We start from the raw sequence: 72,089 nt of genomic DNA, 5'->3' as shown, positions 1-72,089 counted from the left end.
ATGGGTGAACGGTGAATCGGTGATGGCTTGATGGGGCTTTCCAAATATATAGAAATTTTGTTTCTAAACTAATTTGATTAATTTGTTGTTACTTGTTAGTTGCTGCTTGTTAATGATTCATGAATGATAAAGTTAGAGTTTAGAATTTTTTGCACAGTTTGTCCATCACATTTTCAGTTGCTAGATGGGATCTCAGTGTCATGTAGATGGCTATATATGTTTTTTTTTTCTGATTTCTTGAAATAGTGTTGCTAAAAGAATATGTTTGGGATTTTTATGCATCTCATTGCAACAGATTCTTTTGGTTCAGTTACTTCAGTTGGAGTTTTTTTTTTTGTTTGATTTGAGCATGTGAATGTGAAGATGTGTGATGTCTGTGGTTGGTTGACTAGGCTATTTTTTTTGTTTTAAATGTTCTGTTATAAGTTATGACCCGCCTGTAGCATATAAGCAGGTGTCTGCTTCAAATTTCCGATGATGATTGTATCATCAGATTGAAATTTAGATAACGGTTTTCCATGGTTGGATTGGGATACAACTGAATCCACGTATTTATTCAGATTTTGGTTCTGATTTGGGCATGATTATAGCTGTCAGTTTCAGATTTGGTATTATTCTTTTCTCATTCATATCCAATTCTGACTAGGCCACATCCTATTGGCCGAATTTGGTATTGCCTACATCAGATCCAAATCTGACCAGATTGCGTCCCTACAATCAGAACTTTATAGTTTTTCACAAAAGCAATGCTATAACTGTGGAATAATAGTAAGCATCATGATAGAAGGAAAACATTTTTCCAATTTCATATGCACAAAATAATGGATGGTTTGATGATCTATCACTAACTTTACCTACAAATTTCCCATGTGAGTTAGTAAGATTTGAAGAAGAATAAAAGGCAGTTACTGACTTTGACGAAGTGTTGTAAGTATCGTACGATATGGTATGTGGGAGAAGGGGCAGTAGGGAAGAGGGTTTAGGGTTTGTGGGAGAAGGGTTGAGTTATTGTTAATACCAGCATGTCCTCTTAATTCTTGTTATTTTCTGTCAGAGACCTACAGGTTCTGCACCTTTCTGAAATTTCAAAAAAAGGTGGTTAAGTCTTTTTTAATTAACTTAAAAAATTGTATAAACAGAGTTCCTAACTTCTATTTTGATATTTATTTCATAGAATCATTTTTTGCTTTCTAGAAATTGCAGAAGGGTCTCTGATTTGCCTATTACCCCCTGGAGTGTCATTTTGCTACGAATTGCATGAGTTTTATTTTTCAAAAATAATAGCAAGTTTAGAAACTCTTGTTGCATGCGTAAACTAGATTAGAAAAACAAAACATTTGTTTGATTATTTTGTGAATATTTTGTGAATATTTTTTAGAATTACTAGTTTATAAATAATCTTTTAATCCTAGTATTTATCTATGTTTAGGCAAATGACAAATAGAATAATCATGGTTTTAGTAAAGCCATCGATATCGAACTGAGATATAATTGATTGTGGGTTTGGATCTGATCATATTTGGGTTTATTTATGTAATTAACCAATCCTATGCGATAAGGTATCAATTGCTATGTCAGGGTAGAAATCACAATCCCTCCACATGTGAATTGCTTCTTCTTAATTCATTTTTTCCATGATGTTCAATGCTTCTGTTTCACTTTATTTCATCGCATTTCATCATTAGATATATCATTAACAGTTTAGTTGTTTTTTGCATTGCATAAGTGTTTGTGTTTCCCTAATTAGCTTCAATATTCATTTTAACACAGTGTTTTTTGCAGATTTCTCAACGGAACTCGCTTGTGCCCCGCCACCCGTGGTAAGTAAGTGACAAAAATAATGCAAATCGGGTAAATACCCGTGGTGAGTAAGTGATGCAAGCGCATCACATGTTATTTAATTTATTGAATGTAACACTTTATTGTTCACACACTCACTTAGTTGTTGATATCTAGGACTGCTTTGTTGGAGTTCGGAGATCATGCTGAGCATGATTTTAATGTATGAATATGGAAGTGTTCTTATTTTTGGAGTACGGAGTCCATGCTATGCATGGTAATAGTTAGTGGGATATTGAAGTGTGTTTGCTGCAGGTACATGTTTGACATTTGTTTGATATGAATTATTTCGATGTATTGCAATGTTTGATGTGATTGTATCCATGCTTACATGTAGTTACTTTCAATTTGATTATGTCTTCCATGTGAAATTGTATACTAAAAGCATGCTTCAAATGAATGTATCGTGTCATGAATAGTTTGCACATGAAAATATTAAGTTATCAATGCATGCATCATAATTCTTGTGATTGTATGACATCATATATTGCATGATAAATTTGATATTTTCTTCATCATAGCATTCTGATGGTTCTCTTTTAACTGGTTAGGATACTGTTCGTAACATCATACGACAGAATGACTGCAAACCGTGAATGAATGTACCGTAGGATAGTGGATAATGAGTTATCGCATGAATATATGGATGGTGTCGACAGTTTTATTGAATTTGCAACGGCAAGTGTCAGTACGGTAGATCCCACAAGTCGGATTAGGTGTCCCTGCAAGATTTGTAAGAATAATCGATTTGTAGAACCTCATGGCGCTAGACATCACCTATACAGGAAGGGTTTTGTGAGTGATTATCAGAACTGGACGTTTCATGAAAAAGAATTTAGAAACGATTTTGATGCACGGGTGAATGTGGTGCACGATAATCCATATACGAATTTGATATTTGATGCTGCAGGAACAGAACTGGGTTCTGCTATGAGTTCTAGTGATGTAAGAACTGCCGTAGATGAAGAATCACCAAACGATGCAGCTAGTAGATTTTATGATTTACTTAGAGATGCTGATGAGCCACTTTGGAACGGTTGTGAGAGTCACACTATCTTGTCTGCAGTTCTTCAACTAATGAATTTGAAGTCCGAGTATAATTTGAGTCAATCATGTTTTGACCGTTTGTGCATGATTGTGAAGAGTATGTTGCCTAAAGATGAGAAATTGCCACAAAATTTCTATCGTGCGAAAGTTATGGTCAACGCTCTAGGTATGGGTTACAAAAAGATTGATGCTTGTCCAAATAACTGCATGTTGTATTTCAAGGAGCAGGAACATGACATATCATGCCCGTCATGTGGGCATCCTCGGTTCAAGCCAAAGACAAGAGGCAATGGTAGCACGAGATCAAAGGAAGTTTCATACAAGTCGCTCCGCTACTTTCCTATCACTCCTAGATTGCAGCGATTGTATATGTCTTCAAGGACAGCTAAACACATGAGATGGCATGCAAATAAAGTTCGACACGATGAAAACAAGCTCACGCATCCTGTTGACGCTGAAGCTTGGAAGCACTTTGATAGTACTCATCAGAACTTCACAATGGAAGTGCGAAATGTTAGACTCGGTCTATGTACAGATGAATTTAATCCATTTGGGGGTAGATCAACTCCATACTTGATGTGAATGCATTGCAATGCTTGATGTGAATGACTTGAATGCATTGTAATACTTGATGTGAATTATTTGAATGTATTGTATGACATATGTTATTTGTTAGAATATGGTTCGTGGAGGTTATAGTGGTCGCTCATCCAGTAGTAGCCAGGCTCAGCCTTCATCTTCACGGGCTCCTGTGATAGGTATATCATATAACTAATTAGATGCTTGATTAGTTCAAATGCAAATTCTGAGAATTTCTAATGTATTTTTTTACAGATGATGTTGCGCATGTACACGACCCACCTACACCAGTTGATCACACAAGTCAACAGCCAAAACAGGAAACAGGGTCTTCTCAGGCTGGCACAAGAAGACTCATTCGAATAGTGTATATCGATAATCGACCGTAAGTATTTTGTTTTCAATTATTGCATATCTTTTAAATATTTTATATTGATATTTACTGTGTAACAATTCATATGCAGCACGAGGTTTGAGCCACAAGAAGTAGTACGGAAGATTAGGAATTCACTTCTTCAACATCTACTAGGACCAGTTGCTCAATGGAAAGAGTACCCAAAGGAGGTGTTAGACAGATTGTGGTCCTCATTCATGGTATACAGTTGTTCCTCATAGTTAATGTGTTTCATATTTAATTTATTTAAGCAATGTCTACTAACTTTCTGAAAATATTTGTAGGCTTCGAATCGCTTCGCAACTACGGTGGAAGAAAATGATGCAAGGAAGGTGTGGCAGAAGGTGACTGCCAATCGATTTGCAGACATGCTGCACACAATGAAAACTGCAGCAAAAAAAGCATCTGGCGTAGTAGATGATCCATTACTGTGGAAGGGCCATGATCCTATTACTATCAGGAGAGATTACTGGGATGAAATGTGCGATAAGTGGGCAGAAGATGCATTTAAAAATCGCTCTGCGAAGGCTTCACAAAATCGACCGAAGATGCCCGAAGCTCATCTACACACAGGTGGATCTAAGACATTTGGGAGCCACCTAAAGAAAATGGTAACTCATCAATATATAATATTAATTTTATAAGTATTGTTGCAAACTTGTGTACTAAATCTTTTGTCATTTAACTTCGCAGGAAGCAGAAAAAGGAGGCAGTGTACCATATAAGGATGTGTTTGTAGAAACACATAAACGGAAGACCACAGGAGTCTTCGTATCAGAGAAGGCGAGAACGACAACGGTATGTATTAATTCTATTAATAATCATTGCAATATATATGCAAGTTATCATAATGTTATCATTAATTATTAATGAATACTTTAAACATTATTTTGTAGGAGGCATATGAACAACAGATGGTAGAGCGATATGGCGATGACGCTACTCAGCATCCATCATTTGATCCTACAGCATGGGTGACTGCAGTAGGTGAACCCAAAAAAGGTCGCGTGTTCGGGTTTGGGAGTAATATGAACACTTCACCAGTTATTGGTTCTTCCAGTTACGGCTCACCGACTTCTTGCGCCGACATAAGCTCCAAGCAGCCGACTATTCTTTCCGGTGATGATGTACGCCAGATCATTAATGAATCACTGAATAACTACTTTCAATACACCGTCGCCCCCTTTCTCCGAAATGAGATCAAGGCCGTTGTTCAGGATAGGGGATCTTCGATTCCAGGTCCCTCTCAGGTATAATCACATATTCAGTTTTTTGACTACCTTAAAGCACATATGAGCATGCTATAATAACATATAGAGTTTTTTTATTGCATTAGAGCACATATGAGCATGCTATAATCACATATAAAGTTTTTTTGTCTGCCTTAGAGCACATATGAGCATGCTATAATCACATATAAAGTTGCTTTGCCTGCCTTAGAGCACATATGAGCATGCTATATTCACATATTCAATTTTTTGACTGCCTTAGCACACATACAAGCATGATCGAATCACATATATAGTTTTTTGCCTGCCTTAAAGCACATCTGAGCATGGTAGAATCACATATAGAGTTTTTTTAGATGCCTTAGAACACATATGAACATGCTATAATCACATATTCAATTTTTTGACTGCCTTAACACACATATGAGCATGATAGAATCACACACACACACACATATATATATATATATATATATATAACTTTTTGTCTGCCTTAGAGCACATATGAGCATGATAGAATCACATATAAAGTTTTTTTGACTGCATTAGAACACATATGAGCATGCTATAATCACATATTCAGTTTTTTGACTGCCTAAGAACACATATGAGCATATTATAATCACATATTCAGTTTTTTGACTGCCTTAGCACACATATGAGCATGCTATAATAACATATAGAGTTTTTTTACTGCCTTAGAACACATATGAACATGTTATATATCATTTATGATAGAATCACATATAAAATTTTTGGCTTTGCCTGCCTTAGAGCACATATGAGCATGCTATATTCACATATTCAATTTTTTTACTGCCTTAGCACACATACGAGCATGATCGAATCACATATATAGTTTTTTGCCTGCCTCAAAGTACATCTGAGCATGGTAGAATCACATATAGAGTTTTTTAGATGCCTTAGAACACATATGAACATGCTATAATCACATATTCAATTTTTTGACTGCCTTAGCACACATATGAGCATGATAGAATCACATATAGAGTTTTTTTATTGCCTTAGATCACACATGAGCACATGATAGAATCACATATAGTGTGTAATTTATTTCATTATATTTTGTTTATCAAAACTGACTGTTCTTTTCTTGTGTAGGCTGCTAGCGATAATCACGATAGTGGAGCTGAAGGGACAGATAAAGACAATGAACAAGAAGACGCACAAAATCTTGGCGATGATTAGAGGACTGTGTTGAAGAAGTTTTATTTTTTTTATTTTTCCTAATTGTAATTGTTGAATTGTAAATAATTAAACTTCTTAATTTTAAGGTGGAACGATTAATTGTTGTAGATTCTTGTTATATGAATTTTTTTGTGTGGTTTGTGTTTTATTTACAGGAAATATAAATTGTACAGGAAATAGAAATTGTACAGTTCTCGGTAATTAATTTTCAAATAAATTTTTTTTAATTTTTTTTCGTGTTTGCGACGGAACCATCCGTCGCTATTCATATTAATCTAGCGACGGAAGTAAATCCATCGCCAAGCCGTGGTCGTCGTTTAGTACCGGCGGATTGGCGACGGAATATAGCGCTCGTTATTCCGTCGCAATTAGCGACGGACCTAGCAACAGAATAATTCCGTCGCCATTTAGCGTCGAAATATTCGCGACGTAAGCATACTGTCGCCTCGTTGTCGCTAATCCGTCGCTAACCATGTTAGCGACGGATTAGCGACGAAATGTGGTCGTCGCTAATCTACTGTTTTGTTGTAGTGTTTGTTTATCAATACTAAGCTTTCGGTTCTCTTGTAGGATGCTGAAGATAATCAGCGTAGAGGAGCTGATGGAGGCATGGATGAAGAGGCAGATCGAGACAATGAAGAGGATGATGCTCAGAATCTTAGCGATGATTAGATTCATGTGTTGAATTTGTTGCACCTTCTTGTTGTTTCAAACAAAACTCTTAGCATATGTTCACTTGTAAATAATTAGAACTTGACGAGGATTATAGTGGATAGATAAATTTTTTCACCTTGTACCTTGTGTTAAATTTGTTTCACCTGCTTCGTATATGTATTTTTTATGTGTACTTTATTTTTTATACACAGGATATATAAATTGTATAACAAGAAAATTTTTCTCGATATTTATATTTCAAACAATTTTTTTTCTTTTTGCGAGGGATTAGCCACAAATAATATCCGTCGCTAATTAGTATCGGCTTCCAATTTAGCGATGGATTAGGGATGAATATTTATCCGTCGCAAAACTGAATCGGATGATATTTTGCGACGAATTATAATCCGTTGTAATTTCGTCGCTACAATAGCGACCGAAGTAGTGACATATGTGTATCTATCGCAATTTCAAATTTCTACTGATTAACGACGGCCTCACGATGAATCATGGCATTCGCTAATCCATCGTATATGAGCGAAGAAAGTAGTGACGGCTATGTTCTATCGCTAATTAGTGACTAGGAAATTACGATGAAAGTTATCGGTTATTAATCCATCGCTAAACTGTTCAACGATGGATTTGTGATGGATTAGCGACGGATTACAACCGTCGCTAATCCACAGATTTCTTGTAGTGGTGCCTTGGCCATCCTACTTTTAAGATTGTTAAAAATAAATATTTAAGCATAAAAAATCACATTTCTTGATCAGATTATAATGATTCAAGATTCGATTTTTAGCAAATGGACCATGTTGGATTCATCTACAAGGTTAGATTTGCAAAAAAAGCATAAAAAATGCCTAGTTCATACCAACAAACATGTTTTGGATGTGGTCTACATTGTTTGTTTAGTGGGAAATGAGTTTTAAGTCTTATGATTGTGACACATAAGCAGGTTTTATAAGAGATTAAAAAAAAAATGAACAGTCCACAATGCACTAAAATTTTATGACTAAAAAAATCATATTTTTGAAACAAAATAACATGATCCAGGCTTGATCCTTAGCATACAAACCTTCCTGAACACCTCTGGATAGTCAGATTGAGTTGATAAAGCTTGAACCTATGAGTTTTAGCTTAATAGTTCTATATAATTTGGTGCCTTCAAAGGCACCAAATATTCTCTCTTAACCATCCTCAATAGCTCTAAAAAATATAGTTTTAGGTATTTGTTTAATCTGAAGATATATATAATTTGTGTGTGAAAAAAATATAATGTGCTTTCTTATCACAATACCATGGTGGTACGCAATGTTGTTTGCCTAAACATAGTTACCAAATGTCGATCTAACTAAATAAATGCGTTTAGCATGGTTCAACGCACCATTAGATTCAAATTTCAAGACTATGGAGAACTAAGGCTCACAAGTCATGAAGATATATAAAGAATGATTCAAAAAATGGCCGTAAGTAATATGCAAAGATCGACTTTATCACATGAAAATTATAAATAAAATATGCTAAACATGATCCAAAGGTTAGTTTTTGCTTTTGTCAATTCAATCTACGCAAATAAAAGTGTATCACTCAGAGCTAGAGCCACATTGAGGCTAGGGTGGGCACACCCTGACCCAAGAACTCCACAGTAGGGGGTTTAGGTCAGGGGTAGGCAGTGCCTACCCAGACACAATGAAAGAAGGATCAGGGTGGTAGTGCCTGCCCTGATCTTTTACTTTCCCTCTCCCCTGCCCCAACCCTCTCTCTCTCTCTCTCTCTACCTTTCTTTGTGCAGTGGCTGCAGCCCATTTGCTGTTCAATGAAATAAGTTGAAAGCAGGGGACCTCCTGCAACCTCTCTAGCGGTGCACACACAAAGTCTCTCTCTCTCTCTCTCAAAACCCAAAAATCTCCCAATAGAGGGGTTCGTTAGTCCTGTTGAATGAGTTGAGCTTGAGTTGTTTGGGCTTGGCTCATTAAGGGTACACCTATGCTTGGGCTCTACTCGTGAGCTCTTCACAAGCTGAACCGAGTCCAAACTTTTCACGAGTTGTGCTTTGCGAGCCAATCATGAGCTGGCTCGTTTTCATAAAAATTAATTTTTTGCATGTTTTTTAAAACTTGATAATATATAAAAATGTATAATACATATAATATATGTTTAAAATATAAAATATATAAATATATAATAAGTAAAAGGACCTATACGAGCCAAGGTCAGCTGAGCTTGGCATGTTCGTACTTGGCTCATTTACCTTAATCCAGTGTGACAAATATCGTGAGATTTACGAAAAATCTCGTGAGAAATTGCTTGAAAGTTTAAAATGACAATTTCTTGCAAGATTTTCAAAATATCGTGAGATTTATGAAAAAACATAAATACCATGATTTAAATGCAATACTCACATTTTAAACAGCTATTTATCACAAAAAAAATCATGTATTTTTATTTTTAAATAAATGTTATTAATATTTTATTATAAAAATTAATTTTCATATTTTTTAATTAATTTTTTTATTGCTGAGATTTTGCCCAAAAAATGCAAGATTTATGGAATTTTTTCAATTTCTCGCGAGTTTTTTTGAAAAACAAGAAATTGCCGATAAAAATGTTTGTCACTATGGCTTAATCTAACCAAAAAAAAAAAACAATGACTAGAAAAACTTCCAAAATGCACAAAAGCAAAAGGGTGGCATATTGAATTTTCCAGTGAGTGCTGGCCCTCTCATAATCACGTGCGTCCTCATAAAGTAGAGGCTTTTATAGAGGGCCTGGTTTTGTCATTGGAGATAAGGATTAGAGGGGCAGAGCCAACTGTTGCTTCTGGCAAGACACCCAGCTTTTTTTAAGTACATGAATGTGCATTAGTGCAAATCAAGTAAAGAGTGGGGAAGGGGTAAGCCCATGAAGTTTTAGGTTGCCAGGACGGTTACCGTTTTAGGGGGGGGCATGGTCTCCACCTCCGTCCCGTTTCAAAATCTGAACCTTCATCCCCGCCTCCACTCCTGCACGGGGATGAATTTTAACCTCCACCCCCACCTCCATCCCCAGTCCAAACGGGAGTGAGGCAGGGCGGAGCCCCGTTTTCCCTCTATCTATAGTCATTCCTTAAAGGATTGGGGATGGGGCGGGACAGGGCGGGGAAAGGCGGGGAAAGGGCGGGGCAGGGGAAAGCATAAGTCCATCCCCGCCTCCATCCCCACACGGGGATAGATTTTAACCTTCATCTCCCTCCTCCATCCCCGTTTCATGCCCTTCATCCCAGGTCCAAACGGGGCGAGGCGAGGCACGTTGTCCCCTGGTCCACTGCCATCCCTAGTACCATAAGCAAAAATTGCTTTGTCTAGTTTGACACGTGGGTGTTTGTGTATTGGTTGGGTATGGTGTCCCCACATACGTAAGCCAAAAGCCAGCCTTCTGTTATGCCAATGCCAACGGATAAGGTGATGATTGTGCAATAGTGAGAGAGGAGACATAGGCCTGGCGTATCGGATAAGGATTTCCTGCATGAGAGGGAGGATTCAAGTAGGGGTGTCAACGGGTGGGGTTTGGTTTGAACCCAGCTAGAACCAGACTTGGATCAGATCTTTGGGTATAGTATTGGGTCCTGACCCAGGTATAATCGGGTCTACTATAAGAGAAATTATAAGGGGACCCAATAAGAACTACATGAATAAGACCAGGACCATACCTGGTAAATTAATATTTTTTATCATTTTTACATTGAAACATTGTGGGTCTTAATCGAAACTTGAGTTGGGCCCGGGTCTGGTATAAAATTTCACAAACTATACCTGGGTTCATGTATTAATCGGACCTTCAGGTCCAGACCCGGGTCTTAATCGAGTCTTTCTTATTTGTCACCATACCCGGACCCTATAGAGTTTGTTCTGAGTCCGGACCCGTTGACACCCCTAGATTTAAGTAATGAATCAGTCTTCATAGATCAGGAAAAAGTCATACCAACGGAGGCCCCACGTGGTTGGTAGGAACTATCAGTGCACATCTCCTTGTGGTGGGACTTTGCAGGTTCAAACCGTAGTGGTAAGTTGAATAATTACTGGTGGGGGTCTGCCTAACACTGGTTTGTCTTAAAAAAAAAAAAAAGACAGCGAAAGTCATAACTGGTGCTTATCATTGATTGTTTACTAGATAAAATATTCATAATCGATAGATTTAAAGATTGTTATTGTAAAGATTGGATACAATATGAGCCATCGATTTTTAGATTCTTTGAAAAAATCTGCCTAAAAAGTAAAAAAATTTGCACACGGATGTTGTCTATATTAATATATAGTAGAATCCGCATTTTTAAGTGAAGGATTCACAAATTATGCCATAAATGTTTAGAAAATAAAACAAGACCTCTCTCTCTTGGAAATAACTTATTTTGTTTCCTTAAATCTTTTTCAAAATTAGACACTAGAAATGTGACAAACAAGGTTTGCTTAGTTATTAGAAAATGAGCCTTGATTATATGTTTTCGTCATGTGAGCATATTTTCTAAAGGCTTTAAAATTCAAGGATTCACAATGTACAAAAATTACATTACTCAAAAAATCATGTTTATTAAGGTGTGATTCCCAACGAAAAAATCATGCTATGCATATAAAAAATCGAGTTGATAGAGCTTGAGCCCATGATTTCCAACTGAATAGTGTGGTACCTTCAAAAGCACCGTAATATTGAGCTGGAAATCAAAGGTTCAAGTTTTATCAACTTAATCTAATCATAAGGATGCATTCAACATGATTTTTTTTTTTGCTAAGGATCAAATCTTGGACCGTGTTATTATGGTCTAAACATATGATTTTTTGAGTGGTGAAATTTTAATGCATTATGGGCCTTTGATTTTGAATCCCTTAGAAAACCTTCTTACATGTCACAATCACATGATTCAAAGTCTATTTTCTATTAAATAAACCTTGTAGATGACATTTATAAGGCTCGATATATGTAATTTTTTTTAAAGTATAGAAAAGTAATTTATATTCAATAGTTTCATGTCTTATATATTTGGTACAATTGATTGTACCTACAATCTATTTGAATCTCATGACAGGAGTTGTTTTGACCAATCTAACCTCATAGATGTGTTCATCATGTTTGATTTAGTAGGAATCGATTCTTAGATCATGTTTGTCGACAAAAAAAATGTTTTTATGAGTCAAGAACAATCAATGCCTTCATAGCTGTTGATGTTTAGATTGCCAAAAAAAGTCTCTATATAGGTTTTATTTCGGCAATCTAAAAAACTGGATCCGAATCCCACTAAACAAAACATGTAGATCACATCTATTGTGTTAGATGTGAGAAAAAAATAAAAACCAAACAAGAGGGTTTCACCTGCAATTGACTGCAGCAAAATTTAACCCACATATATATATATATATATATAATGGTAGCTGTGCAACTCTCAGCGGGATGACGCTATGCTCAGCATCAATTTTCACAAAAATGGCGCACTAAAACTGTGTGTCTGTAAAGGTATGAGACCTGCAGCGTACTAGAAGTTTTTACTGGCGCTAAAAGTCCAATACCTGGCACACACTTTTAGTGCGCCTGTAAAGGTCCCGCTGGCATTGCACACCTACGCATTACTCTATCTCTATTAGGGGTGGCAAAATCTGACATGATCTGCCAACCCGATTCTTAGCCGGGTTCGGGTTTGGCTTAAACGGGTTCGTGTCATAAACGGGTCGGGTTCGTGTTGGAGGTCTCCCTTGCCCATTGGATGCTCCATGTGGGTTTCTAATGGCAAAGGATGCTCTATGTGGGTTTCGAATTGTAGTCATCTAATGTCTCCCTGAGGGTAAAAACCTATGGAGTTTTGCGCTACCGAGAGGCAGTGACTATAAATACAACAGGCTAAGTCCAGTGCGACTAGGTCTATGATCCTAGAGACGGTTTCTCCATGTCATAAGATCTAGCTCAGGAAGGCGGAGCCCTTGTGGGCACCTACACATCTATTTGTTGGGATATAGATGGACTTGATATTTGTGCCACTTGATCCACGACTATAAAAAACAATGGTCATGAGTATCCCACATGCAAAAAATGAGCTAGGTTTTGAAGGTTTATCATGGAATCAGAAGCAAGAAACTGAGTAATTAACAGTTTCAAAGAAGCTCAAAACTTTTGATTCTTGAATGGACTTGACACCTAGAAGGAATGCCGTCTGCTTGCTCATCTTCCTTTTGCCCCCCGTCTATAGGGATGGGAGATCAGGTGCAATCACATTGCACAGTTTAGTATGCCTCTGCACCTGATCTGCCCTCCATCTTCTGTTGGGCCCCACAGTTGACAGGCTGTACTCTAGAGATGGAGGGCAGTCACTCAAAGTATACAATGTGATTGCACCTAATCCTTCCATGTATGCAGAAGTTTCGCATGTTCAACCAAGTTCTTTTCCCCTCAACCCATGATTGTACATTGGCACCAATTTGCTGTCACCATGCAACCCCAAGTACCACATGCCTACACTGAACTATAGTTTTAAGCTAACAAAAATGTTGCCCCAAAAGGGTTTGGCTTAGTCGGATGGGACTTAGGCCGCTAAGCAGGTAGTCTAGGTTCAAATTTCATAGGCTTCACCTCTAGGTTCAAAAGTGGCAACTGTTGGCGTTTCCTACAAAATCAAACACAGAAAGCATACTTGTAGTTGCCATAGAGTGCGCGTGCAGGGTATTCGGCGTTCTCCTTAGCCGATCGACGCCCACGATGAGCCCAAGACTTAGGTGGACGGTGAGCAGGACCCTATACCACGTAAACCTTATGTGGTATTTGGGGTAGGCTAATTGCTATGAATCTCTCATCATTTTCATGCCAGCCTACCTCACACAAGCCCGATTATACCATGAAAGCTTTCTTGATTGAAGAACACAAACCAAATACACAAGAGAAATAATGGCATGCTATTTACGTGGTTCGATAAGCTATACCTACGCCTATGATAACCTCATTCTCTCTTTATTCTACATTTTTTACAGGAGAGGAGGCATATATTTATAGCCTCAAGTTACACCCAAAGATAGATATGAGAGGTTCCACAATCATACAAGCTTTCTTAATTACAAGGGGTTTCATACTTTCAGATAAAGAGTTTCCATATAAGGATTTTGACTTCTTAGTGTTGGAAGCTTCCTCATTGTTTTCTTCTTGTGGAGCTGGATCAAGACCCACAAATGGTTGTGGATCCGGTGGGTCCTCTTTAATAGAGGGTATTGAGAAATTCGAGGAGGGGAGGAGAGGGGAGATGGTGCATGAGAGGAGGGAGGAGGAGCTCCACGTGAGGGGGGACGATAAAGAGGTCAGGGGAGAAGCAAAGGGAAGAGCAGTGAAGAACGGTGGTGGCGAAGGCAATGTCATGAGCCACCATATCTTCATTCACATCTAACGTGCTAAATTTCTTGAGAATTTTGCAATCCTAAGAAAGTATATGAAGCCACCGAGGTGGTATCCCATGTGGTAAGTGGGGTCCTGTGCCAAGCTGAAGACCCAGGTTCGAATCCCTCTGCCACATGAGGCTTAAGAGATATCTGGTAGGGTCTGCCTAACCCCAGCTTGCCTTTAAAAAAAAAGTATGTTAAGCCTAGGGGTGGCAAAATCTGACCCGACCCCCCAACCCGCTTCTTAGCCGGGTTAGGGTTTGGCTTAAACGGGTCGACCCGCCTAACCCGTTTATTAAACGGGTCATGTTCCTGTTAGGGGTATGCCAACCCGCCAACCCGTTTGACCCGTTTAATAAACAGGTTAGGCGGGCAGGTCAACCCGTTTACACAAACCTGTCAACCTGCAACCCGTTTATATATATTAACTTATCTAACCCTAAAATGCAAAGTTAGGTATTCCAATCCTTCCTTCCTTCCTACCCAATCGCAGCTGAGAGCTCGAAACCTCTCCTCTCCACCTCGTTGCCATCACCGCACAGGTGCACACCACCACCCTCTTCTCTCCTCCCTCTTGTTCCTCCTCTTGGTTTGGCAATGGCACCCAAGCAAAGCAAGCCCAACGTTTCATCTCTCCCGCTAAAGGCACCTCATTTTTTTGATCTTGAAGAAGGGGCTGGAATAAATAATAGGTATATTGTTGTTGTCTGTCTTGATTTCATCTTCTTTCTCCTCATTTAAGCTTAATCTTTAAATATCTATGTCCTTGATTTGTTGTGGTTTGTTATTCACTTTTTTTAAAGGTCTTCCCATTCCCATCATTTGGCAGCATTGTCACACTGGTATATTACTGCTCTCTCTCTAGTGTTGGTTGAATTCTTGTGACAGTAATGCTTGGGTCTTTTTATTTCTCTCCATAATAGGCCACCAAGATCACCAAGGGTCTGAGGCATGAGTATCTTCCACTGGGTTGGATATGTGTGAAACTTGAGATAACCCAACCAGTAGGACTGATGAGCTTGGTGTTACAAAACTGCAACTGAGTCAAGTCCACAAGTGTTCAATACCTAGATTGGATTTGAATTTATTTGGTCAGTCTGAATCTCTATCTCGACATACTGTAGTTCATCGAGATTTAGATCATAGACTAAATTGAGTCAGGGGCATAGTTTGGTTCTGTTTTTGTGTTTAGGAGTGAATTTATATTGTTATTGGGACCAAATCCTCATCTAGAAAGTATGTCTAGATCTGAATGGGAAGAAGTTGGATATATTGGAGATTACTCAATCTTTGCTACTGCTGGACTTCCTATAGTTTTGAATTAGAACATTAGAGGACAAATTTTGAAATAGTTCAATTCATTGTTGCAAAATTGTATTAAGATTTGATTGACCTTGAGGATTCATATTCCTCTAGGAATTTTTTTTGCTATTCGATCATTTGATTTAGTCTTTGCATTTTACTTAAAATATTTTACATGCAGATGAGATTAGTGACCTATAATATTTTATCAATTTTGCTGCTATTCGACTAATTGATTATTGTAGTGTGGTGATTAAGCAACTTAAGCTTTATGGTCTTGATCACACATTTATTATGTATGATCATATGTATGATATCTCTGACTCACAACTATTAAATTTTTTCTATGTTCTTTTACTCTATTCAGGCAATATTAAATATTACTTTCAATTAGTAATGGACAACGTTGTGGATATATCTGCTGATGGTCCAGAAGAAATTAATTCTGAGGATGTTTGTGTTACGCCATCTACAATATTAGGTGGAGAGAGTTATAGTACTAGATGGAAAAGAAAACTAACCTCTAATGTTTGGGAAGTATTTAAGCAACTTCCAATTGGAGAAGATGGGATAAAGCGAGTTGTATGTAAATTATGTAACAAACCCTACCTAGCAGATAGCAAGAATGAGACCGGAAATTTAAAGCGTCATATGCTTGCCTGTCCAAAATTAAAAACTAGGACATAGGTCAATTATTCCTTGCAAAATCAGAGGGAACTATGTCTTTACAAGTTTCTAAGTTTGATCAACAAAAGTATCGAGAATTGGTAACAACGATGATTCTTAAGCATGAATTGCCTTTCCAATTTGTTGATTATGATGATTTCCGTTCATTGATTACCTATGTATGTGATGAGGCCAAACACATTAGCAGAAACACAACTAAGGCAAATGTTTTAAAGATGTATAAAAAAGAGAAACACAAACTCAAAGATTTGTTGCAATCTATTTCAAAAAGGATATGTTTAACATCTTATTTGTGGACATCTATAACTATTGATGGGTATATATGTCTCATTGCACACTTTGTTGATGAAAATTCAGTATTGCAAAAGAAAAATCTAAATTTTTCTGCAATGCCAACTCCACACATTGGAATAGCTATATCTAAGAAAATTTATACATTGTTGACTGAATGGGGTATAGACAAAAAAATATTTTCGATTACACTGGACAATGCTTCTGCAAATGATGTATTTATTGAGTTGTTGAAGAGTCAGCTTACATTGAAGGATGTATTATTATGTGATGGTGAATTCTTCTATATTCGTTGTTGTGCTCATATACTGAATTTGATAGTTCAAGAAGGATTGAAAGAGATGGATGATTCTGTTAAAAAAGTTTGAGAAAGCATAAAATATGTGAAAGGGTCACAAGGTAGAAAACAAAAGTTTTTGGAGTGTGTTAAGCAAGTTTCTTTGAATAATAGTAAATGATTAATGCTTGAAGGTGCTATTATATATCGTCGTGCATTTCTTCATTTATAGTTGAGTGATTCAAATTACAAGCATTGTCCGTCGATAGAAGAATGGGACAAAGTTAAAAAGATTTATGACTTCTTGAAGTTGTTTTATCGTGTGACATGCTTATTTTCTGAATCTACATATTCTACATCAAATTTATATTTTCAAGAAGTGTTTCTAATCCACTTAAGCATAGTCAAGGGTATGTGAAGCTCAGATAGTTTTATTAAATGCATGACAACACAGATGAATCTTAAATTTGAGAAGTATTGGAAACATCACAGTCTGATTTTAGCTATGGCTACTGTTTTGGATCCACAATACAAGCTACAGTTTGTTGAGTTCTTATATAATAAAGCAGCAGCCTCTTGTGAGGAGATACAAGTTCGTGAGAAGATATTTGCTCTTTTTGATATTTATATGCAGAACAATCCTAAAGCTTCAAATGTTGAATCTTCAATTCCTCTGGATAATGGTTTAGAACGTGGTTCAAATGATAACTCACTTTTTATGGTAATTACTTCTAATACATATATTTTCATTACTATATTTGTCAATATTTTTTTAATAAAATTTCTTTTTTTGTGTAGGAGTTTACTTTATTTGAGAACTCTGGAGTGCGAATAAGGCACAAAAGTCACAATTAGAATTATCTCTAGAAAAGCTTTGAATTGATTGGAATTCTAAATTGAATGTTCTTGGTTATTGGAGAACAAATAAATTTTGATATCCAGATCTTGCTCTCATGGCGTGTGATGTATTGAGTATTCATATCTCCATAGTTGCTTCAGAATCTGCTTTTAGCATTGGTGGTAGAGTACTTGATCAATATAGAAGCTTTTTGAAACTTGATACAGTAGAAGCGTTAATTTGCACTCGAGATTGGTTGTTTCATGCTAATGGTAATCTATAATCTTATGTTTTTTTCCTTATACAAAGTATCGAATAATTTATGGAGTTTGATTAGTGAGTTCTATGTTACTAACTATTTTATGATATGTTACTAACTATTTTATGGTATAACAGAAAATTTAGTATTATTGGAGGAGCTGACAGAGGATATTATTGATTTGAACCCAACTGTGACCGCGAGTGAAGTTGTAGAATCTGTTGAATGCTCAAATTAAAATACCAATATTTTGTAAGGTACTTATAAAAATCTTGATACTTATGTTTTTTTTCTGTTTCATATGTTATATCTTAATAATTTAGCTTACTCTTTTATTTTTTTTGTGTAGGGTCATGATCCTTGGAGGATTGAAACAATTGATGATTTGATCTTAATGTTGATTGTTGACACAATGTATCTGATGATTAATGTTTAATTGTTATTGTGATGTGGAAGTTTAATTATTTATGTTTATCTTGATGATTGTAAGACAACTTGGTGGATATGTTTGCAGTATGGTTGTAACTTGTAAGACAATTATGTTGATGTTGTCTTTATGTTTATGACTTTATGTTGAAGTTTTATGTTAATGTTGGTAGTACAATTTCATATTGAGATTTGCAGAAAAAAGTATAATATGTATTTTTTTTTGTTTCTAATTGTGTTATTCGGGTTACTGGGGTTGGTTATCGTGTCTATGTTATTGGGTCGACCCAAGACTTTTCCAGATAACCTTGTTCTCGATCATTTTGAAAAAGTAGATATAGAAATAAATTTGATAGTGAAGAAAACTCTTTCCTCTTCTTCTTCCCAGTATGGAATGAGTAAAGAATCAAGCATTAATGGTCTCGATCGGTTACAGGCTTTACGAGCTTTTTTCTTTCTTTCTTCTTATCTTATATATAGTTGTTACGGTTACAGGCGAGATCTCTGCATGGCCCAGCTTCAGAAGTGAAAAAAAATCCAATCATGATGGGCAAGGTCCAGCCCATTCCGAAGTCTTAGATTGATCTGATCGTCGCTCGGACATCCCTGCGAACAATCTTCCAACAGTGGCCCCTTCGAATGCCGAGGAGTCGAAGAAAGCGAGACTTGTCCAAAGATGATACGATATTAACCTGAATCGGCTATTTTTTAATAAATGTAAAAGAATGCTTAAAATTAATTACTTTAATATTATTTTAATGGTTTTAACACGTATCACGTTCTGATTGACATTAAATATTTTTTAATTATTTTTTAGCAGATTCAGAATGATTCACTTGAGAATCGGTATCAGCTGATCCACCTGAAATCGTTGGCCAATGATTCAGAGCCGATACCGATACTGACAACATTGGTATGAACTATCAACCTAAGATCAGTCCTTATCAAAGCTTCAATCAATGGCAATTGGAATACAAAATATTCTTGCAATTGCCAAAAGGAGAATTTGGTTACACCTTTTGGCCAAGTAAAACAAAAGCAAATTAAGAATGCCTACCGGACGTCATTGTCATTGGAAGAAAGTGGCCTCATTTGTGAAGTTTTTCAACGTTGGCTTAACTAGGGGTGGCAATCGGGTCGGGTTGGCGGGTCAGAATACCTCAATCCAAACATGACCCATTTATTAAACGGGTCGGATGTGGCAAACACGAACATGACCCATTTATTAAACGGGTAACCCGACATGACACAGTTAACCCGTTTAATAAACAGTTCGGGTCGACACGATCCGATTAGAGAGGGTACCTGCGACGAGGGAGAGGAGGAGGTGGCGTCAGGCTCCCCTGGGAGACGTCGAAAGGAGAGGAGGCAAGAGAGAGAGCGGAGCTGCGCGGGAGAGGAGAGGATTAGGGCAAATTTTTTTTGTCCTAGTCCTCTTTCGCAGCTCCTTTTGATCGGTCAACAGTTTTTTTTTTTACGTTCAAAAATTTGGAATAAAATGACCTTGGGTGCGTTGACCGCACCGGGTGCCGCACCCGCACGCACACCCGCGTCAACGCGGGTGTGGCACCTGCTTTGCCGAGTCCCTGTGACTTAGCATATAAAGCATTTATATCTCTATGAGTTGTATAAGCCATCATCAAACATCAACTATCTCACAAAAACAATGCAAAATATTAAATATTTTGCAATTAAGAATAGTTCACAAGACTTTTCATACCACATAAACAAAAATATTATGACAATAGTTGCACTCGATTTTAAATTGGTTTTCACTCATTACTTGAGTGTCTCATTGTTATGCCGGATCATCTGATGCCATATTTGTTGAAGGAGTGTGGAGCCTGATTTCTATCTTGATATAAATATTTAATTTTTTGTGGGGTTTTCACCATTACTAGTGCTAGTCTCAAACCTACATGAAGGAAGATGGTTGGTGTTAGTAACAAATAGTCATTAGACCCTAGCCACATCCTATCAATATGGGTCTTCAAGAGAAGAAAAGCGACACACATAGAGCCAACCCCATGTAGTTGGTATAAGGCTTGATGAGATTATGCTGAACATTGTTATATGGAATTTGATAAAATTTTGTAAAAACTAAGGATTTCGAAATAAGAAGCTAGAATTCTCAAAGTATTGATTCTTATATAACAGTTTATTTATGAAATTTATGTTGGACATTATGGGTTACGGGTCCAACCCGCAATCTGACCCGGTTTGACACCCTGTTAGTGGGTCACGTAAGTGACTGGATAATGGAGGTAGTGGGTGGAAGTTACGTGAATGTGGAGACACCACATTCACGTAACTGCCCAATTCTCCATTATATAAAGAGGTTTGGGGTTACGAAAATGATGAGATTTCGTAACAATTCCCTGCCAAATATTGTTCTGCATACAGGAGCAGCAGAACGGGTCCTGCTCACCGTCGACATTAGGCCTGGGCTCATTGTGGGCGTCGACCGGCTGAGGAGAACGCTGAATCACCTACACAATCAATGGCGAATCCAGGTACGCTCCCTATCTATTTGTTTTCACAGGGTTTTCGCCCAACAATGGGTTATGGGCCCACGGTGAATAACACAATTTCTTTCCAATCAGAAAAATTCGATCCGTCTAAGATAGTGATACTACTAGAACCGTCGATATGGAAGGAACCTGATAAATCAAATGAACGAAAAACGGAAAGATGTTACTATTATTGCTCAAACAAGACTCGTGTTGAAAAGGTAAAAGTGAGACCCTTTATTTTCACCTTTTCTGAGACAAGCATAGTTGAGCCATTATTGTTTCACTTTGGTGAAAACGATAATACTCATAATTGCTCCGTCTCTTCAATTCTCAAGGAATTGACTTCAGTTGGTGAAACTAGTAGATCATGAATCTAGAGGCAATTCAGCACTGTACCTTTGGGTACGAACATGCTTCATGGACTGGAATTCATATCTACTATCACACCCTGTGTAAATTTGGAACACAACGACCTACCTTTGGGTAGAATCGATATTTCATAAATTCACACACAATCATAATTACGAATCTTAATACGGTTCAAAGAATCTTTAATTAACACGACTCAGATCACTTTGGTGATTACATGAATCGGTTAATCAAAATCTTTCACCGAAAAACTTATTCGTATTATGAAGCACACCCATGCACACATTTTAATGCATGTATATTCATGACCTAATACCACTTTATACTACAACAAAAATGCATAAACTAATTGTCATAAATTTAGTCATAATTCATGCTTAAAATCATCATGCATAACTTAACCAACGCTAAATACATGAATTAACATGCATAAGTCATACATTATTCAAAATAAATACTTTATAAAGCATGAAAAATAACAAAAGCATGCTCATATGGGTAAAACTCAGGGTCCTTATGTAGGAACCGGTCTTAAAACACTCTGAACCGGTCTGAAGCCGACCCGGGCCTGTTTAAGACCGGGTCTAACCCCGGTTCTGTTCGGGCCGGGTCTGACCCGTATTAAGTATGGGTCGGGTCAGACCCGGATCCCATTTAAAACTGGGTTGGATCCATAAAAACATGATCCAAACACTATTGAGACTGAATCGGATCAGGAACCTGATCTGACCCCTTCCAGAACCGGTTCAGAGCCATTTTTGACCGGTTCTTTCCAGTTTTCCACCGGTTCCGGGATGCTGAGACCCTGTTTTCATAAATATAAAAAAATACAGGGATTTTGGCATACGGTTATAGGGTTTTATGAACTTTTGTTCATATTATGTATCGGTTTATAAGGTTCAGAACCGGTTCGGACCCTTAGATGACCGATTCGGGGTGGTTTCAGACCGGTTCAGAGTGTTTTAAGACTGGTTCCTACATAAGGACTCTGAGTTTTACCCATATGAGCATGCTTTTGTTATTTTTCATGCTTTATAAAGTATTTATTTTGAATAATGTATGACTTATGCATGTTAATTCATGTATTTAGCGTTGTGAAGGGATCTTCATCAATGTCTATGAACTCATTTGACTCTTGTAAATACACCACATAGTCCGGATGGATAGCAGATTTCCTAATACTTGTGGACCTTCATACAGGTGCTACAAGTGGTTCAAAATGAACCTCTGTATCCTGTTGTTGTTGTATATCCTCATCAACAACCGGATCTAGTTGGGATTGATGTTCATTGACTGGACTTTCTCTTACATTACTCGAAGGAACAATGATAGAGAAAATCGGGTCAGTATCCTCAGCAGGTGTAGAACCTGAATCCTGCATTTCCTCAAAATCAATATTTTGAGATGCATCTATCCCAACAGAACCATTTTCAAGAAATCTTGCTTTATCTGTCCGGACTATGTGGTGTATTTACAAGAGTCAAATGAGTTCATAGACATTGATGAAGATCCCTTCACATTTGCAGAAGCCATTGAAAGTGAAAGATCAACACATTGGATTAATGTCATGAAAGAAAAGCTTGACTCTATGGCAAAGAACCAAGTATGGGATCTTGTACCTCGACCTGATGGAGTTAGACCTGTTGGCTGTAAATGGGTTTACAAAACCAAAACAGACTCTAAAGGTCATGTGGAGAGGTACAAGGCTAGGCTTGTTGCAAAAGGTTTCATACAGATAGAGGGCATTGATTATAATGAGACTTTTTCTCCTGTCTCAACTAAAGATTCATTAAGAATAATCATGGCCCTCGTAGCTCATTTTGATTTAGAGCTGCATCAGATGGATGTGAAAACCGCCTTCCTGAATGAGGATCTGAATGAGGAGGTATACATGCAACAACCTCCTGGTTTCAGTATAGATGACTCAAATAACTTAGTTTGCAAATTGAATAAGTCAATTTATGGACTTAAACTGGCCTCCCGCCAGTGGTATAAGAAGTTCAATCAGGTAATAATGAACTTTGGATTCACTGAAAACATTGTTGATCAGTGTATTTACATTAAGACTAGTGGGAGTAAGTTCATAATTTTGGTTTTATATGTTGACGATATTCTTCTTACAACTGATGATTTGAGTCTTTTACATGAAACAAAAGATTTTCTTTCCTCTCATTTCGATATGAAAGACATGGGTGAGGCCACTTATGTCCTTGGAATCGAGATCCGTCGTAATAGAACTAAAGGTGTCCTTGGCCTATCTCAGAAATCCTATATCCTTAAGGTTCTTAAAAGATATGGGATGGAGAATTGTTCTCCTAGTTCAGCACCTATAGTGAAAGGGGATAAATTGAGCTTGAAGGACTGTCCTCAGGATGATATTGCGAAGGCTGAGATGGATGCTGTCCCATATGCTTCAGCAGTTGGGAGTTTACAGTATGCGCAGACTTGCACTCGACCTGATATAACATTTGCTGTGGGAATGCTTGGTAGATATCAATCAAATCCAGGCATTGCGCACTGGAAGGCAGCGAAAAAGGTCATGCGCTATTTACAAGGAACAAAAGACTATATGTTGACCTACAGGAAAGCTGACCACCTAGAGGTCGTTGGATACTCTGATGCGGACTTAGGAGGGTGTATTGACAGTAGAAAATCCACTACTGGATACATTTTCCTTCTAGAGGGTGGTGCTGTCTCATGGAGAAGCGGAAAGCAGTCTACCACTGCTGCTTATACCATGGAGGCAGAATTTATTGCTCTATACGAGACTTCGTCACAGGCCATTTGGATAAGGAACTTCATTATGGGTCTTGGTATAGTGGACTCTATTGAGAGACCACTAAAGATCTTTTGTGATAATGAAGCAGCCGTGTCCTTTTCAAATAACAACAAGAGCTCAACATCGTGTCGACACATGGAGTTAAAATATTTTGTTGTTAAAGAAAGGACTGAGAATCATCTGGTATGTATTGATACAATTGGGACGAAGGAAATGACTGCGGATCCCCTTACTAAAGGGCTAGCACCGGGATTGTATTCTCAACATGTAAAGGGGATGGGTCTTTTTTTATTCCTTCTGATGTATGACAATACATTAAGTAATCACATTTGTGTTTATGTTTTGATTCTCTAAAGTTTTGTGTTATTGTTGATTTTGCATAAAGAATCTCTCATATGGGTTAGAGAGAATAGCAGAATAACAATATTAAAGGACCAATAGAATAGGTGAGAGACCAACCTATTCATAAAGGTAATTTCTTTACATGCCTAAGCACTGAAGGTGAATTGTAGTGTAGTACAAGGAAATATGATATTTCATAAAGGGGTATTCATATCCTTGACTCATACGATTCATCCTTGTGATAAAGGGTGGCATGTGAACCCACATGAAGAATTAAATCGAGATAACGGTATACACCTCGATTTAGTACATTTTTGGTGTCAATGGGTCAAGTGGGAGAATGTTGGACATTATGGGTTACGGGTCCAACCCGCAATCTGACCCGGTTTGACACCCTGTTAGTGGGTCACGTAAGTGACTGGATAATGGAGGTAGTGGGTGGGAGTTACGTGAATGTGGAGACACCACATTCACGTAACTGCCCAATTCTCCATTATATAAAGAGGTTTGGGGTTACGAAAATGATGAGATTTCGTAACAATTCCCTACCAAATATTGTTCTGCATACAGGAGCAGCAGAATGGGTCCTGCTCACCGTCGACATTAGGCCTGGGCTCATTGTGGGCATCGACCGGCTGAGGAGAACGCTGAATCACCTACACAATCAATGGCGAATCCAGGTACGCTCCCTGTCTATTTGTTTTCACAGGGTTTTCGCCCAACAATTTACTGATTTACTAAAAAAAAGGAGCAGATATCAAATGTTAGGATCAATGGCACTAAGACAGATTGGGTTATTTACATGTTTTATGCATCCTAAACATTTGTTCTGTGCACACAAGGGCTCTGCTTCCCGCGGTAGGGCAATTATGGTTTGTCACCTAACGTGGAATGACATGTCCCTTGCCGCAAGGTCAAAGCTTGGTGTACTTCTTAGCGGGCGAATTGAAGAGAAGGGTCAGTGTTGTGAGAGGCGTATGCCTCAGTACCTGAAGCGTACGCCTCAGAGGCGAGGCCCACGCTGAAGGTACTGAGGCGTGCTGTGATGCGCAAATTGCCCCTCATCAACCTCCAGAACCCCCTCCTTCATCCCCAAGTCTTCCTCCTCCGCCCGATTCGTCGGCTGTGCTAACCCCAAGTGCCGGTGGATCCACCGTCAGGTGCCGGCCAACTGCTCCTCCGCCGCTCCCTGCCTCCCCTCCCACCGCTTCACTTCCATACCAGTTGTGAGAGGCGGCGAAGCGCAGGCTCAACGCCTCGCTTCGCCTCATCGCATTTAACAACCTTGAGAAGGGTGTGTGTGTGTGGTGGGGTGGTGGGGAGCAGAGGCCTACCAATGTGCAGTTGGTGATTTGGAGGGGGGAGGGGTTTCCCTAGCTAGCCACAAAAAATTAAAACAGATTCAAGCTTGAAAATGAAAATTTTGGAAATGAGCGCACAATCACAGTTTTAGTGCTTGGGGCTTGCACCTGATTACCGATAAGAAGGATAGGTGTGCAAGGCACGTAGTGGATTTTGCAGAAAAGCTTTATCACGTGAAAATCGAGTCATTCCAAAAGATGCTTTTACTTAGAATAGAAGCAAAAACGTATTTGGCAGAGCACCTTATCCTTTTTAGAATTTCTTACGGCTGACTTTTGCTTTGTTGTCTATCTTTGACTCTTCTAGATTGATTCTTCTTATCCTGAGAGAAAGAGAGAGAGAGAGAGAGAGAGAGAGAGAGAGAGAGAGAGAGAGAGAGAGAGAGAGAGAGAGAGAGAGAGAGAAGGGTATTTAGTTAAGCATTAAGAAACAAGTCAAGTCATGGTGAAGAACTGAAATATGAAAAGGTGTTTTTTACATTTATGGCTCCAGCCTAGTTTAAATCTCAATCTCATAGCCATGCTCCACTTTTTTTTTTTAACAACTCAAGTTTCAAAAAAGACTTCCATGCCAATCAATAACCCGGCCTGCTATCTGATGAACCTGTTCTTGGCTGTCTGCAGTTAGATTCGTCGAACAATCAAAATACTTCTCCAAAAGTAAAAATGGATCAATCCTATTTGGCAATGGAAAGAAATAGTTAGTTATATGCTTGTAAAGGCTTGCCACTCAAAAAACAGACTCCATGGAGAATTTGGATCAAAGTCTTGTTGATGGGCTTGGCCATTGCCCTTGTTATATTATTTTAATAAAAATGAATTTTAATATTAATATATTACAAAATAGTTTTTTGTTAATTAAAATTTTTTAAAAGTTTTGTGTCCTGGTGTCTTATTTAAAAAAAAAATCAAACTTGACGTGTCATGCATTCTCGTGTCGGCGTGTCTTTGTGACAACCTACATATGTGATATGGGTTGGGTTCATTTCTGCTGGGGGCTTGCTGAATCGAATGTGATATATCGGATGTAGATTGTAGATCCTAATTGGTTCAGATATTAATTTTTTTTTATTGATGATGAAAAACCGTCCAGCATGTTGAATGGGGTTCCTGGCTCACAACTAAGATTGGTCATGAGTGCCAACTTAATTAAATTCAGGATATCTAAAAGAGCTCCAACGATAGATCCCCACAAGGGCTATGCTATTTCCCTTGCCTCTGGTAGGGGTGATTTGTTAATGTAACCAAGTTGACAGCATGTCACAAGTTTGAAACCAATGAGTGGTATCCCTTGCCGCAATGTCGAAGCTGGGTGAACATCTCTGTGGGCAAGAGGGGCTCAAGGGTTTTACCAACCAGAGGTCAGCCAATGCGCAGTCGGTGACTGAGTGGGGTTCCCTACCGCCTGCTAGAGGTGGCAGCTGCCAGTTCCAAGATTTGGCAATTGGCACCAAGGTTGTTAATTGCAATGAGGCGAAGCGAGGCCTTGAGCTTGTTATGAAGCGAGGGCCTTGAGGCGTTGAAGCCTAAGCTTCATGATCAAATTAATAAAATATATAATATTAATAAAATAATAAAAATTTTAATGGGGTTTGGATTTCATGAGATCCGAATATATATAGATATAATAAATAATGGGGTTTGGATTTCATGAGACCCGAATAAGTCTCACCAAATCCAACCCAAAGACCCAAAACACTTGGATTGTGTTAGGTACCCATACCCCAAACCCAATTCTTCTTCCTTTTATTTCATACCGCAAGGGAATGTCATCATTCCCCTAAGTTTTAATTTTTGTTTTGTTTTGTTTGTTTCTTTGCTCTTTCGACGAACCAGAACCTCTGTCGGCACCTTTGCCGACGGTGTCACCCCACCCGAGTCACCCCTTCCACTTCCCTTTTTCATCTTCCGGTGGGAACCGCCGCCCCCACCGAACTTCCTTTGCTTTTCTTGCGTGAACGAGGTGTCCAGACGGCCACCCACGGTGGTCCAATGCCGTCGGCCCTCTTCCCCCTTTCTTCGGCCAGTTGAAACTACTCGAGGACTGGGGCATCACCGCCCGAACTCCCCCTTTTCACAGATCAGCGGTGAGACGGGGATTACCTTCGCCCCCGCCGTCCACTGCCAGTCCACGGAAAGGGTAGGGTCACCTCTGCCCCCACCATCCGTGCCCCCTACCGTGCCTCATGGGAAGAGAGGGTCTGCCCAGAGATTTAGGGCGGTCAAGACAACTGCTAAATCTCGTGAATGCTTCCGAACCTTCAGGTGCTTGCTCTCTCGCACAACAACCACTCTGGCGTGCTCCCGTCCTCGCTTTTCTTCAATGCCTTTGGCTCCTCACCGCCACTGCTCAGAATCCTGCATTTTGGGTTTAACAAGCTCACCGGCATCGCTCCGCCAGAGAACAATTCAGCCGGCGGGGTCGCAAGCTCGCTGCAAGTCCTCGACCTTCAGAGCAACATCATTGATGACGAGGTTCCCTTATGGCGGGTGAACATGATGCGTACGCCTTAGATGCGAAGCGTGCTTCGATGCGAGGCGTAAGTTTCATCCATGTGAAGCGTGCGCTTTGAGACTCAAACGCCTCACTACAACGCTTCGGTACTTTTTGCTTAGGCTTCGCCTATGAGGCGTAGGCTTCAGGTACTCTCACAACACTGATTGGCACTTTAATTTCCAAATGCATAAAACTCCTTTCAACTGCCAATTTTCAAACAGAACCTCAATGGACCCGAGCCCAATAACTCAAATTTTAAGTATTGCCCGGATACAGCCATTCCTCTATTTTTGCTTGTGAGTATGACAGGGAATGTTGCCTTAACTAATAATAGGATCTAAGTGCAACATACTTCACTCATTAACTAGGACAAGTGAATCAATGAATAGGAAGACAGAGCCTCTCAATCGAAATCCCAGTCATAGGGTTTATCTTGTATAGTGCAAATCCAAATCCGGGTCGAATCTGGAACAGCATCAGATATAGTCAAATCTTGGTCAGAATTGGGAATAGGTTCAGACAGATAGAGGTTGAAATCGGGTCTAATCTGACCCGCTTTCTCCTTTTCTCACGTAAAAATGAATGGATTTTGCGCATTTTCAATCGTTCCAGTAGCAAATTATCATAACCAGATCTGTGACTCTACCAAGAGATCCTACTCACATCCAAACCCACTCTTCAAACATCAGATACAATGTCAGGTCAAGCATGGCTTAATCCATATCCATTCCATTTTCACCCCAAAGAGGGACTTTTGAGCACCCCATCTTGATTTTCATCAACAAATGGGCTCACCACAAGTTCCGAATGCTTGTTATAACCTGACAAAATAGCTAAGTATAATCCAAAACCAATAAATTCATAATCCAAACATTGCTCAAGTAAGGTGAATTACCTAGGCAATTACACTGTATTGATATTGATAAGATCTTCTCATACAAAGGAAAATATAATCTCTTGATGGACTTTCTTTTTTCTCTTTTATTTTTTGTAGAGATAATAGCACTCTTTTTCTTTTTTTTTTAAGAATAAAAAACTTATATATATATATATATATATATATATATATATATATATATATATATATATATATATATATATATATATATGTTAAGATGGGTATCTGTGATATCATTCATCTTCAAAAAAGCCATCATTCATGACACTAATGGCATATTATGGGCAACCTGCAGGATAAGTCCTACATGTAGCATTACTGTATTTGAATAAGACTTGCTATTTCCAACAAATAGTGGCTCCATTTTATTTGTCCAAGAAAAATGCCGTTGGAATTATATGCAACACTGTATTAGAAAATACTTTAGGATCCCAAAGTCAATAAAACATGATAGAAAAAGACCACGTGACAACAAAAATGTTTAATGAAAAAAAAAGAAAAATAATCCCAGATCTCCTTCAATTTCAAAGGTAGAAATTTGCAAATAAAATTTAGGTTAGTACCTTATTTATACAAAAGTTTCCATGCATTTAAAGATACTGTAGTTATAACCAACTGAACGTAATTCATATAATTATCAAACTTCGAGTTTATGCTACCCCCAAGGGGTTTGGCATACTGAGAGGGGGGCTTGGTTGCTAGACAGGTGGTCAGGGTTTCATTCTGGCGGACATCAGCCCCTTGCATATAAGAATGAGCAAGAGCATTATGACCCATGCTCATGCCGAAACCAGGTGATTCCTTGGGAGAAAGGAGTGTGCCATGGGTTTACACTGTCAGGAAAGCGGCAGGCTTAGCCAGCACCACTAGGTGTCTGATCTCGGAGGTCGTTTCCCCGTCCCTCATAAAAAAAAACTCTGAGTTTATATTCCTTCTCCATGAGTTGGAGAAATCTTAATATTGACATATGTAACAGTGTCTAATTTGCCTTGATAAAATTATGAGTCATATTTCTAAACATCATTGACCATAGTGGACAGCTGAAACTAGAAAAGTGGCTGGATACTAACAAATGGTTGTGTTTGGATAGGAATAAACTAGATATAGATTTGTCTTGGAATGATAAACTTATTCAGGAGAGCATTCCTCTACCTGTAAGAGTAAGAACCTATCAATCTTTGATCTTCCAACCGGCCATAGATCGAGACGGAAACTTTTAGTTGCACAGAAAATTTGTTGCAATGAACAGGCTATGATTATCTCCATCTTTTCGAAGAACAAGCGACTTGTTCTATATATACTTGTACACTTTGGGCATGCCATGAAACATGATTATGATCATGAACTTGGCCATGTTTCAAGTATTGCTAAGCTTACACCGTGCTTATGGGGACACCGCATTGTTTGTAAGGAGAAGCATTCTTACTTTGGGAACTTTCACTAGTACTAAATTACTACACCATTCTTGAAGCCCAAGAACTCATGATTCACATATTCATCATTGGTTGTTAGATCAAAACACAAGTTCTCAAGAATTAAGTGAAGCTCTCCCTGATCTTGGAATTGAAGGATACTGATTGTTAACCATGTAGAGAATTAATGAAAAGTTCTCTTGATCTTAGCAATTCAAGACACTAATTGCTCGCTCTCTCTCATCCAAGCAATTAAGTGTTTATTTGAAACTATTGAAAAAGGATAGATATTGGCCTTCATGGGCTTATCAAAAACATACATATATACATGGTATAGCTATTGTAGGGACTGAGGAAAGGAAGAAATCAGGGTTGTGGATAAGATCTACAGCATGTTGTACCGGATCCACATTCAATACAAGGCCTAAGTACATCCTCAACACCTATGTGAAGGGATCAGCACATACCTGCGCATGTATATATGAACCACTGGAAAAACCATGTTGGACTAGAGACACGCATCCTTAAACCCAATATAACTGGTGCAGGTCTGGATCTGGGTCAGAAACAGGTCCGACATTTTGGTGGACCTGATCCAGTTGCAGAGGAGGCCTTCACCTAGCTAGAAGCAAAAATCATCCTGGTTAGGCTTTGGTGATGTTAACAAAGCAGTGTAGAGCCTCAGCCTATCCTCCTCCAGTGAAGATGATCTTGATAAAGGCCTCCGGGGCCGGATGAACGATAGTGACATTAACGTTAATCTATGTCGATACCGTCTCCATGCTAGCTGTATGGCCACAGCTGCCCATGTCCTCCAGCCAGGGGAGTAGTACCTAGCACTCCTCTTCACCTTCTCATTCATGAAATTGTAGCGGAAATGTTGTGTCACATACTTGACATCCATGGCCTCCAAGCTGAATGCCTCTGTGGTCTCTAGGCTCACCAGTGTTGACGAAGACGGCGGCAGGCGCTCGATGAAAGGGCGCCTCAGGCACCATGATAATAGCTCATCCCCACTGAAGTTCCCTGGCCCAAGCATGCAGCTGCTCTTCACACCATCCCTAAGGACTTGGGTACTCTGCAGGTGGCCTCTGAGCACAAACAACATTCTTTGCACTGGGTCTCCCTCCTTTGTTATCTGTATCACTCATTTGGAGCTCTTTCTTAGCTTGATCTCTCCAAAACATCTAATTTTTACTAAAGACAAATTGATATGAATCTCATGGTGATACACAAATTGATCACCTGGTGATTCATGTGGGTCTTTGAATTTTAAAGGCTTGTGACCTCAGTGTAAGCCCATTAAGGTCTGTCAGTAACATGTAACCGGTCAGACCGAGCCGATTACTAGATTGGTCCTTAAAAGCCAAGTTCAATAGTACTCGGACATGGTCCCCTTGTTGGTTTAACCAATTAAGACACAGGTTATTTGCAAATGCGTATCATGGTGTTTCTTTGCATCCCATCCAACCCAATGATAACCACGGGGGTCATTCACATGGCTAATGGTGTCACTTTTCTTTGGTGGAGTAATCTAAGCTGTAGACCTTGAAAATCAAGTGGAATTCTTATAGATAAAAGATCTTCATATGCAGGGGCGTAGCTAGGATTCATGTGAGGGGGGGCAAACAGGGGTGTAGGAAAAAAAAGTATTTGTGTGATAGTCGGGGGTTCGGGGGCAGCGCCCCCGGAAAAAAAAAATTTTGAGATAAAATAAAAAATGGCTACAATTATTAATAAAAATCTATTTCATATGGACAAATCAAACTATTTGCTGCAGTAAGGGCTGGGCTAGGACTGGGCTGGGCTAAAAAATGGATAAAAATCTATTTCATATGGAATCAGGGCAGGGCTAGGACTGGGCTTTTAAAATTTTTTTTTTTTTTTTTAACTGTTTGGGGAGGCAGGACTGGGCTACAGCCCAGTCCTGCCCCCCCCCTAGCTACGCCCCTGTTCATATGCATTCACTTGTTTTCAGTAAATAATTGTCAGATGAATTATGACTTGATTCATGAAATCCAGACCTTCAACCACCAGTAGTAACTAGAAAAACTGAAAGTTCATGAACTCAGGTCATGACTTGTGAAGACAAGATCTTTTAAAACCCCATGATATTTATTGCCAAATGATGTATTTTGATCATAGGTGAAGTGAATGAGTTGCAGAATCTTACTGTCTCTCCCTTCGGGAATACAAGTGACTTCACTCGATCACATATGTGCTCCAGGACAAGATCGTCCATGTGTTGGAAAAGGGGCACCTGAAAGTGGTATTTACAATTGGATTAAGGTGTGGTATCTCTTGAACTGTAAGGAAAAATAATGCAGCTGCAGGTAATGGTCTAGCTTGCCTGTCTAACAAGGTCAAGGCATAAATGGTATTTGATGTCTCTGCGGAGACCTTCAGGGAGGTTCTTGATGACATCGGATTCGTCGACGCCGCGCATGGCCGCCCATCGTTGGCGCTCGTACCGCCGAACCCTCTGCCGGAAGCCCTGAGGCAGCTGCCTGCGCCTCATCCACCACTCGAAGTTCCTCATCTTAAGCTGCATTGCCTGCTTCTTCGAAGTAGTGGCATGAAGGAATACCTTCAATCATAGTAACAAAAATTTATAGCATCACACACACACATGCGTGTATCCTCACTAACTCTTGGAAAATTAAGAAAGCATGAAAGAACACTATATCCTAAGGGGTGCATGTCAACTAGACAAGATACCATTTAAACTATCAAAAAATAGCTAATTAAAGTTACATTTAGACCACAAAACCCTTCCATTACAGATGAAACTTATGTAAGTAGATTCATGATGATGCATGTATATTAACATTATGAATATGGTAGTTGTATTACCTTGATGTTACCAATCAACATGGTCACCAAGATCAAACCACTTGTCAAGATTATGATGTTGAACACCACCTCCGACCACTCTGTAGTGCTCTCTAGGTTTCCAAACGTGCTAAACCAACACAAGCAAAATCATCAACATTCATATATATATATATATATATATATATATATATATATCGAGAGAGAGAGAGAGAGTATACATGGCTGTCTACATGAATGCATGTCATGCGTGTACCTTAATGTCATTAGTCCCCAAAAGATAGGGAACAGAACCTTCTCCAAACGGCTGGTGCTAGTAACCAAGGGCACCACCCATTTGTAGGCCCCGTAGTTGAAGTCACCGCTGCTCGTCAAGCATACAGAACTGGCCTCTTTGTTGGCTGCCCACGCCATTCTCATGCCATCCCTAACAATGGCAGCCCCATAATATATGGGATCCTCACAGCCCAACATCTTCAATCCACAGCCGTTCATCACACGACACTGCTCTTTCAAGCACTTTGCAGCCCTCTGGATCCCTAACAAGTACCAACAAGCGCCTGCTGCCTGCATTTGTACATTTATGGTTAGCCAAATTAAGCTTCACAAGATCATCTTCTACTCAAAAATTGATCCCTCAAAAGCATGGCTCGGTAGTTTGGGCTTATATATATATATATATATATATATATATATATATATATATATATATATATATATATAGAGAGAGAGAGAGAGAGAGAGAGAGAGAGAGAGAGAGAGAGGTGCCTGGTGCTTTTTTGTGCCTATCCCATGCTTATCGAGCTCTGAAAATATTGTTTCTATTTTTTCTAAAATTTGATCATCATCTACATGCTTGATTTTATGGGAATCAACTTTTGGATAGTCCCATTCCAACACCAAGTTAGGTTTCTGTAAGATTAAAAAATCAACCGTTTACAATTTCAAAAAATAATCAATGCTAAAAAAATTATTTTTTTCTCATATAACATGATCCAAGTGTGTTTTCCTAGTAAATCGATCATGCGAAACACATATGTAGCGTCAAATTTAAAAGAAAAATAACCTGAAAACCCCTATCCAAGTCCGGTAGGCATGCGGTAGGTACAAGAAGGCACCTACCATATATATATATATATATATGCTGTCCCTTTTTCACTAGGTCAGGACCCTCAAAAAATCATAGTTACATATGTTTTATGCTAGATTTGAATTGTTAGATGTGTTTATCATTACTTATTTATTAAGAACAAGTTTTGTTTTAAATTGATTTGATGTAAAAACCTAAATATTTTATATTCAATTTTTAGTACATTATCAACTGCTGAATTTTTTACATCTTTAAAACACACATATATATGAGCATAGAGATGCTTAATTAGAAACATGTTTTTGATTGAATAAACAATAATAAAAACATCTACCGTTCAGATATAGCATAAAACACCTATAACTATGATTTTTTGGTGGGGTTTAACGGAGACTTAACAAAAAAAAGGGCAACACCCCTTTCTCATATACTAGAATATGTTAACTGAAGTATGAGTTGAGTTTTTCATGAGTTTTATTGATTTTATTTTATTCTTAAATTTCATTGTACGGGTGGGATCTACATGTATTTTTTATATGTTAAGTATATGAGATTATAAGGCTCTTGAGAATAAGAAAAAATATATTAAACAATGCTGATATCGATTACCTCAACACAAATAAAATGAAGCCCTTCGAGCGATGATAGCACCTCATTCTTTCTTCTCCCTTGATTCAAGCCCTCAACAATCTTATCATGTGCAAAAACAAACCTTCACAAAAAGCCCATGTTTCCCTTCTTTTTTTTTCCTCCCATTTTTTTTTTTGGGTTTTCCTCTCATAACATGAGTCCCATGTTGGGCACCTACCATATAGGATTTAAACTAACCCACAAAAGGTGGGTTTCCTTAATTGCATACACATGGATAGTTTCCAAAACAAGAGAAAAATTCTCATCAAGTTGAGGACTCCTTGGAGAAAAGAAACTCTAAGTGGGTCCCATGTGTCAAGGCAAAGCCGCCTAATACCCAACAATCTCCACCTTAGGTTTGACTTACTATCACTCATGTCAACAATTCTCTCTCACCTTCAATGCCTCCTCTCTCTAGAGCTCATGCAATGAATCCTCACTTATCTAAGTTTCATGCAAAGTCAACATCAACAAAACTCATAATATCACATGCATAAACATAAAATACCCCATAAATATCAAAAAGTATATTTAACTACATTTTAATGCCTATTTCCCATATTCCCCATATACTTACTACACTTACAACATGTACAATATCCTGCCTACTACACACCATAGCATATATAAGACAACCTACTTCATTCGCATATGACACCTTAGATATGTATACTTCTTCTTCCTTTGTGTTAGGATACAAGTGCTTAGATAACTCGAAATATGTAGCATGAGGAGTACTTACAGGCTTTGCATTTTTCATGTTGAATATTTGAAGTACCTTTTCAACATACTTCTTTTGTGAAACCCATGACTTGCCAGTCTTTCTGTCTCTATAAACCTCCACGCTAAGGATCTTCTTCATAGCACTAAGATCTTTCATATTAAACTCCTAACTCAGGGTAAACTTTGGCATGTCAACTTCAACAAGCTTTTGGCAATAATTGGCATATCATTCACATATAACATCAGAATAATATATGAATCATTATCAAAGGCTAAAAAATAAGCACAACTTTCATATTCACTCTAAGTGTACCCAACCTTAATCATGTAAGAGTCAAAATGCTTATACTACTACCAAGGAGATTGCATTAACCCATAAAGAAATTTCTTTAATATGCAAACAAGACTCTCTTTGCCTACTTTCTTGAAACTCTTAGGTTGTTGCATGCAGATTTCTTTCTCTAGATATTCGTAACAAAATGTGATCATCACATCAAGCTTCTCTACCTTAAGATCATGCATGACAATCATCGCTAACAACACCCGAATTGATGTGCATTTCACAACCAGTGAGAATAATTCATTATAATTAATACCTTTTCTTTGTGAGAATCACTTTGCCACCAATCAAGCCTTTAACTTTTGACCTTCTTTTTCTAATGGAACCTCTTTCTTCCTAAACACTCACTTGCACCCTATAGTTTTCTTGCCCTTGGGTAACTCTACCAAGTTTCAAGTTTTATTTTTGTGAAGTGACTCCATTTTTTCTGACATAACCAACATCCAATTATTGCTATTATTTGAAATGATGACATCTTTATAACATAATGGATCAGCTACACCGACATTAGAGATAAACCATATCTTCAAAGTCATATTTTATTGGAGTCTTGTTGGTCCTTCTTTCTCTGTCTCTTGCCAAGCTATAGGGTTGTTCTTGAACCATGCTAAGAGTTTTTTTGAGAAAAAATCACATTTTTCCTTATTGTTGGATTAGTTACATCAATCTCCACCTTAATAATCAGTTAATTCTAACTATCTTTCTATTGTATATTTTTATTTTTATTTGTTTTTACCACATGCTCTTCATCAAACACGTTTCTAGTTATTATAACCTTATGAGAATTAAGAATTCATAACTTGTACCACTTCACTCCCTTCTCATATCTAAGAAAGATAAGCAAGACATTTAAAGACTTTCAAAATATAACAATCACATGACTTACCTATCAATATCTCCTCTCAAGTCTTGTAATCAATTCCTTTACATGATGACCTATTGACAATAAAGCAAGTCATGTTAACTGCCTTTGCCCAGAAGCTTTTTTATAATACTGCATTCAACCTCATACTGTGAGCCATTTTTGACATTTTCAAAAGAGTCATGTTCATCCTCTCTGCCAAACCATTCTGCTGAGATATATCCGATGTGATAAAATGACATGTGATTCTCTCGTTTCTACAGAACTCTATAAACTCATTAGACTTGTACTCTCCTCTATTGTCTAACATCAAGTGTTTTATCTTCTTTCTTATTGGTGTCTCCACCTCTGCCTTCTACTGTTCTTCATAAAATTCTATTAAATCTCACTTTCAATGAATTTCAAGAATGTTTTTGCTTTTCTCTTCATAAAATAGACCTAAACTTTTCTTGATAAGTTATCTACGAAGGTAATGAAATATTCAACCCCGCCATTAAATTTAAATGGTGCGGACCCCCATACATATGTATGTACATAATCTAAGATGTCATGACTCATATGCATTCCAGTTTTAAAGCCACCCTACATTATTTTTTTAATACACAATATTTGTGAAAATGTAGTTTGCATGACTTAATACTATTCAACAAGTTTCTTTTATGAAGTTTTATCATATATTTTTCACATATATGTTCTAGCTTCATATGTCAAAGAGTGGTTTGATCTATACTGACATCTTCATTTATAGTTATAGATGCTCCATTAGAAATCGTGTTTTCTATCAACCTATATATGTTTGTTATCAACTAACCCTTCATGATAACCAAAGCTCCTTTGGTCGCCTTAAGAACTCTAACTATTGCTACAAACCTACAATCACTTACATCTAAAGCATCCAAGAGATTAAACTTTTCTTCAATTCAAGTCAAGGTTTTTATCACCCCCATCAAACATTTTGATTCTTACTATTCTTATTCATGTGATCTTACACACAACATCATTACCCATAAGAACAAAACCACCATCCTAATCTTGATAGGTATCAAACAAATCCTTATGCGAGCACATATGATACAAACATCCAAAATAAAAAATCCAAAATCTAGTGATATGAGAATAGACTCATACCTATAGAAACTGAAAGGTTATCCTCACCATCACATTCATGTATGTCGGCTGCCACACTTGCATGTTTTGAGCTCTTGTCATTCTTTTTTTTCTTATTGATGTCTTCTCTGTACTTCCTACATTTCATCTTTAAGTGTCTTTCCTTCTTACAGTAATAGAAAGTAAGAGTGTTATTTTTCTCTCGATTTCAACTGGTTCTTATTTCTAAGACCCCATGTCTTTGATCTTCATCTTTCTTAACCTGAATCACTTCTTGCTGGGAGCTTTTCTCCTTGAGATTGATCAATGTTGAGCTTTTTCATTATCTCATTCAATAAAGGAGCAATAGTAATCTCATCAAACTCAAGAGTTTCCTTTTAAAATAAGAGAGTTGTCAACAAATGATCATAGAAAGAAGGAAAAGAGACCAAAAGTAACAAATTTTGATCTTCTTCAATATTCAATAATTGAGTCAAGATCCTGTTGAAAACATTCAAATGATTATGCAAAATTCAAGTCTTCCACCATCTAAAGAGCATATGTAATTGCCTTTTCAAATAAAACTTATTAGTCAATGATTTTTTCATATATAAGCTCTTTAATTTCAACCATAGCTATGAGATAGAGTCTATATTCATGACATTATATAGAATATCTTCAATATTAAGTTGAATAACACTAACTACTCTTTTATATATGCCGTCCCAATAATTGTCTGACATATCTTTGGGTTTCTTATCTTTCCCATAAAGGGCTTTAACCAGCCATTGTTGGGTAAAGAGATCTTTCATTCTACATTGCTATATTTCAAAGTTTATCTTTTTTATTAAAGTTTTCAATCTCTTACTTCATGTTTGATTCTTTTGCCATCGTAAATAAACCCTAAGACTAGGTCTTACTCTGATACTAGTTTGTAGGTGCAAGAAACATATAATCACATGACACAATAAAAGATAAGAAAATAATCAAGAATACAAGACACCAAATTTATGTGCATTGAAAAAACTGCCTATGTCCACCAAAAGAGTAAGAGAGAAATTTTATTATGCTAGCAAGTATATAAGATTATAAGGCTCTTGAGGATAAGAAGAAATACACTAATTTACCTTAACCCGAATAAAATGAAGCCATTCAAGTAATGGTAGCACCACCTTCTTCCTTCTCCCATGATTCAAGCCCTCGACTATCTCACCATGTGCAAAAGCACACCTTTATAAAAAAAACCCATTTTTTGCCTCAACCTCTCTCTCTTTTTTTTTTTTCCTCATCTTTTCTTTTTGGTTTTCCTCTCTCTAATAAGATGAGTCCCACATTGAGCACCTTTCCTATAAGATTCAAAATAACCCTCAAAAGGTGGGTTTCCTTAATTGCCAACACGTACATAGTTTCCAAAATAGAGGGAAACCCCATTACGTTGGGGATTCATTGGAGGAAAGAAATTCCAAGTGGGCCCCATGTGTCAAGGCAAAGACACACAACATGATGCTTGGTTTTATAAAAACAGACTCTGGATCATTCAATTAAGGTGTATAATGACCTTTTAAGGCTTGGAAATCAATGGCTCAAATTTTTTGTAAATATTCAAGCATCTAAAAATCATATTTTTTTTTTATAAAAAACACATGATCCAACACTCGATTCCTAGCAAATAGACCACGCTGAACGCATCTGCAATGTTGGATTTGCAAAAATAATTGTCAAAATGCCTACAGTTCATATATTTTCAGTTAACATATTCTAATGACCCTCTATATATATAACATTTGGTAATGGCCACATGAGGTACAAATGCCTTTTTTTTCATGAAACTAACCTTGCGATCTACACGTTTTACTTAGTGGGGCCAGCTCTTGCAAACTCTGATTAGACACATAGACAAGTTTTTACAAGTTTTAAAATTTGACAGCCTACAATTTGCGACTTGGGTCATAAAATCGTCTTTTTCATAAAAAAATATGATCCAAACGCTAGTTCTCACTATTTTGAATATGCTGAATCCGTCAGAGGCCAGATTGGATCAAATCAATATTAACCCATATATATATGGGTTAATATTGACTACTAATGAAGGTATGGAACTATTGAGTAAAAATCACTTTTTTTTTTTAGATTTCCATTTTTTTATAGATAAAATGTTATATATGTGATATACATGGTTTGTTTAGTAAGAAACTTGTTTTAAATCATGTGATTATGACAAGTAATTAGGTGTTTAAATGAGTCAAAAAATCAACGTCCCACAATGTTCCAAAATTTCATAAATCAAAAGATCACATTTTTACATCAGAAAAGCTTGATCCAAGGATTGATCCTTAGCAAACAAACCATGCCCAACATATCTATGTGGTTAGATTGAGTCGACAACTTGCACCTGTGATTTCTAACTCATTAGTTCTGTACCTTTATTAGTAGCCGATATTAACCCTATACACACACACACACTATATATATATATATATGTGTGTGTGTGTGTGTGTGTGTGTGTGTGTGACACTACATCAGCCAGATTGTAATAGAGAGGGTAACCCTAGCTAGATAGCGTTGCAATGAGGGTGTAAGTATCTGTTTCAGCAAGGCCTATGCAGTCAAATCTGGCTGCACTGGATAGGGATGGCAGTGGACCGGGGGAAAGTGGGGCCCCGCCCCGCCTCGCCCCGTTTGGACCGGGGATGAAGGGTATGAAACGGGGATGGAGGCGGGGACGAAGGTTAAAATCAATCCCCATCCGGGGGTGGTGGCGGGGATGGATGCACACTTTTCCCTGCCCCGCCCCGTCCCCGCCACGATCCCCGCAATATCCCCGCCTCATTCCCGCCCCGACCACTTTTCTCTGCAATATCCCCGCCTCATCCCCGTTTGAACCGGGGATGGAGGACATGAAACGGGGATGAAGGCGGGGGTGGAGGATAAAATCCATCCCCGCCAGGGAGGCGGGGCGAGGGTGGAGGATAAAATCTTGAGGCAGGGTGGGGGTGGAGACCTTGTCCCCCGCCCCGCCCCGCCCCACTGCCATCCCTAGCACTGGATCTGGAATTGGATTGGCAGATGTGCTAGGATATGAGAGACCCAAACAGATCCCAAATAATTGGATTTCACCCTTTATTCAATATGGACATTATATCTGAATGGGTCAGATTCTTATAGGAACTGTCCTTAAAGTTGGAGATTAAGAAACCACTATCAGATCAAAATTATCAATCAAAATCTATAGATGCTTAGGAGACCTATTAAACAGATTCCGGATGGTAAGACATGAACCAGATTCAATGATTTTATCACCTACCACATCCACATGCAAGAGAACAAAGTGGATCCTCTTGTCACTAAATCATGAACTTCTCTACTTCCATGGAATAGATGCATGATGCCTCACATGAGTCTAGAATGCAAAAACAAGAAATACATCATGACATTTATGTATAGATGCATGAAGACCAAAAACTTGAGCACAATTTTCAACTTTTACCAAAAAACACTATAACTCGGTATATTAATTATTAACGTGTCCATACTCCAGAAATACTGAATATCTATCAATATTGTGTTAGTATAACAGTTTTTTTTAAGGAAATAACAGCTTTACTGACATATCATTTTAGTATAACAGAAAATTTTGAACTCATGTTTTGCAAACATTGGCATCTTGGTCTTGGATGAAACTTAAAGCCTATGATATAGTGTTAATGGATACTCACATGTGCAGCAACAAAGTATGCCATCATGTTGAGAGCAAAGCCCCACCAGATGGTCCCAAACACGTGCAATTGCCGGAGGAGTGAACTGGCATGGTAGAGCTTTGGGAGGTATTGGTTGAGGAAGGTGACGAGGAACACCGTCATGACACTGGTCGTCTTCCCGTTCGCTATCAAAGTGGGGGCCACCACCCACACCATTAGCTGCCATACACAATAACCAAGTCAGTATTTGATCATCCAATTATTCTGCACCTCAAGGCACTTGAGAACCTTGATCCAACTCAAAAGCATATTCAAGCCTACTGAGCATGATAGTTACTTCACAATACAGTCTATCTTTGTGTCATAGTTGTTGGGATAAAATACATTAACTAGGGCCAAACTTTCCATTGAACAGGGTGAGTCCAGACTCAGTAAAATCATCCAAATCTGTAATTAGTGTGGATTTGATTGCCACTCCACCTTGCGGCAAGGGGTGCTCCCCATGTGTTTTGATCCACAGTCTCTCTTAGCCGGAAAGGCCAAGTCCTTATGAGCCACCTGTACTAATTCTTAAAACTAAACAAGGGGCAATGATTGCCTTTTTTATGACTAAGTTTCCCGTCAAAGTGTGTATATCTCCGGGTGGAATCACTGACACCCAAGCCCTTATAGTGCATAACAGTTAAAGGCACCTGTACACTCTGGATGAAAAGATCGACACCTTCTCCCTAGGCCTGTTGGGGCAATGATTGTCTTGTTTTTTGTTTGATAGGTAAACTGGGGTTAGGTAGACCCCTACTAGATATCTCTAAAGCCCATGTGGAAGAGAGATTCAAACCTGGGTCTTCAGCTTGTTGGCATATTCACAAATATTGAAACTGAAATACAAAATACGCATGTACTAGTAGATGCCGGCGTTTTCCTCAACCTATCGACAGTTATGATGAGCCCAAGTCTTCAAGTTCATGTTGAGCAGGACCTTGAACCCAATGACAATTATGGGTAATAGGCTAGAGGCTATTGTTTCTGACTTTTCTCATCATACAATCAAGCCCTTTATTTATAATGGAAGATAGAGGGTGGTTACTAAATGTGAACTCTTCACATTCACGTAACTTTCACCCCACTAGCTCCTATTAAGTGCCCACTAACCCTCTCATTAGTGTCAAACAGGGTCACACTATGGGTTAGACACAAACCCAAATGTTCAACATTCTCTCACTTGACCCATTGACACTAAAAGAATATTAAATCGAAGTTTATACCATTATCTCGACTTAATTCTTTATATGAGTTCACATGCTATCCTGTATCACAAGAATAAATCATATGAGTCATGAAGATGATCATCTCTTTATGAAATATCATATTTTTATGTACCACAATATAACTCATTTTCAGTGCTTAAGCATGTTAAGATTACCTTTATTAATAGGTTGGTCTCTAACCTATTCTATTGATCCTTTAATATTGTTATTCTGCTATTCTCTCTAACCAAATCAGAGTTTCTTTATGCAAAATCAATAATACACAAAGCTATAGAGAATCAATTCATTTTCACAAATGTGATCACATAATGTATTATCATACATAAGAAGAAATAAAAAAGACCCATCCCCTTTACATATTGAGAATATAATCCTAGTGCTAGCCCTTTAGTAAGGGGATCCACAATCATTTCCTTTGTACCAATTATATCAATACATACCAGATGATTCTCAGTTCTTTCTTTAACAACAAAGTACTTTAACTCCATGTGTCGACACGAGATTGAGCTCTTGTTGTTATTTGAGAAGGGCACGACTGCTTCATTATCATAAAAGATCTTTAGTGACCTCTCAATGGAGTCCACAAGCCCAAGACCCATAATGAAGTTTCTTATCCAAATGGCCTGAGATAAAGTCTCGTATAGAGCAATAAATTTTGCCTTCATAGTATGAGCAACAATTGTAAACTGCTTTCCACTTCTCCATGAGACGACACCACCTGCTAGTAGGAAAATATATTCAGTAATAGACTTTCTACTGTCAAAACATCCTTCTAAGTTTGCATCAGAGTATCCAATGACCTCTAGGTGGTCAACATGTAGTTCTTCATTCCTTGCAAACAGCACATGATCTTCTTTGCTGTCTTCTAATGCACAATGAATGGATTTGACTGATATCTACCAAGTATTCACACAACAAATGACATATCAGGTCATGTGTAGGTCTATGCATACTGCAAACTCCCAACTATTGAAGCATATGAGACAATTGCCATTTGAGCCTTTTCATTATCATTCCAAGGATAGTCCTTTAGGCTCAATTTATCCCCTTTCACTATGGGTGTCGAACTACTAGAAGAATAGTTCTCCATCTCATATCTTTTAAGAACCTTAAGGATATAAGATTTTTGAGATAGGCCAATGACACCCTTAGTTCTATTATGATGGATCTCGATTTCAAGAAAAAATGTGGCCTCACCCATGTCCTTCATATTCAAATGAGAGAAAAGAAAATCTTTTGCCTCATGTAGTAGATTCAAATTATTAGTTGCGAGAATAATGTCATCAACATATAAAACCAAAATTATGAACTTACTCCCACTAGTCTTAATGTATATACATTGATTAACAATGTTTTCAGTGAATCCAATGTTCATAATTACCTGATTAAACTTTTTATACCACTAGAGGGAGGCTTGTTTAAGTCTATAAATTAACTTCTTCAATTTGCAAACTAAATGATTCGAGTCATCTACATTGAAATCAGAAAGTTGTTGCATGTATACCAACTCTTCCAGATCCTCATTCAGAAAGATAGATTTCACATCTATTTGATGAAACTCTAAATCAAAATGAGCAACGAGGGCCATGATTACCCTTAATAATTTTTTAGTTAAGACAGGAGAAAAAGTCTCATTATAATTAATGCCCTCTATCTATGTAAAACATTTTGCAACAAGCCTAACCTTGTATATCTCTACTTGACCTTTAAAGTCTCTTTGGTCTTAAAGACCTACTTACAACCAACAAGTCTAACTCTATAAGGTCGAGGTACAGGATCTCATACTTGGTTCTTTGCCATAGAGTCAGGCTCTTCTTTCATGGCATTGATTCAATGTGTTGATCTTTCACTTTCAATGGTTTCTGCAAAGGTGAATGGATTATCATCAATATCTATAAAATTATTAGACTCTTTCAAATACACCACATAGTCTAGATGGATAGCGAATTTTCTGATCCTTGTAGACCTCCATACAAGTGTTATATATGATTCAAAATAAACTTTTGTATCTTACTCTTGTTGTACATCCTCATCAACAACTTGCTCTATTTGGGATTGATGTTCATTGACCAGACTTTTTCTGACATTATCCAAAGAGACAATGGCAGAAAAAATTGAGTCTTTGTCCTTTGTAGGTATGAAACATGAATCATGCAAATCTTCAAATTCAATAATTTGAGATGCATCTGTCCTAATAAAACTTTTTTCAAGAAATCTTGCTTTATCTGTTTTCATTATCTATGGTATATGAAATGAACAATAAAGCCTAAAGCCCTTTTATCTTTCTGGATAACTAATAAAAAATCCACTAGTTGTCCTAGAATTAAAGGCTTTTATATGTGGGTTATACAATTTAGCTTTCACATATGCACATATATGACAAAGAAGGTTTTTTACCAATCCATAACTCGTAAGGAGCCTTTTGAACAACCTTCGTAGGAACCTTATTCAAAATATGTATTGCAATCCTAAGAGCTTCACCCTCACAAAGTCAAGAAAAGGTTTGAGTGATTCAACATCGCTCAAACCATTTTTTTAAGCATACAATTTTTTTTTCAGTTACACCATTCTAATAAGCACTACTAGAGATGGTATACTGAGGTACAATGCCTTCTTTTTTTAGAAACTATGTTAATGGCTCTTCCTTTTATCTTATCTTAGCGAAATGATTATAATATTCACCACCTCTATTAGACCTGACAACCTTAATAACTTCACCAGTTTGTTTCTCTACTTTTTTCTTGAAGTCCTTAAAAACCTAAAAGACTTTTGATTTTTTAAATAATAAGTAGAGATATATATACCATGAATAATCGTCTATAAAGGTGAAAAAATACTTTTCACCTGTATGACACGGTGAAAAATGACAGCAAACATCTGTATGCACTATCTCTAACTTTTCATTATTGTGTTTGTCATCTTTCTTATATGTGTTAGATTGCTTAGCCTTTATGCAGTCAACACATGGCTCTATATTCGTGAAATTAAAGGATCCAACGATTTCTTCTTTCACAAGTCTTTGAACTCTCTCTTTCGAGATGTATCCTAACATTCGATGTCAAAGCAAATATGATTGATATTTCTTTAAACCATGTTTATTGTCAATCATTATATTCTCAATAGAATGGTATTCCTAAATTTGAAATTCAGTTTTTAACCGATATAAATCATCACACAGATATGCAGAACCTATATTAATAAAATATTTGATAATAACAAGCTTAGAGTTTTCAAATTTAAAACTAAAACCAAACTTATTAAGTTTCAAAATTGAAATCAGGTTTCGACTATAGGATGAAATATAAAATGTATCAACCAAATCCAAAATTAATCCCGATTCCAACACAACTTTGCAGGTCTCATTGTTCTTGACATGTAAACGCATCTTATTTCCTGAGAAGATGCTTCTTTCATGCTCTGTTGGTTCCTTTTTATTCAGAAATGCTTGCAAAGAGTTGGCAATGTGTACCATGACACTAAAATCAATCCATCAACTATGCAATAGAACATGAATCAAATTGCACTCATGAGAAATAGGTGACTTATTACCTTTATTTTCAAGTCATTTCTTATGCTTCAATCAGTCTACCTTCTTATGTCCCTTCTTATTGCAAAAAAAAAACTTTAAAGAAGAGTCTCCTTCATGGGATTTGGCTTTCACCTGAGAGTTTAAACTTTTCCCAAAGGTTTTCTTATTGTTCTTCTTTTTTAATGAACCTTTCTTTGAACTCGACTTATATTTTTCCTTATGAGAGGCCATATGTGCACTCGTCACCCTCTCACCCTTCAGTCTTTCTTTTTCTTCAACATACTTGGTTAAAAGGTCATTAAAAGACTAGTCATCATTATATGTGTTGTAGAAGATTTTGAAGGGTCCATATTCAGTAGGCAATGAGGTCAAAATCAGATAGACCAAGAAAAAATAAAAAATGATAAAATTTACATCATTCAGCTGAGATGCAATGTTTCTTATTTTCAAAATGTGTTGTCGGATGTGACTATCACCAGTATATTTTATAGATACTAGTTTGGACATTAGTGTACTAGCTCTTGCCTTATTAGAACTGACAAATTGAGCTTCAATGGCTCTCAGAAGTTCTTTCATCGTTTTGCAGTGAGAAATGGTCTCTCAAATGTTCTTAGCCACTCAAGATTGCAAAAGCAACAGGCTAAGTCTGTTTGAGCGCTCCCACTTCTCAAATATAGCCTTTTGTTCGGTTGTATTCTGCTCTGTAAGAGCAGGAGGTTCGTTAGTCTTAAGGGCCAAATCTAAGTTCATATACCCGAGAGTGAACAACACTATTTCTTTTCAATTGAAGAAATTAGACCAGTCTAACAGGAGAATATTACTAGAACTATCAATGAGGAAAGAACCTAATACAACAAGAAACGAAAGAGAAAACTTTATTATTGCTTAGACAAGACTTGTGATGAAAAGGTAAACATTGAGACCATTTATTATTCACCTTTTCTGAAACAAGCATAATTGAGTCATTATCATTCCACTTTTGTGGAAATAACAATACTCATAGTTACTTTATCTCCTTAATTACAAGAAATTGACTTTAGTTGGTGAAAATAGCAAATCATGTAATGAGAGACAATTCAATATTGTACCTTTGAGTACGAACATGCTTCATGGGCTGAAATACACATCTGTTATTACACCATGTGTGAATTTAGAACACAACGACCTATCTTTGGGTAGAATCGTTGTTTCATAAAGTCACACACAATCATAATATCAAATCTTAATACAGTCTAATGAATCCTCAATCAACGTAACTCAGATCACTTTGGTGATTGCATAAGTCGGTCAATCAAGATCTTTTATTGAAATCATATTCATATTATGGAGGATGCTCATGCACACATATTAATGCATATATATTCATGACAAAATATACATTATATAATTAAAATACAAGCTCATGCTTTAACATATATGCATAAACTAATTTATGATCATAACACATTAAAAAATGTCATAAATTTAATCATACTCATGCTTAAAAACATTATGCATAACTTAAATAATATAAAATACATATATTAAACATGAATAAGTCATACTTCCTTAACAATAAACACTTATAAAGCTTGAAAAAATATCAAAAACATACTCATATGGGTAAAACTCAGGGTCTTCAAGATAGAACCAGTTTAAAAACACCTCAAACCAGTCTTAAACAACCCTGAACCAGTCATCTAAGGATCTGAACCAATTTTGGAGCTAATGAATCGGTCTAAAACATGAACAAAAGCTCATAAAACCCTATAACCCAATAAGAAAATCTATGTTTGTTCATGGATTCATGAAAATAATGTCTCTTCATCTCAAAACCGGTGAAAAAACTATAAAAACCGATAAAAAATGGCTTCAAACTGGTCCCAAAATGTATTGTATGTCACATAACTTATTCAGGTGTAAATAGTAATTGAACCTAGTTTTAGATTTGATATGTTCCAATCCAGATCCAAATCCAGTTAGAACGGATCTCATGTTGGATACCTCTGGTCTGGATCCAATCTAGATCCAGACCCATAAAGATCAGATCCTGAATTGGATCCAATGATCTAAAACCTAATTTGAACGCAGATTCGGTTTAAAACTAGACCCGAGACAGGTCTAGAAATCGTACTCGGCCATGCCCAGATCTGGTGGGGTATAGATCTAGACCTTGTCTAACCGGATCAGAACAGATCTGATCCATACCCAAATCGGGTTGAATCCAGATCGAGACCCAATCCTTACAGATCGAATCAGACCCGGACCTTACCCAATCTGATTGGTCCCGAATCATGACCTAATTCATCTGAATCAGATCATACTCGGAACCCAAATGGTCCAATTCTAATCCAACTGGATCAGATCTGATCATCAACTCGATGTTCGAATTAGACCCAGACCTTGAACCAGAATGGGTTTGGGTCTGGTTTGAACCCTCATAATGGATCTAGTTTGTCTCATGGATCGGGTCTCGATGCAGATCTAAGTTTTTTGAATCAGACCCAAACTCGGAATCAAAATGGGTCTGGGTCTGAGCCTGGGTCAGGACTGACCCGATCCACCCCAAATGGATCTAGATCGGGCCTACCATTGGGTCAGAATACCCAGTCCGACTTGGATCACCTAAAAGAAAATCGAAAAGAAGTTTTTTTTTTCTGAGAAACTAAATGATCTGTTTCTCAGAAACCGATCATCACCAAAGAAGGAAAATGCCCCTTTGGCAACTGGGTGACAAGGGACATCATCGACGAGGCTGGCGGTGAGGCGATGACCCCCGACGATAGTCACCACCATCCAACGATGACCCTGACGAAAACCCCCTTCCAACGAAGGGGTTCCATCAGCGACCCCCCAATCCAGTGATGAAATGGCAGAAACATGCTCCGACAACCATCCTATGCTGCCAACGGTGCCGGTGAGGCCGCCGACTATCTAGAGCGGCTCTTTCACCTCCCCAGCAAAAGCCTTAAAAGGGCAAAAGTAACGATCTATTTTTCATTCAGATATGTCGCTGGTAGCAACACCTGTCGTCGGGGCTGGCTGTCACCACCGACGACCAACTGACAAGGCCGCTGGCGATGAGGATTCAGTCCCTGCCTTGCCAACGACGGTGATCGTATCCCCTGTTCGATGATGCCCTTGATGAAGCTACCCAGCAGGGAGAAAAAGAAAAATGAGTCGGGGGAGGGGGGGGGCACACCGTCGATCGGGAACACATCCATCACCACCGGCCTCAGCGGAGCCTCCATTGATGCCGACATCAAGAAGGGATCCACCACATGTCCAACCACCGTTGGGTCGGGTTCCACTGTACATTGCTGCAGTGGAACCCATGTACAGTGGAAGCCGACTGGCCCCTTGGTCGACCTGCGGTTATCGACACCGGTGGTGGGCCGAAATGCTGCAGGCTACAGTAACCCCCACATGGCCGACGGTGTGAGTCTGGGTGGAGGTTGGTGGTGGCAAATGCCAAAAAAATGTAGAAATAGGAAACCCTGTTTCTGCAGTGATCGTCGGCAATTCATATCAGTTACTGCATAATCATTGGCTCAAGAATGCGACAACAGGCTCGAGTCTGCGTCAACAGCGATAACTGAATATGCTAACATCGGTGATCATTTACAGAACGCTCCCAATGCACCCATACGCATAGCGGAATGTGCGGATCGTGGGCGCATAACCCATTTTTGCTGCATTCGCAAAAATTAAAATTGAAATACAAAATATGCACGTACCAGTAGACGCCATGGTCGATGTGACGTGCGGGTGCTCAGCGTTCTCCTCAACCTATCGATGCCCATGATGAGCCAAGGCTTTAAGTTCACGATGAGCCAAGGCTTTAAGTCGATGATAAGTAGGACCCTGAACCCAATGACAATTACGGACAATAGGCTAGAGGCTATTATTTCTGATTAGTCTCGTGGTACAGTCAAGCCTTTTATTTATAATGGAAGATAGGGGGTGGTTACTGTACGTGAGCTCTTCACATTCACTTAACCTCCACCCCCACTAACTCTTATTAAGTGCCCACTAACAACCCTACTAAACCTCTTATTAATTAGTGTCAAACCGGGTCACACTATGGATTGAACCCAAACCCAAATATCCAACACAGCTTAGCATAAGACCCGCTTACCACATGGGATACCACCTGTAGTAGGGGGCAATGATTGTTATACATATGGGCCTTTGAAAATTTTCAAGAACGAAGGCCCACAACTTGGATTTACTGGAAACTCTAAAAAATCATTGAAATCCATGTTTGCAACGTCCCTTGCTCAAAAATCTCCATCTATATATCGGGGAATCAGTCAATTTTGAAAGTTATTTTAGACCACCATTTGCTGTAAGCATTTAAGGTATATGGTTAAGGTCATCTTTAAAGATTAGTTTGTGTTGGAAGTATAAGCACATTTTGAGTTGAGTAGGTGTGTAGAGATTTTATAGGCAATGTTGGTATTTAGACAATTTTATATGGGTAGCATACGCATGAAGAAAAAGTTAATGTGGGGAGGTTATTCTAGTTACCTATAAATATAGTGGGTTAAATGGAGAATTTTAATTGTTTTATTGCATGCATGTAGTGGATCAAGTAGTGAGACGTGTCAAGTATAGAGCCATTGAGACGGCATGTGAAGAGCTTCCATGGAACATAGAGGGTATATGAGTTATGTGAGTTAAGTGCATGTCATTAATAGTCATTAGTGAGTCATTAAGTTGAAATTTAGTAGGAGATGTAGCGCAGGAAAGAAAGGCCGAAAGCCATCGTGTCTGCGTAAAAAGTGTGTAGAAAGACTTTCTAACTCTCTCTCTCTCTCTCTATATATATGGGCAATTTAATCTGTGAAGATTATTATCCAATAAAGTAATGTTTTTCATTGTTTCTGTCTCAGGAGACTTTGTGTGAGTGAGAACCCCTCTATTTTCTTTAGCTTGTTGGCCTAGGGTTCCAATGACAATGATATTAGCCTTACCCGCCCTCCCTTGATTTACTACTGTTATTATTACTGTGTGAACCTCACCTCTCCCAAGTATTAGCCCTATTGAAGCTGAGATATATCCCTAGACGCAAGGTGTCACATTAAAGGCAAGTCGAAACAAAGTAAAAGGACTTGTTAGTGCCGAGACGCGTAGATGCCCAAGTAGCATCGTTGTCACTTCAACAACAACCAAAAAAAAGCCAAATATGCATGATGCATATAATTACATGACTATGCCACGTGCAGAGTCTCTTGCCTGTTATTTTGTTTCTGCAAGATTCCTTTAGCACAAAGAGGAACATGATCTCCTGTGCAATCTCTATAGGATCAACCATCAAGGATCATATCTGAACCGTTCATCTCAAAGATGATCCCACCTCCACCATCATCATCACCATCAACTTTTCACCCATTGTAATAAAGACCTACATATCTATACATTTCAGATATAAGCCTTGTATACAATTTTTTTTTAACACAATTACTCTTTTAGCTATTTGGGACTTGGTTGCGCTTTATGTAAACTTGGTGACCCCAAATACACCAAGCCAACCACATGCTGCACAAATAGACAAGACACTGGCTTTAGCATCAGTGGCATCATACTGCACCTATCACATGATCTTTTTGAAGCCATAGAATCGCCACATGATCACAAATTCTTGTCCCAGTGAATGCGCATGTGCATGCAGCAAGAAAATGTGTGTCATGCGCACACACCAAACAAGTGCATGTTAAGTTTGTCAGTACCTTTGAGATAGATGGCAGTAGCTCTTGCATCATTATGCTTATACTAAATCACACCCTAAGAATGCAATGCAATTCGATGGTTATATATTTTGTGTGTGTGTGTGCGCGCGAGTGTTTAGGGCAGAAAAACAAGCAAAGACACTTATGGCTTGGCTCATGTTTGGCTCATAAAAAGATCATTCAAACTCATAAAATAGGCTCCGTAAGCTGAACATGAACAATGGGTATTTGACTTAGCTTGGCTTGTATAAGCTTGTTAAGTAGTACTATATACATTTTAAAAGTATTTTACATCATATAATATAGTGCAGAATAAATGATCGTGTTTAAAAAAAATGCAGAACAAATGATTGAAGCATTTGATTTGCAAGGAATAGGTTTAGAGATAAAATTTTGTTGCTTTCAGCTCTGAAACAATTTCCTTTCATGTAATCCTACTACTTTTAGTTCTAAAACAATGTCCCTTTTCAGCAAACAAGCCAGCTCGAACTCGCCTCCTTTAACTCACTCATTCTGAGACTGAACTTGGCTCGTCTCACCACAAGAATGAGCCAAGCTTGAACACTTCATGATCGGCTCGTTCGGCTCATTTAGCAGCCTTTTGTGTGTGTTTGTGTGTGTGAGAGAGAGATCATGCTTACTTGTGGCGCTGGGAGGATGACGAAAACGTCTAAGAAGAAACCCTTCTTGGATTTCAGGTAGTTGAGGGCAACCTTGCGAGGATGAGTCTGGAGCTTGCCCCCACCCACAACCAGGGAGTGCTTGGGCACATATGCCATCTTGAGCTGCAGCCATATGTGCCAGAGGTGTATGAAGTCTGTCATGCACCTCAAGGCAGTCACAGTGATGGCGAGCCACCCATCTATGAGGAGACACTTGCAGCTGCTGCTAATGGAAAGAGTGTAGAAGAAGAGCGGGTCCACGGCGCAGCCGATGGCGCAGATCAGAAGGAAGACTCTGTTCCATTCCTGAACCAGCTTGCTCCGAGGGTCCAGGACCTTCCCAAGAACGGACTGTGTGCCAAAGGTGTGCTTGTCAGAGGTGTCAACATGCTCCTGTGAGCTACCGTGGCTCGCTTCTTCTTCATCTTCTTTGTCCATCTCTCTCAGCTTGAATTGTGCACTAAAAGAGCTATCTAGTACATAAAGATCTCTCTCTCTCAGCTTCAATTGTGCACTAAAAGTTCTATTTATAACTTAAGCCAGCTCTCTCTCTCTCTCTCTCTCTCTCTCTCTCTCATGAAAAGTGGCAAAGATGGCATTTGGAAAAAGGTAGGAAACTTGGAGAAAAATTGGATGACACTGCAATTGATGGGATTGAGAATGAAAGGCAGAGATAAATAGGACAAAACAAAGAGTAAATATCTGGTAGTAATAAAGGTATAGAACTATTGAGTGGAAATCGCCCTTCTTTTTCAAAAATTTTCATTTTTTTTTAAACCAGACCTTAGAAATGTGATCTACATGGTTGGTTTAATAGGAAATGAGCTTTGAATAACGTGATAAGCAGGTTTCTGAAGTGATTAAAAAAATCAATGGCCTGCAATGTACCAAAACTTCAAAAACTAGAAAGAAAAAAAATTCTTGCATCAGAAAAACATGATACAAGGCCCGATCCTTAACAAACAAACCATGTTGTGTTATACTGAGTTGATACAACTTGCACTTGTGATTAATTTATAATAGTTCCGTAGCTTCATTAGCACCAAATACTGTCCCCAAAACAAGTACTCATCAAGTGATCCTTTCATGACAAGAAGTTTCATAATTGATATTGGCTTCAGATAGAGAATATTCCACACAGAGTTTAGATTTAGCTTTTCAAATCAGCAATTATATCGGCCAGATGTTTGTGTATCTTACATAAGTTCATAGTCAGAACATTCATGCTCATTTACTAGCTCCCTACCACTACTTCCTGATACTTTCTAGACTCATTCAATCAAAACAGCAACATGGATCTTTGCAAAAAAGAAAAGGAATTCTCTTTTATGAAGAACAATTTTGTTATTCATCATCCTCAAAATGTGGCTTACATGAGAGAGAGAGAGAGAGAGTAGATGGCAGGAGGATGAGTGCAAGGGATGGTTCGCTGCAGCTTCGTATTTTTTGTTGGCTTGCACATCAATAATCGTAACGAGATAGCAATTCAAAAAGTCATTTCTTTCTCTTGTTATTTTGTGAGGTTTTCTTGTCTTTTAGGCAAGTGCCCCCATCTCTAAAATTACTGGTGCACATATTTCCTTAGGAGCCATCATTCTTAACGACTATATATGTTAATATTGCTTCACATCTTTCCATAGTTGCCATCAACCACTACCATCATCATCAATCATTCTTGACAATTATGCTAACTTGTTTTATGGTAATAGTTGCTTACACTAAGATGATTATGTGCAAGGGTGGACCTGGGGTTTTTTTACACCCCAATGCGCTTGATGAGTGAGGTGCAATGTTGTCAGTACCGGGATGAAACGCCCCGATACATATCGTATTGGCAGAAAATCGATACGGAACATGCCTGAATAGGCTAATTTTCAAATAAAAAAAAAAACAATTTAAACATTTTTAATACTTTTTTAATGTTTTGAAATATTACTTTTATATTTTTACACGTGTCATTCTCAGGTTAAAAGTTGGGCGATACAGATCTATTCAGCTCTGAATCGGTATCGCCCTATTCACCAGAATCGTTTTGAAATCGATTCAGGGCCCGAGATGACACTGACAACATTGGTGAGGTGGTTTTCTTCGGTTATCAAAAGAAAAAAAAAGATTATGTTACCACTAAGGGCATGTTTGCATGACAAAAAAATGTGGCATTTTCGTGGAAACACATGAAAAAACGAGTATTTTTGCAGGCCCGCACTGACCATACAAACATTGCATCTGCTTTTCTCATGGAAGGTTTACTTCTCCTTCTGTGCTGCGCAAACGCGCCATAATGTAGCAACCTACCGACTTTCTTGTGCAAACTTGAGGAAAATGGTTTTCCTTAAGGGCCTAGAATATGTAGCTGCGATGGGCGTTCATTTGAAGAAGTGACAGCTGCCAAATCCATGATTTAGTGTAAATACAAAAGAGAAAGGGCCTCACTTCCTGTCCCAAATGCATAAAGGCCCATCCCAGTGCCAAGATTCCAAACAAGACCACCAAAGTAGTTTGACCAAGATTTTACCTCGAGACCACCAAATGCATAAACACCCATCCCAACACCGAGATTCCAAACAGGCCCTAAGGTTTTTTTTCATAAAGCTCCCTCCACTGTGGTGGATACATCTAGGGCTGGTAAATGAGCTGAATGAATCGAGCTTGAAGTGCTCAAGCTTGGCTCATTCTTGCGGTGAGTCAAGCCAAGTATGAACTCATAATGATCCTGATATAAAGGAGCCGAGTTCTAGCTTAATTGTTTATAGAAAAAAAATATTGTTTTAGAGCTGAGAGAAATAGGATTACAAAAAAATACATGTAAAATGTGTAAAATAAATCTAAAGTATATTTTTTATTATCTAACGAGCTTCGACGAATCGATCTAAACACCTATTACTCATATTCAGCTTGCTATTTACATTTTACGATTTTGAACATGCTCTTCACAGGCCAAACATGAGCCGAGGCACGAGCGGATCAACTTGTTTCTCAGCCCTAGATATATACCTCAAATGCTTCTCTACCTAAAAAACTTGATTTCTCATCATTAATCATCCTTATATTTCAAAAGTATTAACACAAAATGCACTTTTCCATCGTGTGACATCTAGATCCGTAAAAGGGTAAGGAAAGGATGGTTTTGGGTTTGTCTTATAAAAGAAGAGACAATTATGATAAAACTAGTTATTTTCCTTAAATGTTAGTTTTCATCTGATTTTATTCATAAAAAAATTTGTTGCCACTCTTGAAAAATGTAGGGGCAGATTCATGAGAGAGGTTGAGCAATACCAACCTCACTTTTATTGGATTCAAACAATGAACATTTACTAGGAAACGTATGGAAAAGATAATTGCATGAATGAAATTGGACGTGATAATTGAGGAACGGACTACGGAGTCGATGAAACAAGCAACTTTCAAAAAGGTAGATGCAACAAGAACACCCCCCCCCCGTGTTGTCAAATAAGTACACTTTCGTACACAACAAGAATCTCTCTCTCTTGGCATGTTTGGAAGAGAGAAAAACTCTCATAGGAAAAGAAAGTTTTGCCTAAGAGAGTTTTTTTTTTAAAGGCAAGCTGGGGTTAGGCAGACCCCTACCAGGTATCTCTTAAGCCCCATGTGGCAGAGGGATTCGAACCCACATGGGATACAGATATGAGAAGTTTTTCAAAAGAAAGTTTTTTGCTTGTTTGTGTAGCATGAGAAAAACAGAGTGAAAAATGTAAAAAAATGAGAGAGAGGGTGGTGGGTGGTGGTGAGATATGGTAAAATAAATTTTCTCTTGCTTGGAAACATTCCTCTACCCTGGAGGAATGTTTCCTATCAAAAAGTATACTTTTTAGAAAAACTCTCTTAGCAAAAAAGTCTTTCTTGTTTGGAAGGATAGGAAAATCCGTACAGGTTTTTCATTTTGCATCACTTTTCCTACATCTTTCTTGCTTCCAAATATGTCAGGGTGAAAAATGTTGCTTTCAATTAAACAACTCATTGCACCAGCTGTGTGAACGATGCCCATCGTGCCAAAAAGTGTCCATATAAGTGGGCCAAGAAAGATTTTGGGTTAGAGCTAGGACAGCAACATGTCTGGAGAATGTTTTGTCACTCTCAGAACGAGAGAGAGAGAGAGACTTTAAGTTGCAAACTCAGCACTCTAAGCAAGATGTAACCGCATAAATTTGGAGGATGACAAGGCCTTTTAAACTTGGAGCAAGACAATGGATCAAATTATTATGGCGGTTTAGCTTGGTTGAGCACAATGATATAAAAGTTGATAGTTGACAATAATGGTTGCATAGTGTTTGTTTAAGTGAATATTGAAAGAAGCAAATGGGATAAAACCCCAGCACTTCCGTAGGAAACAAAAAAAAAAGGTGAGAGGGGGGGCGGGGGGGAGATAAGATATTCCGTCCTGGGTCCAAGTGAGGAGGGTGGGTCGCCTGGACCATGCGGGTGGCCATCGAGCCACCATCTGGCCCTGTTTCGTCTCGTCGCCAAATGATGTATTTTTTTTTTTACGACGAAGGAAACCCTCGCCGAGGACTGGGTCACTTAATGAGCCTGCATTCATGCGAGGTAAAACTCCGAGCATGACTAAATTCGAACAGTCAATCCCCTGCTCAGCTCAGTTCCGAGTAGGGCCATCTGAGTTTAAGCCTTTCCTTGAGCAGAGCATGACGTGCAGGTGCAATTTCTGAGGACCTTAGAGAGACTCAGAAAATCCAATTGTTCCTCTCCTGCCATAAGATTTGCAATAATAGCAGCAACCAGCATCTCCATCTTGAGCCCAAATGCTTGACTTCATCGGCCACAATCAGGAACCTAAGAGGGGTGTTTAGATCCCATGCAAACTTGTAGCCCTCCCAAAGTAGAACATACACCTTCTGCACAAACTGACAGCTCCAAAATAGATGTGTAGTGGTCTCTTCGGCAACCATGCAGAGGGAGCACGGACTGGGGAACTGAAAGCCCGGCTTCTTAAGATTCCAGTCAGTCAAGATAAGGTCTAAAAGAATAAGTCACCGACTAAATGAAGCTCTATCGAACTCAGAATCTGGTGAGGTCCAGTGCGTTGGAACCAGGGTGCATAGAAAAATCAGATTGTCCTATTCTCATGGTGAAATATACAATATGAAAAATGAGGTTTGACGGACTATCTTCTGAAAGGGTAGTTTGATAATTTTATAAATTTAAAAAAAATGGTCTAGTAAAATAGATATGACGACTACTAGAGAATCGACTGCAGTGTGAGGTATTCATTCTTGTTTTCGAGGTAAGGAGACTTTTTGTATAAATGCATCTTATTACGGTTTGATGTTATGATTCCTTGTGCTTTTGCAATATGAGTATGTTGATTGTTTCATGCATGTAAGTAGATTTAGTAAGTGCATGCTTAAGAGTCTATATGTGAGGCTTTTGGAAAGATATGTGAACTATGGTATGTATTACATATTATCTAGTACTTTGCCATTTTGTGAAAATGTTGGTATATGATATGGTACATGTTATGAAAGTGCTTGGTTATGAAAAACTAGGTAAATGGTTTGTTGAATGTAATATGAAAAAAAAAGAAAGCAAGGCTGGGCATTATGGTTGTGGGATAGAGTTTCAATTTTTAAGAACAAGGGTTTGTTTTGAGAAAGACATGCTTATACCTTGGGAGGGGCCATTATGTTGTGGCACAAGTTATCATGATGTGTCATGGATTGTTATCTCTAGAACACTAGTTATTTAAATTGTATAACACACTAATAATGGGAAAGGAAAGAAAATGAAAGGAAATGAATAATGCACCTAAGGTAACAATGCAGAGAGAGTTGGGAACTCTACCAAGAAGAACATGGTCTAGGGTTATGTTAGACGTGTGTATCTCACTAGTACTTAAAATCTTGAGAAATTCCTATATAACTCAGATGAGTTAAGACAAAGCTTATTAGACACATGTAGGAAGTAGCATGAACCATAAACCTTAGGAGCAAGTATAGCTCCTCAGACATCTTAGGGCATGTATAGCCATCCGAGCTCTTCGACTAGCTACCGATGAGTATTGGGCTCTCTGACTTGCAACCTATAAGTAAAGCTATAGCGATTGAAAGTATATAGTCTGGACCGATTTAAATTATGCAATTTGAGGGTAATTTATATGTCTGACCAATATTGTAGATGTTGGAGTTATCTACATGGGTTGCTATGCCCCAGGAGGCTATTTTCGAAATAGCTGCTTGGTGTAGATAATGACATTAAGAAATGTCTACTTTTGAAATAAGAAATAGTTTTAGGGAAGATAAAAAAATGGTAAAAAGAGGATAAAATATATAAACAACATATATGCTTAGTTAGAGAACTAAACTAATAAGAGGAGCTTAAAGCTCACTACAGTTGTAATGATTATATGCTTATATTCGTGAATGAAACTTTACTAAGTTTTAGACTCACCCCCGCTTAGTTACAATTATAGGATGGTAAAGTGTTGCGACAAGAAGGACGTGACTAGTGGATTCTGACTAGACAGATGGTGATTTGAAGTATTGTGTAGTACTTTGCTTTACTTTCCATTTTAATTCAGATTATGTAATATGAACCTTCTGTTTTATTGATAATGGATGGTTAGTATTAGTTTTAAATGGATGAAACCTTATTGTGAAAGGTTTATAAAAATAAATAAATTATGGCTTAGTTTTTTAAGTTGTTTTGGTAATTTCTCTCCGAAAATTAATATCCACAAACTCGAGCTTGAGAGGCTCTCGTTGTTGCCGTTAATGAAAAAATATCATGATAATGTTTGATGCTTGTGATGATGATGATTATCATGAACACATTCATAATGATGAGTGTTTTTGAGATGGTTAATCAACTAATAGTATCTAGTGCTTTGCTTCTTGGTATCCGTGTTTTCTTTAGCTATTGCCTTCGCGATTAAAGGGATATTAACAGTAATCATGATCATGAATGCATTTAGCCATTATGATAATGGTTTCATAATGCAATTTGAAGCTAAGATAGTCTCCACACCAGTAAGCCACTGTGCTCCACAGGATTGGTAACCGTTTTCCATGATGCCACCCCACAAGAAATTCTTCCAACGCTTATTTAATCGGTACTTGTTCATGCAGTTAATGTCATATTTCCAGAGCTAGAGCACCTCTCTTGCTAGAAATGTACCTTTTGGAATGACAATGCAGATATATAACTGCAATTTCCAAAAATAATGGCAAATTTCCTCACGTTAGGGTCTGAGTACACACTGTTTCTTTCTCCTTTTTCTAATGTTTTCTTGCAATATAGCAATAAAGGTATGCCTCAAGATTGAATGAAATAGCTGAATAGTTGGGACGCACTATCAAAATTAAGAGCCCTCGAGGCCCCAGAGGGAAGTCTCCTAGGTCACTGAGTTACATATGAAGGCACAGTAATCTGTGTTGCAGTTGGATGCATGCACACACACACACACAGGAACTTCCTTTTGTCATGACGGAGAAGGAGAGGATGTTTCCAAGCAAGAGTTCGTGAGGACTGGCCATGTTCCGATCAGCCTATATGGAGAATTCACTGGAAACACTATGGAAAAGACAACAATGCTTTCCTCAAACTACTAGCTGATCAACTCAAGGACTGGAAGGCATACAATAAGGATGACAGTGGACCGGGGGAAAGGGAGCCCCGCCCTGCCTCACCCCATTTGGACAGGAGATGGTCACATGAAACAGGGATGGAGGTTAAAATCAAAACCCATGCGGGGATGGACTTACGCTTTCTCCCACCCCGCCCCATCCCCGTCTTGCCCCGCCCGGTCCCCAATCCTTCTTTAAGGATGGCAATGGACCAAGGGGAAACAGGCCCCGCCCCGCCTCGTTCCGTTTGGACCGGGGATGGAGGATATGTAACAGGGATGGAGGCGGGGAAGGGCAGGATTTTGAGACGGGGCGGGGGTGGAGACCTTGTCCCCCACCCCAATCCACTGACATCCCTAGCCTCAAATCGATCAACGCTTCTTCTTTACCCTCACGAGGGTACTGAAGGACTGTTTGAACATGGAAACTCTGGCACGAGGGCGTCAACACATTCTTACGTGCAAGCCCATTGAGTGACCTGGTTCCTGATGAGGGTTCCTTGACATCAACTTGCAGTGTTAACCATAAGAACTTGATTTTTGGATTCTAATTAGGTCTAGGTATTATTATCCGTACTTTTGGTTCTTGGATATCTTGGTATCGTTGTTCAGAGGAGGCAGGCGAGGCCTCAGGATTCAATCGCTTCAGATATAGGCCATGTCCTGCCTGATCCAAAACTCAAAAATAAGACCAATTTCATGGTAGGATCTGATTTGGATCTCATAGTGGAATCCCAGATCTAACTATGATCAGAATTCTCACGGTACTAGATCTACTGAAAATGGGGCAAATCTATTGACATTCATGTGCAAAAGAGAAAAGTGCACATTTGTTTCTTCCAAATGAGAATTAATCTTTCATAGTGGAGAGAGAACGATTGTCATTTCTCATGTGCAAGGTTGCAATCAAACATGAGAAAACGGGGCTGTGAGATTTCAAATCACGTATGAGCCCAATTTACTCACTGGGCTGTGAGATTTCAAATCACATATGGGGTTTTACTGGATTGGTAAAACCCAAACCCAGAAAAATTACAATAAAAAGATAAATTGTTAAAAAAAGGTCAAAAGCAAAAGCTTTACCCCAAAAGTGTTTATAGTACCTACAAAAGCACATAACTGGAAGCGTTATTAAAACCAAGAACATGCTAAAACTGAGACAAATACACAAAATAACCACCCACATGACCAAAGCTCTTAACTTCAATGCTGAACGTGCTAGATTCAGTCCAAGACTGTTGCAGTGAGAACCAACATAAGATCTAAGCTACTGAATCCCCAAACAAGTAAACAACATTGACCACCCACATAATTAAACCTCATCTTATTCATATATCATCTCTCTAATGGATGGTTCAGAATGCAACAGTACAAAGCTCAATCCACAGAAGGCAGACTATTTGAATCAAGAAAAAACATCAATGCCCCACATGCATAGCGAGCAATTTATCAAAATTTATACACATATATAGACCCCACCATGGCATAGGATACTCATCCTCAACTCATTGTGCACCGAGTGTAGACTCCTCAAACCTATAATTGTTCCTAACCATGGCTCCTAATCTAAGTACCTTCGTCGCTAAAGCAGATGCACTTGTTCCATAAAAGCATGCCATGCACCATTAGGCTATCATCCAAGTCAAGTGCCTGTAGCGTATCCATTTTGCCGCAACATGTATCCCAATTGCCAAAGCTGCAATAAGCAATGGGATTGGCTGCCTTCGAACAGCAGGCACATCTTCAACCCCAGGTTTGCTTTCAAGTGACCTCCAATGCTGATTAATAGCAAGAGCCATATAGGAAAGCATCACAAGTCCCCTGACCCACAGCTCCCCGATAGCAACCAACAATGCTGCCACAGGCAAGGCTGCCGATACAACACCTCTCTTTCTAACAAAGCGCGAAAAACAGAACATACCTATGAGAAGCAACCAAAATATCACCTCTGGAAGCAATCCTTGAATAATCCCAAAGCCAACCAAACCAGCAAAAGTCAGAAGATAAGGCTGGCCACTGACAGAGTCTGGGACCACAGCTTCTGCAGTGGCAAGGACTGCTGATGTTAACAAGATGATAATAGTTAGCTCTCGTACTGGAGTAACTGCAACTATACTGAAATAGATTGACCGAAGAGTGTAGAGGACAGTCTCAATTTGCCAGATAATAGCAGTGATGAGATCACCAGCATAATGGAATATGAAAGCCAAGATCAACTGCGACATGTACTTTAGGAACTGAGGTATAGTAAGAACAAGTTTCTTCCAGTTTGTAAGTTCCCAGAGAACAGTTCGCCAAGCATAAACAAGAAATACAATGGCTGCAGATAAACAAGATAAAAACAAGTTATTTTGGGCCATGCCTGGTAAATCAAATTATTCCTCAACAAGGAAACATCACACATTAAAAAGAATTATCTTAGGAAAAGTGCCGTGAACCATGTCAGTTGAATCTCAAAAGAAACCTTAACAAATGATGACCAAATAACTATCACAACAAATGCTGCTTTGTGGTCAATGTAACATATCATGAAATTTGATTTATAAAATTATATATGTTGCAGACGAAAGGACAGTTCATAATCTGCATGACTTCCAAATGCATTACATGATGTGGAAACATTAATTGAATAATCATGAAATGCATGAGAAATAATAAACTATAATATTGTCAAGTTGCTTACGTCATTATCTTTTTTCGACGGTCCAACCGAAGTCACCATCTTGTCCTCCCCTCTTAATTTAGGACATTGAGGCTTAATGTGTCCCGGCTCATGACAATAGCGACAAATGATTTTTCTTTTGTCATATTCATTGTTATATCTCCCAAATGAGGTGGTTTATACGTACAAGAGTAGGTTTATGGCCTAGATATGGCCAACACGGCATCATCATCATTCTTTTGAGAATGCTTTTTCAACCTATTCTCCTCTATACTTGGCTCTTCTAGTGTCCACAATAGAGGAAACTTTTTCTCTATGCAAAAGAGCCGATTTAGTTGTCTCAAATTCGGACCTTAACCCATTGACAAATTGGTAGAAGTGCTTCATATCAATTTGTTGTTATCAAAACTCGATATCCTCAGGATAATGCCACTTTAGTTCAAGAAGAGCTAACTCTTCCCAAAGTTCAGAAAGGGCATTATAGTATTTTTTATTACTCATATCATCTTGCGTCATGGTACGAGACTTGTCTTGAATGTTGCACACATGTGCAATGTCTTTAAGAGAGTACATCTTAAGATAGTCCCAAGCATCGTTAGTGTGTTCAAATTTACCCATACTAGAACATTTTTTTATGTCAACGTTATTAATAAGCTAAAACATAATCTTGACATGCCCCATTCTTCATTCTTTTCACTTTTTCTCATAATCGGATATAATTGGTTTTTTCCCATCTATGAGAGACACTTCCTTCCTATGTCAAAGGGACTCGACCAACTGGGTGCCGCACCCATATCGACGCGACGCGACGCGGGTGCGACACTTGGTGTGGTCAACCTGACCCTGGGTGTGGTCAACGTACCTAGGGTCATTTATGTCCAACTTTTGAACTTATATATATATACATATATATATATATACATATATATATATACATATATATATATATATTTACCGCACCCCCGCACCCAAGTTTTTTGAAAGTGTCGCACCCCCGCTCCTGCACCCGCACCCGCACCCATGTGACATAGCTTCCTTCCCATTCTCAACTTTAGTGAGTATTAGTTTTGACTCCGGATCGGATCTATCAACTAACCCTCACGATCCTTTGTTCCATATATGGTGCTTCATAATAGAAGACTACATTACAAAATTACTATCATTATGTTTGATGGACATGACATAGACACTTTTCTTATCGTCCGTAGTTACAAAAGAGAATAGAGGAAAGTGAAATAGAGAAAGAAAAGTGACAAAGAGAGAGATAAAAGAGAAAAGGAAGGAGCATGTCCGCTTGAGCACCACCACAAACACTGCACCACAAGCACTTTGAGAGATGGTTCACAAACACCCGAATCAACATATCAAGCAACTCTTCGAGGAGGTGTACACGAACACGAGCACAAGAGCATGTAGTAGTCAATCACCAACACTCAAGAGCACTATGGCTCTGAAACCATGTAACGAAATGAGAGTCTTCACATAAACAAGAATGTCCACAAAAGTCCCAAAATGGACAAGCACAAAAGTGAACTACAAAGAGCTCACTCACAAAATCCACAAAGGGCTCTCACCAAAGAGACTCTCAATATAAAAAATTATAATTTTATTTAATTACCAAAAATGCAAGAAGCATTATTGAACAAAGGGGTTCACCCCCTATATATATACAAATGAGAGAGAGGAGTGAGAGAGTAAAGAAAGGAGAGAGGAGAGTTCATCTAGCCGTTGGACTAGATCCAACGGCTAGTTTGACTAGCCGATGGACCTAGTCCAATTGCTAGAATGACTAGCCGTTTGATTATAGCCTAATGGCTAGTCCTAGTCAACTTGAGTTGACTAAAATAAAACAAAAAGATAATTTACAATAAATGAAGAATAAAAAAGTATATATATTATATGTATACATATATATAAATATATGTATATACATATATTATAATATATATACAAAAATTACATATTTTAACATCCACTCCATGGACGAGTTGAGCCTGTTTGCTATTTCAAGGAGCTACAGGAAAGGGGTTTTCTTGGGACATCTAATCATTTGAAGAAAAAAAAATGGTAAAAATGTTCATTTATATACATAATCAAGAAGAGTTAAGGGTTAACCAAAGTTAACTGGACGTAGGCTGACAGAAGTGCTGATCTGAGAAACGTCCTTATAAGTTAGGCACCTATCTTAAAAGTTTGAAAATCCATGCAGTTAAACATAATTTTACCATAAATTAGGCCACCATATGTTAAAATTTCCCTATATTTTAACTACTTTGCCTTATGATAGCTGATGACAGCTTTTGCCTATTTTATCAACCCTATCTACTCAAGCATTTCTATCTTCTTCTTTTCTTATTTTCCTTTTTTCTCCTCCCTTCTTTAGAAAGTTGTCAGATATGACAGCACAATATAATCCTGGTCTGAACTCACCCAATTTTATCATTAGCTGGCTTTAAACCCAAGAAAAGCCCAGTTCACCACAAAAAGTTATTTACCCTGCCCACGATAATCCTGGCGCAAACCAAATTGGAACATACAAAGGCATAGACGAACACTAGAAGCTGAAAAACAAACAAAAAAAGAAAAAAATAACTTCCATAGTGTCCATTATAATTGGATGTCAAGGCAAGAATATGTTCACCTACATTTCTTTTCCCCGTGCCACATTAGAAATACTTCTAATAAGCTATACAAGAACAGATATTAAAAAAAAACCAATGATCCAATGAACCATAACAAAGAAATTACATACAAGAAAACATGAAAGTGGTTAGTGCATGAATATGATGTAACTTGGGCACACAGGCAAGAGAGCCAATGACAAAATTGATGGGTTGAGAGCAGAATATGATGAAAACATTAAGGACAACAACCAAAAGTTATTTCCAATCTCAGCCACCAAAGGAAGAGAATGAGAACATGCACAAAGACATGGTCATGATGTTAACAACTTCTACAATTCAAACCTGTTATACTCAAAATGATACATAGGAAAAGCATCTGGAAGACTAGTTGACAGTCTATCTGAGCAAAAGTGCAAATGGAGCAGAAGATTAGTCTATCTGAGCAAAAGTGCAAATGGAGCAGAAGATTACTGCAACCGCATGTACAGGTCATGCACATTTTAGATGTCATCTAAATGCCAAATATGTGCATATAACTATTATATACATCAATAGTGCATCCACAGCAAACAGATTTTGGTATTTTCTTTCCTTCTTTCTTTTCTTTTTCCATTACAAAAGATTGATCATAGTATTGTGAGGAAAGACGGTAAAAAATGTTTGAATTCAGATCCATTGATCATCGAAATTCCTTGTGTCAGTGATTCATTCACCTATTATGTTAGGTTGAAAAAGGGTAACTTTGAGAAGGATTCACTCTGTCATCTATGTCACATGGACACTCCATTTTGACTCGCGTATTGTGTTCCCTTGTATGCTAATCATATTGAAAACTTCATGAAAACGGCCATATCCACGTATCTGCAGCCGTATCCATGTGACAGTCTGTCATTTAAGTATGCTCAGGGTTGTCTGTTGTCAAATCTGTCCAAGAGCTTACATGGTATTAAGTCACTGTTCCAGTCAAGTAAACAATGAAGCTGATTTATGTATAGTATTGTATTTTAAGATTGAGAGAAACCTTGAAACAGTATAAAGGCATGAAAAGGACAGATTCAATTAGAGGCAGACCTCTTCATTCATGCAACCTATACAAGAAATGAAGAAATAAACTTACAAAAGTGAATCAAGTTTTTAGCTGCTAGCAAAAACTGCATATCGCCAACTTCATTTAATCAATAGAAAATTATATATATATATATATATATATATATATATATATATATATATATATATATATATATGAGATGTTGGAATCCTCATTAAGTAAAACCCATGGTGCAAAAAAGTGTGTAATTGCACTGGGCTGTATTTACAAGTACATAAACGCTGGTATGGATGCCAACAGCCACAAATCAGACCAAGCATGTAGTTTTTAAATAAATAACAAAATTGTGAAATTTGTTTGGGTAAAACATACCAATCAACCAAGGCCATCTAACAGGACGATCAGGAGCTTCCTCAGTTAAATGCCGGAACCTTTCTGGAAGTGTACTTGTCCTTCTTGCTTCTCTTTCTGCCTCATCAATGTAATCTGTCAAGTTATCCTCTTCATTTGCAGCATGAGTAGTAACTCTAGCCTTTCTGACAAAGGAGAACACTGAATAGGAAGAATAGGAGGAAGAGCCAAGGGGCAACCTGCGACCTCCAAAGCAGTTCAGCATCTGAATTCTATTATTTATTGTCCATCTCCTAGTAGGGAAAGCTCTTGAAGAATATGATCTATGGTCACGGGAATGAATGCTTGGTACAGTTCTTGGGGTTGCATTTGGGAAACAGAGAAAAGAAAGAGACATTATGATGGAAAGCAGAAGGCCACAATCAAATTTCTACATTACACAAAATATGCTGTTATGTAGATATCAATCATGCAGATGATTGGAGTTCAATATGATAAATAGAGTTTGAATACAATAACATGGTTTGATGGATGTGGCATATTTTATGTAGGAAAATCACATTCAGCTGGCATTCCCTGGAATGTTCTGCAAAAAAAGAAAAAAAAAACTCAGTAAGTCAATAGAGGAAAGAATCTGTTAGAGATTGTGCACTTTTCTAGCAAAAGGTAAGCATAAAAATTTTGATTTTTTACATAACTTTAAAACATCAACAATCAAAGATATGCAGTCGCAACAGTCATGCTATTTAGTCTCTTCACCTAATCGACATTAAAGATGCAAAGAATGTTTCGGCAACACAAGTCAGTACTCTTAAAACAGTTTGCACCAAAACTTTGACCAGAAAGGATATGGCTGAAAAGAGACTTACAAATAATCAAGTTTTCAAATAACTTGATAATACATTCATCGAATACGCTAGAACAAAAATAGCATATAAATGCTTCACAACACAAATGTAAAAGAGTGCATAAAAAGCACTTCAATCTGAATATAATTGAGAGGGAGAACCCTCTACAAAAAGTGAATTACAATGGGCACAAATGGCCTTATTTATAGATTACATGTTCTCTTGAAAGAGTTGTTGGGAATAGTTCCCAACAGCTCTTTGTCAACAGTCAAATATTGACTGTTGACTGTACATTGAGAGTTAGCAAGACTGTAAAGTGACAGTCATTATGACTCTTAAGAAAAAGACAAAAAAAATACAAAAAAGGAATAAAAAGAAATAAAACAAAAATACAGAAAAAAAATATTACAAAGATATACGTATATACTTTAAATATATATATATTTATATACATATATATGCATATACATATACGTACTCTTGTATTACGAAGAGTATGTATATACATATATATACATACATATATATATATATATATATATATATATTCAAGTATATACATACATATGTTATTTTCTAAGAGCCTTCCTCAAACTTATGGTGAGATCACCGAAAGTTTGTTAAGTAAAAAGTTGAATCTTGGTGAGCACAGTGCCTTGGTGAAGAAATCAACAAGTTAATATTCTGATGTCACATAGGGAAGATCAATAGTCTTCTTTAAATATTCTTCACGAACGAAATGGCAGTTCATCTCTATATGCTTAGTTCTTTCATGAAAAATATGATTTCGAGCAATGTATATAGAGCTCTTGTTGTCACAGCACAATCTTGTAGGATTTTGAAGATGAATTCCCATATCTGAAATTAGTTGCTTGAGTCACACGATTTCCATGGTAGTAGTCGTCATTGCTCTATATTCAGCTTCTGTAGATGATAAAGACACATTTTTATTGTTTCTTGCACCTCTATGAAATCAAGGATTCACCTAAAAACACACAAAAACCAGTTGTTGATCTCCTATTATTTGGATCCCCCCCCAATCAGCATCAGAGTATGCAATAAGATCTAAGGAGGAAGAAGATCTAAGGAGGAAGAAGAGGATAGAAAAACTCCCTTATTTATTGTGCCTCTAATGTATTTGATAATTCTCATGACTGCACTCATATGAGCTGAAGTTGGAGCGTGTTGAAATTGACTGGCTATATGTACAACATGAACTATGTCCGGTCTTGTAATACTTAAATACATAAGAGACCCCACGAGTTGTCTGAATGGAGTTGGATTGTCCAAAGGAACTCCATCGTTAGCTCGCATCTTCATTCCAACAGTCTCTGGAATGTCAACAACTTTATCATCTGATAGTCCTGACCTGTCAATAATATCTGAAGCAAACTTTGTTTGTGACAATATGTACCCTCTATTAGAGTATGATACTTCTATACCAAGAAAGTATGTTAGGAACCCAAAATCTGTCATTTCAAAAAAAAAATTCAAAAACTGTTTTACTTTCTTGATTCCTTCTTTGTCACTACCTGTAATCAACATATCATCAACATATAAAAGTAAAATTATAATACTTGTAGAAGAATTCTTGATAAATAAAGTTGTATCAATATAGCATAGTTTAAAACCATATCTTGTAATAACATAGTTAAAAGTATCAAACCAAGCTTTAGGTGCTTGTTTGAGGCCATACAATGTTTTTTTTAATTTAAGCACTTCAACTGAAGGGATTATCAATCCAGGTAGAACATCCATGTATACTTCCTCATTAAGATTCTCATTCAAAAAGGCATTTTTAATATCCATTTGAAATATATTCTAATTTTTAATAGCTGAAATAGCTACAAGCATTCGAACAATGGTCATCCTGGCAACAGGAGCAAAGGTTTCTTCGTAATCTACTCTGTATTCTTGAAAATATCCTTTGGCAACTAGCTTGGCTTTATGCTTTTCCAACGATCATCACTTTTGGTTTTTACCTTAAAAACCCATCTACAACCTATGGTCTTCTTTCCAATGGGTAAATTTAGAATTTTCCAAGTGTTAGCTTCTTTAAGAGCGTCTAATTCTATATGCATAGCTTTTATTCATTCAGGTAAATTTTTTGTTTCATTGTAACATGAGGGTTCAAAATATGAATGAATAGCTATAAGACATGCTCTATGTTTAGGAGAGAATGAGTCATAAGACACAAATTTATTTGGAACTCTTGAGGTTCATTCAGATCTACGAATAGTGGTTTGTTCCGAAGGAATTTCTAATGCTTTATGGTTACTTTGATTTACACTTTCATTGGGTGTGTTTTGATTTCTTCTAGTGTATACTATTGGTTCAACTGTTGTTCTATTCTCAATAGGGGATTCTAAATATTTTCATCATTAGACAATAGTTTAAATAAAAAAGAGTAATCAGAATTTATGTCTTGCGACATATTTTCTTCAAATCCACTTTCATTTTCAACAAAGTTAACATTCCTTGAGACGAAAAGTTTATTATTTTTTATATCATAACATTTAAATCCTTTTTGTATTTCAGAATAACCAATGAACGCACAGGAGATAGCCTTAGAAGATAGTTTATCTCCTTTATCATTTAAAACATAACATTTGCAACCAAAGATTCTCAGTCTTTGATAGTCATGTTGATATTTGAATAATTTTTCAAAAGGAATTTCATTGGCCTATTGAAGGCATCCTATTTATAAGATATATCGAGGTTAACGCAGCTTCAACCCAAAGGTTTTTAGGAACATTCTTAGCAATAAGGAGAGTCCTCGTAGTTTCCATAATATGTCTATGTTTTCTTTCTGAAATTGTGTTTTATTATGGAGTTCTAGGGCACAATCTTTGATGTAAAATTCCTTCGTTTTCTGAAAATTGTTTAAACTCATTTGACAAATATTCACCTCTAGAGTCAGTTCTGAGAATTTTGAGTTTACTTTCAAATTGATTTTTAATCATGTTATGGAACATTTTAAAGGTTGCAAACACATCAGATTTAAACTTAAGAAAGTAAATCCAACAATATCTAGTTAAGTCATCGATAAACACAACATAATAGAAGAATCCTCCTTTAGAAGCTACGGGAGCAGGACCCCACACATCCGAATGAACTAATTCAAAAGGCATCGAAGAGTAAAAAGTTCTTTGACCATAAGGCAAGGTTGTCATTTTTCCAAGTAAACATTCTTTACATTCAAAATTATCTTTACAAAGATTCTTGGTAATAGATACAAAATTTAATTTCCTTATATTTGGGTGTCCAAGTCTATGATGCCAAGTTCGTATATCTTTTGTTTGGGCAGTGTTACAAAATGATTCCTTTGGAATACAAAGAAAATCCATGTAATAGAGATCTCCTTGCCTAGAACCTTCCCCAATCAATTTCTCGGACTGGCGATCTTGCACCCAACATTTATTTGATGAGAAAATGATATCACATCCATGGTCCGAGATTTGAGAAACTAAAAGTAGGTTAAGATGAAGTTTTGGTATAAGTCTTATTTTTGGAATATGAAATTTGTTGTGTTTTGACAAATCATATTTCCAAGGCAGTGCCATCGGCAGTGGAAACAAATGATGTATTTGAATTAGGTTGACATTCAGATAAAATACACCTGTGTGGGGTCATATGAAATGAAGCTCCTGAATCAAGAAGCCAAGAGCACATACCAGGAGTAGAAGATGATGCAATGGCCGCTCCTGAGGTAGATCCTTTAAGCAATGGTTGCAATGCTTCTGTCAGTTGAGATAATGATTTGGTGAGGTCTTTGAGATTCAGAGTATCCTCGTCTTGTTTTGATGGTGCAACGACAACACGTTTTTCTTGAGGCCTATATTTGTATCTAGGACATTGAGGCCTAATATGATTGGGCTCATTATAGTTATGGCAAATGATTTTTTATTCTCCTCTATTCTTACTAAAATGAAGAGGTT

General features: G+C 37.8%; 2 protein-coding genes across 2 annotated transcripts in view; both read right to left on the bottom strand.

Moving 5' to 3' along the window:
* Nucleotides 1–30,828: 30,828 nt before the first annotated feature.
* On the bottom strand, nt 30,829–53,571 carry CNGC4 (cyclic nucleotide-gated cation channel 4). The gene is made up of 7 exons (XM_089980451.1): nt 53,001–53,571; nt 41,870–42,070; nt 33,679–33,989; nt 33,444–33,552; nt 32,941–33,177; nt 32,764–32,850; nt 30,829–31,728 (listed from the first exon to the last, which is right to left on the bottom strand). The coding sequence occupies exons 1-7, from the start codon at nt 53,457–53,459 to the stop codon at nt 31,213–31,215; spliced, it is 1,920 nt and encodes a 639-aa protein (XP_089836577.1). The 5' UTR covers nt 53,460–53,571; the 3' UTR covers nt 30,829–31,212.
* An 8,270-nt stretch (nt 53,572–61,841) lies between these two features.
* The window catches only part of LOC149822967 (uncharacterized), a 21,342-nt gene continuing 11,094 nt past the window's right edge, over nt 61,842–72,089 (bottom strand). Inside the window, exons 2-3 of the mRNA XM_089981341.1 lie at nt 67,325–67,889; nt 61,842–62,938 (exon numbers count right to left, since the gene is read on the bottom strand). Coding sequence (XP_089837467.1) covers nt 62,244–62,938; nt 67,325–67,700 — 1,071 coding nt within the window. The 5' untranslated portion in view covers nt 67,701–67,889 and the 3' untranslated portion in view covers nt 61,842–62,243. The remainder of the gene's footprint in view (nt 62,939–67,324; nt 67,890–72,089) is intronic.

The sequence above is a fragment of the Nuphar pumila genome, chromosome 11 (genome assembly GCF_984573655.1).
Source record: "Nuphar pumila chromosome 11, dmNupPumi1.hap1.1, whole genome shotgun sequence".
NCBI classification, from domain to species: domain Eukaryota; kingdom Viridiplantae; phylum Streptophyta; class Magnoliopsida; order Nymphaeales; family Nymphaeaceae; genus Nuphar; species Nuphar pumila.
Note: the sequence above shows the minus strand (reverse complement) of the source record. Positions and strands in the feature narration are given on the sequence as shown.

Coding starts and splice junctions, on each gene's coding strand:
- CNGC4 (XM_089980451.1), bottom strand. CDS start 53,459: ATGGACAAAGAAGATGAAGAAGAAGCGAGCCACGGTAGCTCACAGGAG. Junction 42,071..53,000: donor TCATCCTCCCAGCGCCACAA/GTAAGCATGATC, acceptor TGTGTATGGCAG/CTAATGGTGTGGGTGGTGGC. Junction 33,553..33,678: donor TGGGGACTAATGACATTAAG/GTACACGCATGA, acceptor GTGTTGGTTTAG/CACGTTTGGAAACCTAGAGA.